At 36.4% G+C, this 72,089-nt stretch overlaps 4 protein-coding genes and 1 pseudogene across 5 annotated transcripts; all 5 read left to right on the top strand.

Annotated features, from left to right (window-relative positions):
• Positions 1 to 1,780, top strand: part of LOC141598955 (LEAF RUST 10 DISEASE-RESISTANCE LOCUS RECEPTOR-LIKE PROTEIN KINASE-like 2.5) — a 2,895-nt pseudogene extending 1,115 nt beyond the window's left edge.
• Positions 1,781 to 5,451: 3,671 nt separating this feature from the next.
• On the top strand, positions 5,452 to 8,092 carry LOC141598951 (LEAF RUST 10 DISEASE-RESISTANCE LOCUS RECEPTOR-LIKE PROTEIN KINASE-like 2.4). Its single transcript, XM_074418791.1, has 3 exons — positions 5,452 to 6,446; positions 6,615 to 6,671; positions 6,808 to 8,092. Exons 1-3 carry the CDS (start codon positions 5,630 to 5,632, stop codon positions 7,881 to 7,883), a joined length of 1,950 nt encoding a protein of 649 aa, XP_074274892.1. The 5' UTR covers positions 5,452 to 5,629; the 3' UTR covers positions 7,884 to 8,092.
• Positions 8,093 to 37,573: 29,481 nt separating this feature from the next.
• Positions 37,574 to 40,191, top strand: LOC141602381 (LEAF RUST 10 DISEASE-RESISTANCE LOCUS RECEPTOR-LIKE PROTEIN KINASE-like 2.4). The gene is made up of 3 exons (XM_074422677.1): positions 37,574 to 38,640; positions 38,806 to 38,844; positions 38,945 to 40,191. Exons 1-3 carry the CDS (start codon positions 37,821 to 37,823, stop codon positions 40,003 to 40,005), a joined length of 1,920 nt encoding a protein of 639 aa, XP_074278778.1. The 5' UTR covers positions 37,574 to 37,820; the 3' UTR covers positions 40,006 to 40,191.
• Positions 40,192 to 45,965: 5,774 nt separating this feature from the next.
• On the top strand, positions 45,966 to 59,313 carry LOC141598945 (LEAF RUST 10 DISEASE-RESISTANCE LOCUS RECEPTOR-LIKE PROTEIN KINASE-like 2.1). 2 transcript variants are annotated; one of them, XM_074418788.1, is made up of 4 exons: positions 45,966 to 46,064; positions 56,829 to 57,280; positions 57,820 to 57,858; positions 58,051 to 59,313. In XM_074418788.1, exons 2-4 carry the CDS (start codon positions 56,851 to 56,853, stop codon positions 59,121 to 59,123), a joined length of 1,542 nt encoding a protein of 513 aa, XP_074274889.1. In that variant the 5' UTR covers positions 45,966 to 46,064; positions 56,829 to 56,850; the 3' UTR covers positions 59,124 to 59,313. The 2 variants fall into 2 exon arrangements, with proteins under 2 accessions (XP_074274889.1, XP_074274888.1); XM_074418787.1 differs by lacking the exon at positions 45,966 to 46,064 and having other exon boundaries at positions 56,276 to 57,280.
• Positions 45,979 to 48,279, top strand: LOC141598946 (LEAF RUST 10 DISEASE-RESISTANCE LOCUS RECEPTOR-LIKE PROTEIN KINASE-like 2.1). Its single transcript, XM_074418789.1, has 3 exons — positions 45,979 to 47,039; positions 47,280 to 47,321; positions 47,447 to 48,279. The coding sequence occupies exons 1-3, from the start codon at positions 46,223 to 46,225 to the stop codon at positions 48,148 to 48,150; spliced, it is 1,563 nt and encodes a 520-aa protein (XP_074274890.1). The 5' UTR covers positions 45,979 to 46,222; the 3' UTR covers positions 48,151 to 48,279.
• Positions 59,314 to 72,089: the final 12,776 nt, after the last annotated feature.

Raw genomic sequence — 72,089 nt, 5'->3', positions numbered from 1 at the left:
AATTCTTCGGAATTGGTGATATGTGGAGCAGTGGCAGTGTATGAGGATGATGCAGGGGTGGGAGACTTGGAAAGGAGGTGTAATGGGGTCGTTTCGGTGCCTTCTGAAGGAGGTAATAATACTGTAAAAGAGATGTTATAGGAAGGGTTTTCGTTGAAGTGGGTTGCGAGTTATAATTGCAGTGCTTGTACAGAGTCAGGAGGGCAGTGTGGTTATGATCAGAGTACTGAAGAGTTTGTATGTTTCTGCGCTGATCAAATTCATGCTTATCATTGTTTTATTTATCAAGAACCCGGCATGAGTAAGTATCTATCTCTCGCTCTTTCATTCATATTCAGTTAAGCGTGCTTGGCTGGGAGTAGTCTACTTACTGCACTATTTCTTCTGTACATCATCTTATGCTGCATATATCATTTATGTTTCCGTTTCTTGATCGGTCATATTTTGCCATGCTGCAGCAAATGCAAGACGAAGTAAATTGACTATCATCGGAACAGGTACTTCTTAGTCTCATACTCTCATGCCATATTCGATAATTTTAAATCTGTTATGTGTGTCGAAAAAGTCTCATATAGAATGTTCTGTACTCGTGTTAGTGTAATTGTCGGTTGGAAATTTGGAATAACAAGTTAATAGCTTGGTGCCTTCAGTTTCAGGCACTGTAGGGGCGGTGATATTCGTTGTGGTTGCTTTGATCATCTGCACCAAGAAACGTCTTTTGTCGATTCCAAATTTAGATATTAGAAGGATAAAACAGAACAATAATGTAGAGACCTTTCTGAAAAGCTATGGATCTCTAGCACCGAAAAGATACAGATATACCGACATAAAGAACATAACCAGTTCGTTCAAGGAAAAACTCGGTGAAGGAGGTTTTGGTAGTGTTTACAAAGGTAAACTGCAAGATGGTCGGCCTGTTGCAGTGAAGTTACTGAACAAGATGAAGGGTAACGGAGAAGACTTCATTAACGAGGTACTAAGCATTAGTAGAACTAATCATGTCAATATCGTCACTCTTTTAGGGTTCTGCCTTGAAGGGAAAAAACGAGCGCTCATCTACGAATTCTTGGTCAATGGATCTCTTGATAAGTTCATCTACGGCAGTCAAACAAACCAATCGCTTCAGTGGGAAACCTTGTTTAAAATTGCTGTCGGGATTGCTAGGGGACTAGACTACCTACATAGAGGGTGTAATACTCGAATACTACACTTCGACATTAAACCTCATAATGTTTTACTTGATGAAGAGTTTTGTCCCAAGATTTCCGACTTTGGCCTAGCAAAATTGTGCTCCATAAAGGATAACACTATCTCGATGTTGGAAGCAAGAGGTACGATTGGGTATATAGCTCCAGAGGTTTTTCATAGATATTTTGGTGGCGTTTCTCACAAATCAGATGTATATAGTTACGGGATGATGGTCTTAGACATGGCATGTGGTAGGTCGAATTTATCTCCTGAAGTACAGCGTAGTAGTGAACTGTACTTTCCGGAATGGATATTCAATCAACTTGAACAAAGAGAACTAGCAACTGATCAAGCAATGTTGAATGAAGAAGAAAAAGCGGTGCAAAGAAAGATGATTTTGGTGAGCCTATGGTGCATACAAACGTATCCCTCAGATCGTCCATCGATGGACAGAGTACTTGAGATGATAGAAGGCCCTCTTGAATCACTTCCGATGCCCCCTCGAGCAGCAAGCGTCTATATTTGATTCCTTCGTATAATTGGAATATTAGCCTTACGGAACTACAGTGATACGCGTCTGTAATGGTGGACCTTAGACTTGATTCTAGGACTTTTGTATAGTATACTGGTATCTAAAACAAACAACTGTATGTATTTTGGATATTTGTAGGAAATTGTACAAAATTATCAATAGCAAAGGAAATTAAAAGAGATTACATGATTCTCGTCCTCTAAACAATAAAAAGGTAAATTTTTTAGTTAAAAATTTCAAAAAAAATTAAAAATTAGTAGCACGATTGGCTTCTTTGTAAGCGTGTTCAAGCTTGACCACACAAGTACACAACCCTCAACTCTAAGAGCAACTCCAATGGACATATATTTGGGTGTAGTTTGATTTGCCACATTAACTTTTCAAGCTACGCTGCTTTGCGGCTACATACCGCTTCAATGGTAAACTACAACCTCTTGTAGCTTGTATGGGTCCACATTCATAATTTTCATCAAATGAGATAATTTATTTTTTATTTTTTTTAAACCAAGCCATGTAGCTTGACAAAGCTACAATGCTTGAAAGCCACACTTAAATATCCAACTCCAATGGTAAGCTACATGCTTATAATTTTGCAAATATTGCAAGCAAGTCCATATGCATAAACCATTGGAGATGCTCTAATAAGGTCTTTGTAGTGTTTGACTAACGACCACAGATTATTACTAGCGAGTTGATCATCTTGAACCAAACTCATGTTTGATCAACCTAATACCCAACTTAAAACTAGAGTGGGTCCGACCACCAACGTAAGTAAATCCGACCCAACATAACCCTAGAATATTGCAATCCGAAACCAACCTAACCCGACCCGGCACGGCCCATAACCCGACACAACCCGATGATTAGTGACCTGAACCCGCTATTGATACGACTGGATATTGACCCGATTAAATTGATGACCCGACAATTATTAAGTTTAATATTGATCAAAATGAAAATGATTTTGTGTTTCGATTGAGATGTTTGACGTGAAGTAATTAAACCAAATTAGAGGTGCTCAGTGGGCCGAGCCTGTGTATGTTGGGCCGGGCCGGGCTGGTTTGGCCTAGCACTAACCCGGCCCACTTAGTAGCGGGCACATGCCAGGCCGGGCTTCATAATATTTTTTTGTTAGTGTTTTGACCGGGCCGGGCCAAGGAAGTTGCTGCACTAGCACGGCCCAAGGGGTTACATGGGTCGCGCCGGGTTGGGCATAGTGCTGGCCGCGCTACTAGATGGCGGCCCACGAAGCAGTGTTGTGCCGGGCCGAGGCCGGCTATGTTGTACACCTCTAAACCAATGGACAAGATAATGAGCCGACGCGACCCGAAAATGATGGCTGACCCGACCCGACCCGACCCAAACCCAACTGTCCCGATCACCACCTCTACTTAAAACCCAATATTGGGATTTGGGTCACATCTTACCACTCAGGTTAGAGACGGGCTATTATTGAAGATGGGCTTTCTGTAACCAAAAAGGAAACTGGCTTTCCAAAGGTCCAGTTTAGCCGCCTAGGTCCAATTATTTTAGACTAAAATTTTCATGGATAAAATTAGAGGTAACAATCATTACTCGACCTAAAAACACGACACGAATCCGTCACAAAGTTAGTAGATTAGAGTTAAGATATTACGACCCATATATGTAATTGGGCTGACATATACGCGACACGAAACTTATGTGATCTGGTTAAGGTTGAGTTCTTCAACACGGACTCATTAAAAATAACCCAATTATTTAAACTAGTCCTAATTTCGTTTAGTTTACTTGATAATCTAATCAACCAGCTGTAAACCATAAAAATTCGTACCTGCGATAAACAATAAAGAGGAACAAAATAATATGGAAAACAAAAGTTTTATTATTGAAAGATTGAAGGTTACAATTTTCGTAACTCTCTTGATTCCATCTCTAAGGGATTTAGGATTTTGATAGGGCTACGAGGGTCTTGACTTATTCCATCATACCTACAATTTGGTAGTAGGAAGACGGGGTCGTTTGAGACTTAATCCATCTGCTCCCCTATCTATTCCCCCTTCAAACCCTAGAGATTGTAGCTGTATTTATAGTTATAGCTGGCTTAGAGGGCAAGGTAAAGATTTCTAAAATATCTAAGATATTATCACAATATTTATTGATAATTATCTCTAAATACTAAAGATTTTGTTAAAATAAATAGATACCAAAATATAAAATTTTGGTGTCTACACCAGCTTAAAGGTAAGGACTATTATTCATCATTTTGGCTTAATAGGTTATACAAGCTTAGTTGGGTTAAGGAATTTAAACGAGTTAAGTTATACAGATTGGGTTGGGTAGTTGAAAAATCAAAAGGGGTCGAGTTAAGGTTGAAACAAATAACCCGTTTATGTAATTGGGTTGGGTTTAGGTTAAAGTAATGATTACCCATTTAAAGTTGACACAACATAAACACGACACTATCTGTTTGCAAAATTTACTGAATTTGATGGACCCTTTCGAATCCAATATTATTTATTTATTTTTATTTTTTTCATATTTTATCTCGTGTCTTGCAATTTTTTTCCAACAATACTTCATCAAAGATAATCCACTCTTAGCTTGGAGTATTGTTTATAAGTTATAACATGAGTGAGTACATGATCATCTATTACGGGAAGACTTAACGTTAGACTTCTTAGAGTAGACTTTCATTTTGTGCCACTCAATTACATGGACTTGTCAAATGAAGAGACTTGGTCGTTGGGTCGACCTGTCGAGGGGGTCTCTACTCTAAACTCTCAAGTAGGGGTCAGAAAAACCGGATATCCGGTACTGTTTTGGATATCCGGTTTTTTAAATCTCTTTTTTTAGTATCTTTATCTGATACGGTTTTTTTGTATATACGGAAACCTTATATTCGGTTTTTTAAATCTCCTTTTTTAGTATTCTTATCTCATACGGTTTTTCCGTATATACGGAAACCTTATATCTGGTTTTTAAATCTCCTTTTTTAGTATCCTTATCTCATACGTTTTTTTTTATTTACGGAAACCTTATATCCGGTTTTTCCGTATATCCGGTATTCGGTTTTCAGCCTCACTTATGTAATTTAGTATTCCGTATATTTTTTTTCTATGTGTGATTGTTGGTTTTAAAAAGTTATAAGAGTAAATAACTTACAAAATTTAATACTAATAAGGTTTAATCACCAACATACTCTCTGTTATTCTAGATAAACCTCCTTATTCATGAGGGGCACTAGAATTAAGGAGAGGGATTAAAATAAGGTAAAATATTGTAGTGGGGTTTGGTAATTGGAGAGAGAGAATGTATTGTGGATTTGTGGGTGGGCGATTAAAATAAGTATTCTTGTGGGGTAAGTTGATTAAAATAAGTATTGTTGTGGAGTGAGGTGGGGTATTGTTGTGGGGTAAGTGATTAAAATAAGTATAAAACTTTACTAAACAAGGAAATAGAGGGGAGTTTATGTAGATTAGGAGGGAGTATTAGATATCTTGTGATTTATGTATATATTTTACAGTAATATTTTATTCTAGAAAAAAAGAAACCGTATCGGATACCGTATATCCAATTTCATATTTTGCTGATCCTTATCCAATATGGTTTTTAAAGAATCATATCGGATATCCACGTATAATTAAATTCGTATAGCATATCAGATACATATAATAAAACCGTATCGTATAATAAAACAATAATTTCTGTTAATAAGTTCAGTAGCATTGCTGTAGGCGGTAGGGCTCGGTGAACACATTTTTCTCATCTTGTCCTTAGTGAACACTGAACAGCCTGAAAGTCTGAAACCATTGATACCGGTCGGTCTTATGTTCACTTTGGTTTTTCTTTTCCATCTTCTAAAATCCCTCAAAACGTTTCAGTTTTTTTTTTTTTTTACGAAGAACTGGGATTTCTTCCTTAATAAAAATGGCTTCTACTCTGTTTACCTTTCAATATAACTTCATAGTTTTGATCTTTTTAGTAACTATGATTCATTTGTCAACTGGAAATAATGCATACTATGCAATATGCAAAAACAATCCATTTTCTTGCGGGAATATTACAAATGTTGGGTACCCATTTTGGGGAGGCAACAGGCCGCAATTCTGCGGCCATCGGAATATCGGGCTCAACTGTCGTCAAACTGGGCCGACAGTTGGCCCATTTATCTATGATATGGGTAATACAAACGGGGCGGAATCTCTTAGCACGAGAGTTGTTAGTATTAATACTTTTTCGCATACTATGTCTTTGGTTCAAAAACCGTTTTCAAATGAGACGGATATTTCCTGTCAAAATCTAATCAGGAACGAAACAATATTCACTTTGTCACATCCCTTTAAGCTAACACCAACTGTTGTCAACATTAGCTTGTTCTTTGGTTGTGATTCTTCGGTCTCAAATTACAGTGGTAGTTTAAAGGTTCTCACATGTAACGGTGTAAATAATACTGCGGATTCAGCTTATTACGTTGATAAACCAGAAGATGTTGCTAACATAAGTAAGTTGTGTTCAACGAGGTTTTTTCCGGTGCTGAAGTCAGAGTTGGATGATCTTAACAAGGGAAATGTGAATCTTACTAGAGTGTTGAATAAGGGATTTGAGGTGGAATACACGGTGGACTTCGATGCTTGCTCAGCATGTCAGAATTCTGGAGGTCAATGTGGGTCATCGGATGATAACAAAATGAGATTTACTTGCTATTGCCCAGATGGGACATATACTGCAGTATGTCATAAACCAGGTGCACTGATTTATCTCTAATGTACAAATATTTGCTAGTTATCGCGTGGACTTACCAATTACTCCGTACCATTTTAGATCGATTCTTGTTGCTCAACTATAAATCATTTTGGAAATAAAGGCTTTGTTGTCGTTGTTGTGTCTGACCAATAAATCCTACCCTCTGCAGGAACTCCATCTCAACCACTAAATTCAAGACGAAGAAAATTGGTAATCATCGGATCAGGTAATTCAGAGGGCACTCCGCCATGTCTCTGTCATGTTATATTTTCCCTTTTCTGTTAATACGTTTTCAGAGTTATTACACTTTTAGTCATAAGGCTACCAAAGTTATTAGCTTATGATCTTCAAAAATTTTCCAGTTTCAGGCGCTTTAGCTTTGATGATATTGGTTTTGGTTTTGGTTTTACTGTGCATCTGCTCCAAAAAAGGACTTCTGCCTGAAAAAGTTACAAGTTTAAAGATTAGAAGAATAAAACAGAACCAGAATGTAGAGGCTTTTCTGAAAGCCTATGGATCTTTAGCTCCGAAAAGATACAGATATGCTGACATAAAGAAAATAGCCAGTTCGTTCAAAGAAAAACTCGGGGAAGGAGGTTTTGGTATTGTTTATAAAGGCAAATTGCAAGATGGTCGGCTTGTGGCAGTGAAGTTACTGAATAAGATGAAGGGTAACGGAGATGATTTCATTAACGAGGTACTAAGCATTAGTAGAACTAATCATGTCAATGTTGTCGGTCTTTTAGGCTTCTGCCTTGAAGGGAATAAACGTGCTCTCATATACGAGTACTTAGTCAATGGTTCTCTTGATAAATTCATTTGTGGCCGCACCAGTACACATCCATCTCTTCAATGGGAAACCATGTTCAAAATTGCAGTCGGGATTGCTAGAGGACTAAACTACCTACATCGAGGGTGTAATGCTCGTATACTACACTTCGATATTAAACCTCATAATGTTTTACTTGATGAAGAGTTTTGCCCAAAGATTTCCGACTTTGGACTTGCAAAATTGTGTCCAACGAAGGATAGTACAATCTCGATGTTGGAAGCTAGGGGTACGATTGGTTATATTGCTCCCGAGGTTGTTTATAGAACTATTGGTGGAGTATCTCATAAATCGGATGTGTATAGCTATGGGATGATGGTCTTAAATATGGCATGTGGTGGGTCGAATTTATCGCCTGAAGTACAGCGTAGTAGTGAACAGTACTTTCCGGAATGGATATTCAAACGACTTGAACAAACTGAACAAACAACTCATGCAATGTTGAATGAAGAAGAAAAAGTGGTACAGAGAAAGATGATTTTGGTGAGCTTATGGTGCATACAAACGTATCCATCAGACCGTCCATCAATGGACAGAGTACTCGAGATGATAGAAGGCCCTCTTGAATCACTGCCGATGCCCCCTCGAGCAGCAACCGTCTATATTTGATTCCTCAATTATAGTTGGAGTATCAACCTTACGGACTACAGTGATAGTCTATCCGCGTCTGTAATGGTGGACCTTAGACTCGATTCTAGGACTTTTGTATAGTATACACTGCTATCTAAAACAACTGTATGTATTTTTTATATTTGTAGGAAATTGAAGTACAAAACTATCAATAGCAAAGGAAATTAAAAGTGATTACATGATTGTTATCCTCTAAACAATAAAAAGGTGAAATATTTAGTTAATCTTTCAAAAAAAAAAATTTAGTAGCACGAGTGGCTTCTTTGTAAGCGTGTACAAGCTTGACCACACCCCCCTCAACTCTAATAAGATGTTTGTAGTGTTCGACCATGTTGACCAACCTAATACCCAATTTAAAACTAGAGCTGGCAAGTTTGACTGGACCCGAAGTCAAGTAAACTCGACACAACAGAACCTGGGAATATTGCAATCCAAAACCGACATGACCCGACACAACCTAATGATTATTAAGCCGAACCCGATATTGATACGACTCGATACTGACCCGATTAAATTGATGACTCGACAATTATCAGGCTTAATGTTGATCAAATGAAAGTGATTTTGTGTTTATATTTGATACTAGTATTGGTGCCCGGCCTCGCCCGAGTTATCTCTTTTAGCATTAAAATTTATATTCAATTAAACAAAGCTATTTAAATTTGTATAATTCAAAAATTTATCATTAATATATTTTTTTATGACATATCTTAAAATTACGATAAAATAAATGTTTAAGACAAATTCACTATCTTGTCTATTAATATTACAATGTCTCGATATGATCCGCCAATGGAAGCGTGGGTGTTTGGTTCATTGTTGGGTATTGTAAAAGAAAAAGGCTCACCATGACACACCCATTCATAATAGCTCCCCGAGTCGTGCACCAAAAATTCACTCAAGTATTTCATATTTTTGCACTTGACACATGGACATTTAATGAGTTGTGAATGACTAAATTCATCTTGGGTTTTTCTCTTCAAAAAAAAAATTCATCTTGGGTTTTAACTTTTAACATATTCTATAAAATTATTCACCCCAACTACATACTCATACTTAACCATCTTTCTATCATCTACCCTTTTATACATCCATTCTCGTTCCACCCTCTTCATTATTGTACTATATAAAAAGAGAAATACAACTTAGGATAAAAAAAAGACATGAATGAACTCATTAGCAATAAGAAAAATAACTTAGCTTATAATTATACTTAAGTAAGCTAACAACTTAAGTCAATCAAACATTAATAGGTAGAAATTCAAGCATAATTACTCCCATAAACATCCCAATATCAAATTTCTAACATCCCCAACTAAACAATATAAAATTAAAAACTCCAATTTCACGCAAACTTAGACATTTCTACATTTAAATTCAATAGGTAGAACAAACATATCATAAAGAAGTAATAATCGCTATGACACGACCTGCTTTGACCAGACCCGTAATCGACCCGAGTGACCCAATTATCACCTCTACCGTTGAGACAAATGATCCGTTTATATATAACCGAGTCCTATTTGAGTTGAGAATTGAGATAATGACGCCTATTTTGAATTGATACGGACACAAATACGTCACAAATCCAGGACTCCATATGTTAGAACACACTTGGTTGATGATGTCAAGTTTCATTGTTATTTAATTGTTTGCTTCTTAGTTATAATGTTTAGCATTTGAAGCACTCAATGAATTTCCAAAGATGGTTCAAGAATGATCAAGATGAAGTTATGACAAGAAATCATTTAGCCTTAGTCAAATGTTGTAAACGATTACAAATGCTTAGTGATTGAAACAATCAAATGGACTCTCAAAGACGGCTTAACATGATCAAAATGAAGTCAACAATAAGTCAAGACAATGATATGATCCTAGCATTAGTCGAAAAATGTAAGAGTAAGTGTACCATTCTCATTTACGTTAAGTGGCTGCAAAACCATGCAACAGTGCATTGCACTGGGGTTTCCGATACTACCGTATGGAGGAACTTTTATTCGAAAAATTTAAGTGTCAAAATTTTTACAAATTTCATATTCTCAAATATTTTACATTTGAATTATCCTAGTTTGAAAACAAATCTGAAAAATCAATTTGCAAATCTCACATGTTGACTCCTCTAAAGTTATGCATCTACTTATACATAAATGGAAAGTTGATTTAGTTAAGTTCTAAAGCACTCTTCCATTTGTGGTAAGTTGTCACATGTTGAGTGTTTGCGGTTTAATTTTCTGAAACTTTAAGTCACAAATTCACATTGATTAAACCTCTAGATTTGTGCAATTACCTTTTACAGAAATGATAAGTTGAACTTGTCAAACTTTTAAAGCTAGAAAAGTTTTTTGCCATTTTGGTAAAGTGTCACATGTTGAGTGTTTTGGGAAGAGTTTTCTGATTTTGATCAATGACTTGTGCTCTAAGCCTATAGCCTAACACTTACCATCACTCAAAGGCCATCTATTTAATTTTAGATTTAATTAACCTAAGTTATACTACTTAGATGATCAAATCCACTATAAATAGGGTGTCTTTGCTTCATTTATTTCTTAAGACTTTTGATACTGTCGTTTCGCACCAAAAATAAATACCTAAGTACAACTAACAGAAGTCAGCGGTAAGTAGGGTCGATCTCCACAGGGAGGCGGTATACTATCTATTTGTCTATTTATCTGTCTAATGTCACAATTGGGGGTTTTGATTGATTTAACTAAACTAGAGATTAAGGCAAGGGAAATGAATAAGAGAATTAACAGTAAGAGAAGGGAGTATGCTAAGAGTCGGTCCACCGTGGCAGCTATCAGATCTTATACTATCGGGAATACTAAGGCGATTAGACTATTGATAAGAAGAGCTATGGTCGTCACCTTTCGGTCCTTAAACCGCCCTAGAGCGTAAACAGCTTAACTTTCGCCCTTACTGCAATACCCTATTGTAATTAAGCAAGCCTTCCCTTCCAATCTTTCGATCTAGGTCGGGGTTAACTAAATTTATGGTCTCCTGCATGCATTCATTCGACCGGATAACAGTTAAATTGCCTAATACAATTCCTATCGCAAGACTAATCTATTCAAGTCAGTTAAAACATCGCTACCACGGCTTCCCTAATCCTAACATACTAGGGGGAATTAGCTATGCATAATTAAAGGGAGAACAAGAAATAAAGGAGAAACAATAAATAACATTAAGAAATTAAGGAGAAAAGGGAGAGAAATTACTGAATTAAATAGTCCGGAAATGGAAGAACAAAGTAACAGTGTAAAAGTAACAGTCTGAGAGAGAAGAGTGAAGGAAATGTAGATTCATATACATACTAACATACTCATATATGTTAAAATTAATTTGTCATAAAATTAAATACGGATTTTATGCATGCAAACGATAATTTAAATAGAGGAGAAATCATGTCCTTACAATGATGTTTCGGTTTTATAGGGCACAAAAGAAATCTCCTTTTCTTTTGTTCTTGAGCTTTCCTTATGGATGAACAAGATCTAAGTGTAAGATCTCTCCCTAAGCTTTATACCCAAGGCTTTCTCTTAATCTAATTAATATTATTGGATCTAGTATAATATTAATCTTATAAAAATTGAACCAAAATAGTTGGTATTTAATCTCCTAAAACCGGGTAGAGGAGATGAGTTTTTGGAGTAAATAATCTCTCTAACTTATCATAAAAATAGAGAGGAAATTATCTTTCTAACACTAGAAAATAATAAGTGAATGAATGAATAATGAATCCATAGAAAAAGAAACTCTTCTCTCTTTCTATTAGGGTGGCCGAAAAAGAGGAGCATTGGGTAGTATGCCCAATGCCTTTTGTTTGTGCTCTTCACAAGAGACTAGGCATGCAAGCCTACTAACAAGTGTTATGATTGTGTTTCTATTTAAAAATAAACAACACAATATAAACCATGTACACACACCCACATTTTCGGTTTTGGCATAAAATGGAGAATCCATTTTATTTTGTTATTTGTCAAATTTGTCACATGTAACATGTTACATGTCACATATATTTGTTATGTAATTTTTAACACATTAAAAATTCAACGTATTAATAAAAATACGTCACATACAAAAATCGACTTAGTAATATCATAATTACTTGTGCCAAAATATTTTACCAATTTATAAATCACAACAGATTGCATTTATAATAAATCATTCAATTCCGATTGTTTCTTTAAACAATAATTTCATCCGAGTAATGATACAATTCAATTACTCAGACCGTATCTCATTTAATCACATTTCAATTTGATACGTAAATTTTACTTCCAAAATCGTCCGTCAATTTTCAAGTAATTTAATTAACTCGCAACATTATACGATTAATTAAATAATCAATTAAGAGTATTGCCCTTTAGGTATGACCTAGGGGTCAACTGATCACCACCGTCACACGACGTAATGTCAAACTCTAGTCGACCAATCATTACCGATATATGTTGACCATTGTGATAACAATATTACTTCCCAATTGTATTCTTAAAATGAGATTTAATAATGATATTTAAATCATGTGATCGAACTATTGTTGAGGACACATTTCCCAACAATCTCCCACTTGTCCTCGACAAGTGTGCGTCACCAATTCTCTTGTCCTATTACTATCTCCCACTCAATGCAAGGTGTCTTTCGGTCGTCGTTGCTTGCAGTGATCATATCGAGTGGTTTCCTCGATCCGGAGAATAATCGATTGACCGGATTTATCCACTCTGGATACCTTCCGAGCGTGGCCACGCATTTACAGTTCATTACTCCTCGAGTGGCCCTGAGATATTGTTATAACCCTGACAAGGGGATGGACAATTCCTATCGCACTTATTCCCTTCGACTAGCCACAGCCATCATAACCCAAAATATGCCCATTTGACCCCATTTACGAAGGTCGTAGTAACACAAATCAAAGTTAATCAAAACGAGCCATCTTAGGTGAATAGTCTTTAGTCAAAAGAATCGACTCATTTGAACACTATAGCGACTCTCTCGCCACGACCAGGCTATATAAATTTGCCCGAACTCTATAAGCGGTCATTAGGCCCGACAAAAAGTTCCTAACAGTCTGCCTATGTGATCGACTAGTCATCTCACATGACTCTATGGCATTTGAACTTGCCATCAATCGCATCACACTCTAGTCACTTCGAGACGTCACCTCATACAAGTGACTATGGGCGAATACAATGTTAATCCGTGTTCACTTTAACGGGGTTCAATTGTCACTACAACCCGTTTGGATGTAACAAGGTATAAAAGGAGTTTTTAAAGAAAAACTCGAACGACAAATGCGATTATCACATATGAATAGTCAATGCCTGATTACTATTTCATATTCTATAATCTAATTTGATCTTGCATGTAGTCGTTCATTTCAATTCAATTGAAATGATATGACTCATCATGTTTAGCCTATGAGAAGGCTTTGGTTAGTAGGTTTTATCAACTTCTTGTACCTTACTCAACCTTAATACATATTCGTTTTCCTTTGTAATGTATACATTTGCATCACAACACTTTAAGTACGTGTCGAGATCCAATCAAGACATAGGCCCTCTTAGCCTAAGAATAGCTCCCACTTGTTTTCACAAATGTGCGGGACTCATCCTCTTGCACATCTCATGATTGCAAGTGTACTCAATTTCCGTTATATATATCTCTCATTGTTCTTTATTGCCTAGAACGATTCTAGAAAATCTACTTCTTAATTATCATAGCCACAATGGTATCTTAACCATCCTAATGTGTTTTGATTATGGTTTTGTCGGAAACCATGCGCAACCTCAATTGTCAATTGTCACTTGTGTAACACACTTACACAAAATTGCATCATAAACACTTTGCTTTACTTCCTTAATGCTTCTGCATGCACTTAAGGGTAATCTTTATGGCGTACTTGGCAAAGATTACTTAAATTCGATTTTGAAAACAATTCATCATACTCAAAGTATATGAAGTGTTGCACATCATTTCTTTTTAATTGATTCGGCAGCGGAAGTAAATGGAATCAATCAAATATGTTCAATTTAATTGAACTAGTCATGAATCTTATCAACATAAGACTTCTTACTGACGCTAATATCATGTGGATTTATCTTCATAAATCCGGATATTCAAGATGTATTATAATACTCCAAAAGTCTTAAATCATTCGCAATGATCAATATGTCATCCACATATCGGACTAATTAAAATTCCGTAACTCCCACTAAACTCCATGTATAAACACAACTTCTCGACTTATCGAGAAATGTTTTATCACATGATCCAAAATGTTGATTCCAACTCATTGATGTCCTACTTAAGACCCTCTCTCAAGTTTCACATTATCTTAGGATTGCAAGAATCTTCAAAACTCAAGATATGTATTGAATACATTCCTTCTAATTGAAGAAGTGGGTTTTAGATTCACTTGCTATGTATTTCATAATAATGAAACACAATCCCTAAGAAGATCCAAATAGACTTAAGCATTTCAATTGGTGCAAAACCCTTTGTAACCAATCAAACCTTGAAATCTCTCTTTATTAGTGTAAAAACCCTTTGCAACTAATCAAGCCTTTTATTTCGGATTCTTATGGCTCTAAGCCTTGTATTGAGTTGTGACTTAAACACTCTTATGTTAGTCATTTGTTGATTACTTTCCAGAAGTAATCAACTTGAATCAAACAATTTCTTTTGTAAGTTATAAGCTTTTTACTTTCTTAAAAGTAGCATGAATTCATCATTTTTAACAAGTGACGAATTTAACCTCCTAGGTTTTAAAGAAACAACGTCTTACACAAAACGTCTCATGTAGTCAAGAAAGTCCAGTTTCTTGCGACATAACATCTTTGCATAACATCTTTGTGGCTCTTGAATAATTTCTCCCACTCTGTCTTCTAGAAATAAACTTGTATTTTAGAAAGACAGCTTTACGAGCCGCAAACCCGTCGTACTCGTGATAATTGAAGAGGGAAAAAATGAACATTTGTTTCTTTGTGAAAACTTACAACCATGGTACCCTTACCATTTCATATCTCATATGATTCGATTTAGTGGAAAAATAATTTAGACAAAAATGATAAAATCCCCAAAAGGATCAAGTAACTCAAAGTAACTTGATTGAAATCCAAACCATATCGAATAACGTTTGATTTCTTATCCAATCACACATTATTCCATGATGCGTGCTAAGAGAGATTAACATGTGATACTATATCACATTTCCTTTGGCTTATATCAAAGTCTTCACTTTGATAATCCCATCACGACTAAATCGTGATTCCTTGAACTCTTTGAAATTCTTCAAAGATTTCTCCTTTTACCTTATTAAGTGAACATATTAGCGTCAACTTAAATCGTTGGTAAAAGAAAATGATCAACCTATTTTGGATAAATGATTTACAACCTCGATCTCCTTTTCAACCAAAAGGCACGAGACTTCTTGCTTTGAATACAAGATACGCATATACCATTAACAATCTAATGGTTTCAAGAGTACTCGATAACTCTTTGCGTTAATCATTTCATAATTTAAGGTTCAATCTTGGGTTACCAATTTGAGTCTTCCATCATCTTCATGATATATCATTCTAGTTTGGTTTAGAATATAATCACCTTGATAATGGGCTAGCCATACATCAAATCGTGGTGTATAGGGTCACAGAAGTGAAAACCTCTTTTGTCTCTTAACAAGTTTATATTCTTATTTAGAGTTGATGCACTTAATAGTCACAATTAAGTACCACTTTAAATCCAAAAACTAGATTGAGTACACAATTACTCTATCTCTCGACTTCATTGTTGCTAGTCGTCATATTCTTATCATCCTATGTCTCAAACATAATGATGAAAACCTCCATTGGTTTCTAATATTGACGAAGTGGTACTAGCAAAATTTATGTTTAATCAAATAAACATTTAAAGAAGAAGATCCTATTAGATGTCCCACAACTAATTTGTTGATTCTTCAATAATTTGGGGTAGTTTCCTTTCTTGTGTCCAACATTTAAGACAATGGAAACTTTATCGGTCGGGATTGATAGGTTTAGTATCGTTATTCTTCAACAACTTTACTTTTATCATAACCTTGTATCAATTCCATTATAATCCTTACTTCTTGAACCTCGTCCTCATCTTAACGGTTTAAGAGAATGCTCCCACTCATTTCAATGAGTCTTTGCTTTGAGAAGCAAAATTGAATTCATGAAGATTACTCTTCATTTGTTCGTTTTAGTCTTAAAAACTTTCATTGAAGTGGTTGCGTTATTTTGGTCAATTACGAATTCTTCACAAAACTAATTACCAAAACAATTTTATCGCTTCGATGTACTTAATGCATTTAAGTACATGGAAAAACAATCCATTTCAAGTAGATGTGTTAGTCAAGAATCAAAAACCTGTTTGATAATGAATAACTTTAATCTATACTCTTTACAAGAGATCCTTAGCAATGGTTCATTTGAGGTTTTAGAAGCAAACTCATATTTGTCTTTAGTTACGATATTTTAATGGAGATTTGAATCAAAAACGAAATGATATCGTATATGAATTGTGGTAAAGAAATAGAACAAAATGATAACGGAATAGTGGAAAACCTAACATTTATCGTTTTATAAATACTTGTAAATAACAAGTAAAGCATTTACATAGTGACCTCTACCCAACTATGATAAATGATTCCAAGATCCAAATTCATATCAACTTGGGCACGGGATAGCCGATACATCCCTTATCAATATAACTCGGTGGATTAACTCTTTAATCGATTCTACTTTTAGAACTCTTGGTCGATAATATTACTCTAATGTTTTATCTATAGCCCAAAACACATCAACAAGGGCACGAGATAGCCGATGAAACCCTTATCAATTACTTTTGTTGAGTTCAATATCCAAATTTCGAATAAATGTGTCCATGATCCAAACTCATATTAATTTGGGCACGGGATGGCCGATGAAACCCTCATCAACACGAATTCGGTGGATTAACATTTATCACCCACTTCCCCTACGTAACAAGGTTTGTACCCCGGGATGGCCGAGTGCACTCCCTCACGAAATAGGTTTTCATGGTTTCTACTATTTGGTAAGGCTATGTCTCAATTGATTGTTTTAGCGAGAGGTCATGTCAATTTATTATCTATCACGTTTTAAGTGAACTAAAGCAGTGAACTAAGATAATTCTAATTGACACGGTCGATGAACTCGATAAAATGACAATGCATGTTTAGTTATGGCGATTTAGCAATGCATGTGACATAAAATAAAATGCAAGCATAAAAGAATAAATCCTAGTATGGCCTTCCTAAAAAAAAATAAAAACTCTTTAACTATTACAAATTCGGAAACCAACTCCATTGGTCCCTTGAACTTCGGTTGTGGCACGCATCTCGAGGTAACACCGTCTTTATGTATCGCCATTCTTGAAGAAATCCGTCTTTAGGAACTCCGGAATGAATAAAATTACATAATAAATTACATAATTTCCTATTATACATATGTAACTAAAATAAAATAAATCTATTAAATTACAAAACGGTGATACGAGATCACAATAAAAATTACAACCGAATCGATATTCCCATACATTTCGGGAAATACCAATTTAAAATCTAAGGCCATACTAAGTAAAATTACATAATTCAAAATTACATAAATTAAAATTATGACAATCATAAAGAAAATGCAGCATTATAATATGTATGAACATGCCCAATTTTTATGCTAAATCGCCTTTAAATTGCCAATATCGTATATTACTCGGTTTTTACGGATTTACGTGATTTCAACATTTTTATAATCACAAAAATACATAAATTCATATTTATGTACTAGTTAATTACCCTAAAAACTTAGGACTCAAAATTTAGTCTTCACTAATAATTTGACCATAATGTGGACAGCGGGCCGCCCACGGGGGCGCTTGGTGAGGAGCGAAAACAAGCGTTTGCATTTTGTATGGAGTCGCCACCAATTTTTATGGGAAATTGGAACCGTTCGAATACCTCATGTCATGTCAAGACATAAAGTAGTGACATGAACACTAAGCAATCGTTACCCTTAGCATTCTATGTCTAGAATGACTCTCGTGGATGCCAATGAACACGGGTGCTCACGGAGATCTGGAGTAAGGGGTGAGGGTACGTATTAGGAAGCTCTTTTGATCGAACACCTAATCCCGCCCGCCTCGATAGCGGCCTCTACTAATGATTAGGGAAGTTATTCGTACTCGATATATCGTCGGCTATATGCATGCAATGCAACATCCATTGATTAATCCTAACATGTGAGAATTAGACTAAGTCGGTGAGCAATTAGTTTATCATACAATTGATGTCGAAGTAGGAATTAATATTCATTTACACATGAAAATATACAAACGATAAAAGCAATAAAATAACTATAAATTACAATAATGAAAATTACATTAATTACATTGAAATAGGCGATTTATGTCGGAAATACCTTTAAAACGGATAATTTGAGAAAAAGGAATAAGAATAAAACACGACAGATCAGAAGGTGATAATACGGATATTAGTTGGTTAATACGTAAACTAATTAAACTAGGTCAAGGCAGAAAAGGAGTTCAGGGACAAATCACCCGAACAAAGCAGCGAATCGCGCCCTTTGGAAGAGGCGCAGCAGACGCTGCGTCTGTTCCAAGGGTGAGTTCTGGCTGTGAAGCCGGAACTGCAGATTGTTAACGTTGATTGGTAAATTAATGGATTGATTTAAATTAATTGACTCGGATGAAAGTGATTAATGGATTATTTACATATGATTGAGGTCATAAAACAAAGAAAACATGGATGAGACTAAATTTACGGATTAATTATGTGAAGGGTCGACGTTAATAAATGATTAATTAAACTAACAAACCGAATTAATTAGATTAAACATGATAGATTGATGACGAATTAGTGATGAACAATAAATAAACAGATGCAAATTTATCAACAACGAATTCCAGAAACTTAATATTAACGAATTGAACCTCTAAAACCCGAAACTTGAATTTGATGACGAAAACCCGCAAATATGAATTATAAGGGATCTAAGTCGGATTTAATGACTAAAACATGTTAATGATGATGGATAACATACATATGATTTATAAATTACCGTGATGAAGAATTAAAGAACAAAACAAAAGGAACAGTTTTGATACGAATTCCAGAGGGACGGAGGAAGAAGAAAAAAGCGAGAATGCGCGGCCTCACGAAGAGGCGCAGGCGGTGCCGCTCGCCTTCAAGAGGCGCAGCGAGCTTGCTGCGTCCTTTCTCTTCGTCTGTCTCCTGGAAATCCGCAAAAAAGGTTTTAAAGTACGGTTTTAGAAATCGGTTTTAATGGTGTTTTCGACATAAATCTTACAATGGTGATACGAAAAGTAAATAACAATAAATAAAGGAATTATTACACCCTCAGACTTACATGTTGACGGAACGAGATGAACTAAGATATCGATTAGTGAATGCTCGACGCGAATGCAAGGAAAGAGTGCCCTCGTAAGAGGAAAACGATTAAAACAGATTGATTAATTAGATTGATTGAGTGTAGTGGTCAAATTGGTCGGTCATGCAACGGAGAGGCTGGTACCCGGAAAGATCCGAGCTTACGTGGTCGAATGTTCAAGCACGTAGGCGCCAATTAGTAAGAACAAAGTCTAGAATGCAAAGGGAGAAGAGAAGGGCGGACACTCGCGTGAGAAATATGAGGAACGAAGGCTCCTATTTATACTAATCACACGGAGGAATAGGGTTTCGGAGACTCTTTGGAAGTGAATCTCGGAAAGATATGAAAAAGATACGTAAATCATGCAAAGAAGGGCCTGGGAAGAGGCGCAGCGAGCCACCGCGTCTCTTGGAAGAGGCGCAAAGACTGGCCGCGTCTGTTCCCGAGGGTTTCCTCTGTTTAAGAAAGATTTCCGTGTTTAAGTTATGGTAGGACGGATTTAATTCGATTATCTTTTGAATATTACGGGATATTGTTTGCCAAAAGATAAAATTTGTGAAATATGGAATAGAAATATCCTAACGTTCCAAACATTCTCGACTCGGGATTTAACAAATATCGAGAAAATGGAGACGGTTTTTGACCCGGACTCGAATGTACTCTAATTATCGCCAAAACGACCGTATCGGTACGTAGATGACAACTAAGAGGTTGACATTAATATTTGAGCAATCACTTGACGATAATCTTACGAATCGTCAAAATCGTTCCGCGAATCAAACATGCGGCCCAATCATCACCGGGTGGTTTGCGGGGGTGTAGAAACGAGGTGTCTCTGAGCCCCACTTTGACGAGGCTTGGACAAGGCGAAAGTCAAAGTATAGCCATCAGGTCAATCGAAGATTACAACCTTGACGACTATGGCGACGCGAGGCGGCTCAAGGGGTCCGAGCCAAGGACCTGTCGTCGGGAACATTTTAGAGTCTGTCGACTATCGGGAGGGTCGTTTAAAGTCCATTAGACTACGTAAGGAGGCTCGCCACCATAAGAAGAGACCATACCGAGATACCCCCGGGTGAAGCGGAATCAAGACGCTTCGGCAAAAAAAAAAACTCTTTGGTCTGAAGATAACTTGGTGTCCAAGGCATTAGGGGTCACAGGGATTACAAGAAGCTTCTTAACACTTTCGAAGGCTAACTCAAAGGCTACCTCTCACTAAAGGGAAGGTCAAGGATAATTCTCTCTAAAGGGAAGGTCAAGGATACTTCTCTCTAAAGGACTGAAAGGGGACTTAACGAAAGGGGTTATCGAAGGATTACTTGAAAGGATTATTCTGAAGTGTCGAAGAAGTAAAGGATTATCTCGAAGGGATAAGAAAGGATTATCCTGAAAGGGATAAGGTCAAGGAAGGATTATCCTGAAGGTTATCTAAAGGGTTATCTCAAAAATTAAGGTAAGTTCTGAAAGATCTCGAAGGATAATGGATTATGTGAAGGTTATCTCAAGGGATTATTCGAAAGATATCTAAAGGATCTAAAAGATCTAAAGGTTTATCTTGAAAGGGTTACCTAAAGGGATGAAGGATCGCCTGGGGTATCTCGCTTTTCGTCCTCAAGCAAACTCTCACCGGGAATGAAACGATGACTTTGGGGAATCTGCTGTCTCTCCTCAAGCAAACTCTCAATGGGTGATGAAACGATGACTTTGGGGAATCTGCTGTCTCGTCCTCAAGCAAACTCTCGTTGGGTGAGCAATATCGCAAAATATCGGGCTTATTGGAGAGAAATGACGATTAGGAACATCTTGATCGTCGAAGAAGCCTTGGGTGAGCAATCACGCAAAATATCTTCTGCTTATGCCTGGACATAACAATTTGAGCAATATCGCAAAATCTCTGCTCATTGCTGGGGAGAATGGAGACTTGAGCGAAGCCCCCAGTTAGAGCGAGCACTGCTTCTGATACTTACCTGCATGGTTAGTAGCCACACAAGAATGCAATCTAATATGTGCACGTAAGCAATTATCACATGGACCTCGAATGAGGAAACACATAGGCTTTGCAAAAGTCGTTTCTTTTTAAAAGTTGTTTAAAACTTGTTCAAAAAAAGTTTGTCGTTTGTAATGCGTTATGCATATTCAAATGGGCTTTAGACATAGGACTGACGCGACGTAGACCTTATACGGACGTGAAAGGTAGACGTAGGTCGGACTGACGCAACACTAACTTAGGTTTGACGCGACACATGGATGACTTTGACAGACCTTGTTTAAGTACGCGCAACCCCTAGCCAAGTATGGGTGACAATGCGTATCAGTTCCAAAGGTAGGAGAATTGCAAGAAATATGGGGGCATATAAAAGCAAGGCATGAGCCATGGATCATCTGTCTACTAGGACTTCTTTCATTACCGTTTGCTGTAAAAGAGACCCCTCTTGAGGCATGATGACTTGGAAAATTGATCTAAGATCTTTGTCATTGTCCGGACCGAGTACTAGCTAGACTCGAATGAGAGAGGAATAAAGGAAGGGTGGCATCTCGGAAGAGAAGCCCCCAGGATGAGAATATGACTCTGGAATTTGGTAAAAAAGAGGATGGGCGACAATAAGGAGCCCCCAGTACAGAGGTGTTGGTTGCGGATGGGATGTTAATTGAGATTGAAAGCTTATAGTTGTGATGATTGTGTCCTTGAGGGAAAGTTTATAATTAGGATGGTTGACAATTGAGGTTGGAAGTTGATGGTTGAGATTGAAAGTTGGAAGTGGGGATGGTTGTGTCCTTGAGGACTGCCTACGTATTCACGTGAAGTGAAATCAAACCAGATCGTAGTTCTGAGGTTTGGTTAATTTTATTTGGGTGTTGTGGTTGTATCCTTCTTGTGTAAGAAAGGACTGCCTACGTATCCACCTGAGAAGGTGAAATCAAACCAGATCGTAGTTCAAGTGTGTGCCTAAGCTATGTTGTTAGGACCTTAAAGTGCATGGGGTCACAAGGGTAATATTCCTTTGGTGACTCAAAGAATCGATTTGAGATAACTCCCTCTGATCATAGACCAAAGAGGTATAATTTGTTTTGTAAAAATTTCCTTGTCGTGTGAGCACACTAGAAGTGGACCCTAAGGATGATATGGGTATGTCCCATTCTAGCTAGCAAAGTATTTGAAGACTCCGTGTATGGGTCAAAGTGAAACTGGATTGGATATTTGGAATGTGGAGCTTGGACATAAGAGGCTTTGATGAACAAATCTCTGGAGCTTGATTTTGTGGAGTTAAGGCTTTATGGGGTTAAGGCTTGTAATGCGGTGTGGAAATGGAGTCTCTTGACTTGATGTAGCCTGAGCACATAAAGGTATGTTAAAATGATGTGGGTTCAAGTTTCCATGTCTTGGCCCTAAAGGATGGGTATATTTGACGAGCTTGAGAGGATTCTCAAAATTCCTAACTATCTCCTTATAACGGTCTCGAGAAGGACTTAGGGTGTGATGTGTGAAAGGCTAAGTGAAGGTGCTAGCTGACCATCTTGATGGGTGTCTTGATTCTATAGACTTCAGCAATATTCCGTATAGCATTTGATTTCAGGGTTGTTCTTGATTCAAACTCAGATTCTTGGTCTAGAATATATCTCGGATTTTGCTCAGATTCTAGATTTAGGTTTTTTTTTTTTTTTTTGAGGATAACCTTGGATTTTGGATATTGACATTGACTTGATTGAGCCTCGTTCTTTTGACTCATTTGTCTTGGATATAGGCACAACTAAGGCTTTGGATATTGACCTCAGTTCTTCTTGATTGAGCCTTTATCTTTGATCATGGCTCGTATCGTCTTGAATGGATTCAGGTCAGACTAGCACCTTTAGTGTGAAAGGATTGGTCTTCAGTAACACGGGTTATTTATTGTGGGAAATGGGCTTGCCTTCCGTCATGGATCGTTAACAAGGGAGATGGTCTGGATTCGTCCTAGAATCTCTAGAGATATGCTCGTCTACACTGGGTTATATTGTGGTTTCTATTGCCAGACATGGAATAGGTAAAGAAAGAACACGGAGTTTCAGGTCCTCTACAACTTGGAATGGAACATCATATAAGTGTACTCACATTGACTTGGCACGTGTTGTTGTTGTCATTTTAAAATGTCTCAAACCAATTCTTGTTGTCACAGGAAATGGGTAAAGGAAGAGATATGACTGAATGTGGATTGAAAATTGTACTTTTATTGAAATGAATAATGAATGTATTTAGCATAGACATGAGAAGACAGGTGACTCGTGGGACAGCCCCCAGGTTGTCACTAGGAATGGAAATTGACACAAAGAAAGATACTAGAAAAATTATGGGAAAGAAAGCCTAAGACTCGGACTCGGACTCGGACTTTGACTCGATCCTAGAACTAGACTCGTAATCATCGGCCCACGCTTGAACATTTTCTCTTCCAGCAACGGGCTTCGACATCCGGCTTTGAGCATTCACCCATTTGAGCACCCCGTCCTCATCATTGGGAACGTTGGAAGGATAACAGTCAAGAAGAGTTTCTTGATAAGTGGTATATCCATGAGGATTGCCTAAGCTACCTTGTGGGTTAAAGGTTGAGAGGGACAACCTCCCGCTTTCGATCATATCCTGAATGACATGTTTCAATTTGTAACATTTCTCTGTATCATGCCCTTTGCCTCTATGGTATTTGCAGTAGGCGTTCTCATCCCAGAACTTGGATTTCTTTTCGGGGTCAGGTGTAGGACCGATTGGCTTCAACATTCGTCGTTCCATGAGTCTTTGAAAGGCATCGGCGTATGTAATACCAAGGTTGGTAAATTTCCTAGGAGGTGTGCCCTTATTTTCGGAAGCCTTTGTAAATGACCTTGGAGGGTTGTTAGGCTTCTTTGATGAAGGCTCCATGAGGTTGCCTTTGTAGATTCCGATTCTTGGATGAGAAGAACCAGGAACAGGTCGCTCACTTATTGCTTTCTCCTCGAGACCATGAGGTTGAGGGTTTGTCTGGACATTCTTTATCTTGAAAGGTTGGGCATCAAGCTTCTTACCCATTTCAGCAAACTGGTTCTCTATGTTGGAAAGCCGAGAGTTTAGGCTATCAATAGCTCCCTCTATTTTGGAAAATTTGTTGTTGAAGGCAATGGAAAGCATGAGCATTCCATTTTGGACATCTTCATCTTCGAGGACATTGATTTCTTTATCATCATGAGGATCGAGGAGATGAGAACAGTCTAGAGATGACTCTTCGTCATGTTTAATGATATTGGACCCAAGAGGGTCGATCTTCTTGGATTTCTTGGCGGAAGGTGGCACAGGAAGCTTGCGATCCTCGATCATATCCTGAATAATATGCTTTAGACAAAAGCATTCCTCCGTATCGTGTCCCCTACCTTGATGGTACGACAATATGAATCGCCCTTCCATCTAGGGAATATCTTTTCGAGTCCGGGTTGGACCGATTGGATGAAGTTTTCCCTGGGAAACCAGTCTTCGTAGAGCTACTTCATATGTGGTTCCGAGGTCAACGAATTCCCTATGGGCTCGTCCCGGCCTTCTGGGTGGAGTTTCCAAGAGGTTGACTCCCTTGCCTTCATTGGCCTTCTTAGATGGGTGAGTCGTGTTGAAGCTATAACTTGGCCTTGGGGTATGAGAAGATGGTAAAGGTTTCATCACATCTATCTTCTTTTCCATATTGATGACACGAGCGCTCAAGTCTTCGACGGTGGCCTGAAGCTTAATGACTGCAGCACTTAGTCCCTCGACGACGACAGATAAACGTTCTTGAATACTTTCATTGGAGATTGCGGAATTCCTACCGAGAAGAAAACGACGCGCGTTACAACTTGATTTGACATGGGATCACGCATACTAGAGCAACAAACAAAGGAAGGGATGAGATGACACATCTAGACTTGACTTGTGAACTCGTGAAATGTCGTGAGCGACTTCTCGTGTTCGAATTCACGGTGTTTGACCTTGACCTTTAGACTCGAGTGTTGACTTTGATGAAGTGACCCTTATATGATTGACCTTATTGGCGGGATTGATGACACATGTTGATTCTGGACTCGAGGTTTGCTTATAGGTGTTAAGAAGATTGTTGTAGTTTAGACTCAAATATGAGGCCCATTGAGACTCGTGTGTTAAGCCTCGGAACGTGTGACTCGAGTGTTTAGATCCTAACTGAATTGGGGTAGGGGGTCCAAAATGACGGTGTGACGCCTTAGGACTTGACTTGAATTTTGAAAAGACCCAAAATATAAAGGAAGACGGGTTTATGACTCGAGAGAGTTCCGACTAGGACATAGTCAGTTTGAACTCCGACTCTAACTTAGCCCAATTGAATTTACATATTTACATTTACATTGTTTGAAAAATATTTTGATTAAAACATTCTTTTTGGTTTTTTGTTCTTTCTTTTTTTCTTCGTTTTTTTTTTGGACTTTTTTTTTTTGCTTTCTTTTTTTTTGTTTTAGTTTTGAAATGGGTTTTTTAGGCCCGAAGTTTGACTCGACATATGGACAGAGTTTCGACTCATTTTGCGCTAATTGAAGGCCTTATTTCGAAATTCTTGTTTGAAAAAGGGATTTTGATTTTTTGAAAATTTGTCATGGTTTTGTTTAGAAATGGTGATCACGTAGGGTTTACATATTTATACAAGCATTATAACGGGATGCTGAGTGCATTTAAGAGGGTTTTGGTTTAAAGGGTAGGTTGCCATACCGAACCATCAAACCCGAAGTCTGTGGAGAGGCTCGTGCCAAACAAGAGTAAGGCCGATTCCTAGTCCATTTCCTCAAGTAGTGAAGGTCCTTGATACAAACAAGAGTAAGCATCATGGTATGGATGACGTCAATCGCTATCCATCCTTAGGCCCAAATAAGAATTAGGACCGTTTAGACGGGACGATTGGTCAAATGGGTTGGGTTGGACCTAGGAAGGCCGAATTAAACGGTCTAGGAAGACCGAGTTATGAAAACCGACAATTGTCTTGTACAAACTATTCCCTAACCTTGTTCAAGTTTCACCCTAGCTACACGTAAGTGTATTCCCCAGCGGAGTCGCCAAACTGTGGACAGCGGGCCGCCCACGGGGGCGCTTGGTGAGGAGCGAAAACAAGCGTTTGCATTTTGTATGGAGTCGCCACCAATTTTTATGGGAAATTGGAACCGTTCGAATACCTCATGTCATGTCAAGACATAAAGTAGTGACATGAACACTAAGCAATCGTTACCCTTAGCATTCTATGTCTAGAATGACTCTCGTGGATGCCAATGAACACGGGTGCTCACGGAGATCTGGAGTAAGGGGTGAGGGTACGTATTAGGAAGCTCTTTTGATCGAACACCTAATCCCGCCCGCCTCGATAGCGGCCTCTACTAATGATTAGGGAAGTTATTCGTACTCGATATATCGTCGGCTATATGCATGCAATGCAACATCCATTGATTAATCCTAACATGTGAGAATTAGACTAAGTCGGTGAGCAATTAGTTTATCATACAATTGATGTCGAAGTAGGAATTAATATTCATTTACACATGAAAATATACAAACGATAAAAGCAATAAAATAACTATAAATTACAATAATGAAAATTACATTAATTACATTGAAATAGGCGATTTATGTCGGAAATACCTTTAAAACGGATAATTTGAGAAAAAGGAATAAGAATAAAACACGACGATCGAAAGGTGATAATACGGATATTAGTTGGTTAATACGTAAACTAATTAAACTAGGTCAAGGCGAAAAGGAGTTCGGGACGAAATCACCACTGAACAGTAGCGCGACATCGCGCCCTTTGGAAGAGCGCGGCGACGACTGCGTCTGTTCCCAAGGGTGAGTTCTGGCTGTGAAGCCGGAACTGCAGATTGTTAACGTTGATTGGTAAATTAATGGATTGATTTAAATTAATTGACTCGGATGAAAGTGATTAATGGATTATTTACATATGATTGAGGTCATAAAACAGTAAAACATGGATGAGACGGAAATTTACGGATTAATTATGTGAAGGGTCGACGTTAATAAATGATTAATTAAACTAACAAACCGAATTAATTAGATTAAACATGATAGATTGATGACGAATTAGTGATGAACAATAAATAAACAGATGCAAATTTATCAACAACGAATTCCAGAAACTTAATATTAACGAATTGAACCTCTAAAACCCGAAACTTGAATTTGATGACGAAAACCCGCAAATATGAATTATAAGGGATCTAAGTCGGATTTAATGACTAAAACATGTTAATGATGATGGATAACATACATATGATTTATAAATTACCGTGATGAAGAATTAAAGAACAAAACAAAAGGAACAGTTTTGATACGAATTCCAGAGGACGGAGGAAGAAGAAAAGAAGCAGGAACTGCGGCAGCCTCACGAAGAGGCGCAGCAGGTGCCGCGCTCCTTCGAAGAGGCGCAGCAGTTGCTGCGTCCTTTCTCTTCGTCTGTCTACTGGAAATCCGCAAAAAAGGTTTTAAAGTACGGTTTTAGAAATCGGTTTTAATGGTGTTTTCGACATAAATCTTACAATGGTGATACGAAAAGTAAATAACAATAAATAAAGGAATTATTACACCCTCAGACTTACATGTTGACGGAACGAGATGAACTAAGATATCGATTAGTGAATGCTCGACGCGAATGCAAGGAAAGAGTGCCCTCGTAAGAGGAAAACGATTAAACAAGTTGATTAATTAGATTGATTGAGTGTAGTGGTCAAATTGGTCGGTCATGCAACGGAGAGGCTGGTACCCGGAAAGATCCGAGCTTACGTGGTCGAATGTTCAAGCACGTAGGCGCCAATTAGTAAGAACAAAGTCTAGAATGCAAAGGGAGAAGAGAAGGGCGGACACTCGCGTGAGAAATATGAGGAACGAAGGCTCCTATTTATACTAATCACACGGAGGAATAGGGTTTCGGAGACTCTTTGGAAGTGAATCTCGGAAAGATATGAAAAAGATACGTAAATCATGCAAAGAAGGGCACGGGAAGAGGCGCAAAGCCCACTGCGTCTCTTGGAAGAGGCGCAAGACTGGCCTGCTCGCGTCCTTCCCGGGGTTTCCTCTGTTTAAGAAAGATTTCCGTGTTTAAGTTATGGTAGGACGGATTTAATTCGATTATCTTTTGAATATTACGGGATATTGTTTGCCAAAAGATAAAATTTGTGAAATATGGAATAGAAATATCCTAACGTTCGAACATTCTCGACTCGGGATTTAACGACTATCGAGAAAATGGAGACGGTTTTTGACCCGGACTCCGAATGTACTCTAATTACTGCCAAAACGACCGTATCGGTACGTAGATGACAACTAAGAGGTTGACATTAATATTTGAGCAATCACTTGACGATAATCTTACGAACTGTCACAAATCGTTCCGCGAATCAAACATGCGGCCCAATCATCACCGGGTGGTTTGCGAGGGGTGTAGAAACGAGGTGTCTACACATAATTAACTTAAATTACTAAAATTGTTCATAAATTCGTCCAAAAATACAAAATAAGCTATTAAACTTCAAATAAATCACAAAACTTCAAATAAATTCAAAATTTGAAATTTAAATTTATGAAAATTCTGGAAAAATACCATGACACTCATAATGTTCAAAATCTTAGGTTAAAAAATTTCGAAAATTTCCGGAAAAACAATGTTGCGGTTTTATCGATTTTTACTAAAATAATCATAAAACATGAGGAAAAATTATATTCATTAACTTTTCAATTTTAGATCTGAAAATGATAATAAAATGCAACATTAGACGTTTTTCCTAAGTCATAGATTATGTTTTATTAATTTTCAACTAATAATGTCACTATTTATGCTATTTTTCTTCAAAAATCCATAAATCATGCATAAGGACTTCTTTATGGCCAATAATTTTACACACATCTTGTAAAATTGCATGTGACAACATATAAAATTTCTATGACCAGATTCGAAACTTAACTCATATTAACCTATTTTTCACTTTAAATCCGAATTAAAATTGAAAAATCCATTTTTCGAGCATAACAAGTCCTAAAATTATGAAAATTTACAGGTTATCTCAAAATAATATGTATCACAACATATCCAAAAACCAATGAAAAATTCGAAGTATAGCAAATTTTAGACCAAAAATGACATTTTTACTCATAAAATCACATTTAAATGCCATTATTGTAATTATGAACAATAAAAATCCGAAAAATTAACCAAAATTCCTAAAACACTTTAGGACCAGAAATATTAACATGCATGTAATGATTTCGTGATATATCATAATAACACAAATTTTACAAGTTTTATTTGTTATTCATATAACTCGGAAAAACTTTTAACCAATTTGCATGCAAACAACCGTGGCTCATGATACCGATTGAAGGAAATGTAGATTCATATACATACTAACATACTCATATATGTTAAAATTAATTTGTCATAAAATTAAATACGGATTTTATGCATGCAAACGATAATTTAAATAGAGGAGAAATCATGTCCTTACAATGATGTTTCGGTTTTATAGGGCACAAAAGAAATCTCCTTTTCTTTTGTTCTTGAGCTTTCCTTATGGATGAACAAGATCTAAGTGTAAGATCTCTCCCTAAGCTTTATACCCAAGGCTTTCTCTTAATCTAATTAATATTATTGGATCTAGTATAATATTAATCTTATAAAAATTGAACCAAAATAGTTGGTATTTAATCTCCTAAAACCGGGTAGAGGAGATGAGTTTTTGGAGTAAATAATCTCTCTAACTTATCATAAAAATAGAGAGGAAATTATCTTTCTAACACTAGAAAATAATAAGTGAATGAATGAATAATGAATCCATAGAAAAAGAAACTCTTCTCTCTTTCTATTAGGGTGGCCGAAAAAGAGGAGCATTGGGTAGTATGCCCAATGCCTTTTGTTTGTGCTCTTCACAAGAGACTAGGCATGCAAGCCTACTAACAAGTGTTATGATTGTGTTTCTATTTAAAAATAAACAACACAATATAAACCATGTACACACACCCACATTTTCGGTTTTGGCATAAAATGGAGAATCCATTTTATTTTGTTATTTGTCAAATTTGTCACATGTAACATGTTACATGTCACATATATTTGTTATGTAATTTTTAACACATTAAAAATTCAACGTATTAATAAAAATACGTCACATACAAAAATCGACTTAGTAATATCATAATTACTTGTGCCAAAATATTTTACCAATTTATAAATCACAACAGATTGCATTTATAATAAATCATTCAATTCCGATTGTTTCTTTAAACAATAATTTCATCCGAGTAATGATACAATTCAATTACTCAGACCGTATCTCATTTAATCACATTTCAATTTGATACGTAAATTTTACTTCCAAAATCGTCCGTCAATTTTCAAGTAATTTAATTAACTCGCAACATTATACGATTAATTAAATAATCAATTAAGAGTATTGCCCTTTAGGTATGACCTAGGGGTCAATAATCGATCACCACCGTCACACGACAGTAATGTCAAACTCTAGTCAGCCAATCATTACCGATATATGTTGACCAGTTGACAGTAACAATATTACTTCCCAATTGTATTCTTAAAATGAGATTTAATAATGATATTTAAATCATGTGATCGCACTATTGTTGAGGACACATTTCCCAACAAAGAGAAGAGAGGAAAAGAACGAAGTCCCCCTACAAGCCTCCTGTTAGATTTATTTATAGCATCAAAACATAAAACCTAATCTAAACTTCACGTGAATAGAGGCCCAATAGCTTGTAACTGCTCGATCGAACAGTTAAGTCACTCGATCGAACAGTTCCGCGTCTGTTTACTCGATCGACCAAGAGAAGTCGCTCGATCGAACAGTTGTTCACTCGATCGAACAGTTCTTCCGTCTGTTCACTCGATCGACCAAGAGAAAGCTGCTTTCGATCGAGTGGTTCCTGGTTCCGGCTTCGTGTTGGTCTTGTAGTTTGGTCTTTGACTTGTCCTCTTAGCTCCCGAAATAGCTTCACGCATCCCAAGACAGCAATATTTCCCGCTCCAAATTATCTCTTCCTCCAAATGCATGCAAAACGGACGGTAAATGACTTGATTTCACTACTTTATGGCTCATTCCTGCAAATAAGACAAGAACTTCCAAAGTATGCAATTCGGGGCATTTCGTAGCATAAAACCACGATAAAAGCATAGAAATACGTGCATAAAATAGGCTAAAAAGACTGTATAAAATGCACGTATCAAATCTCCCCAAACCAAACCTTTACTCGCCCTCGAGTAAACTAAAATGCAACTAAAGGAACGGGAAAGATAACTCAGAGCTAGCTACAAATGCCCACTTAAACCAATTTAATGCAAGCAAACTAGCACTTATAGCAAACAGTCAAATGCAAACGAGTTGTAAGATGTTTATAAAAGTAGCTGAACCGTCGACCTTGCAAGACCTTAAACAATGGACTCTCACGGGTCACTCTTCTCTTATAAAGCAAAGGGTGAACATATATATGTATAAGAGAGAAAGAAAAATAGTCGCTCACCTAAACTACGACCTACATAAACATGCATGCAACTAATATGATAGACAATTCTAGCTACCGTACACACATTCCAACCAAACAAGGTCCTGTCACAGCCGAGGGCTTACAAAGATATGGTAAAGTGAGGCAATGGGTAAGAAAAGGCAAAACATTTATGGGAATGTGGAGGTATAGGTGATCAAGCTAGTACCTAAACAAAACCATATGAAACATATCCATTTCCAACTCAATTATGAATTAACCACATGCCCTTCATTTGGCATAAAATCTCACCAAACCAAACTAGAACACTCCTCAAATGATATAAGATAGAACATAGGAGCATAAACCGTCTCAAACAACATCTATTTTTTTTTCTTCTTTTTCGAATTTTCTATTTCTTCACATTTTTCATTTTTTTTCGATTCTTTTTTTTTCTTCAACTTCTTTTTTTTTCATCTCACGTCTTATTTTTCTTTTTTCATTTCTTTTTTTTCTCATCCTCCTTCTCTTCATAAATTACCAACTCCGAATCAATAGATACAAGCCAAACTTGATACAATAGACAATATACCGCAGAAACAATCTAAACTAGCTTGACAAGGCAGGCTAAATTTGGATGTAGCTAAGGGTCAACTGGCAAATTTGGCTAATGTGGAGTTTATGGGTAAAAATGAAAGAAGGGAAAATGTAAGCACCTCCCTGCATGTGACACCAACCACTAACCCGAATGTATGACGGCAAAAAGCAATTGAATTTCATATACGTGCAAATTAATGAACATGCTATGCAAGGAGTAACTACTCACAATCCTACATGAAACTGGTCATAAATGACACCAGTTTATAAGGCTCTAAATCTTAGAAATTATAAGTAGGTTGCCAAAATTTCAGGTCAAGTCTATTCGTTCAGCTAAATTAAACATTAACTCGTAGATATGCAATAAGACAAAGCTAAAAGATAACAGTTCAATGCAAGGCTTAAGCAAAAAGACAATCGCAGTGCAATTTCATCATTGAAATCTACCGTTCCGACTCAACCTATATGCTAAAATAAACGTGATTTTTTTTGAATTTTTCTAATTTTTTAATTTTTATGAGATTTTGAATTTTAACAAAAATAAACAACAATGCAAACATAAATTAAACGTGATAACTGAAATGCAATGAAAACAAAATGCAGACACAGATATGGATGCATAACCTCCCCAAACCAAACCGTACAATGCCCCCATTGTACCAAAACATGGAAAGGAAATGCAAACTGAAGGAGAAAGAGAGTAAATGCGGAAAACTTACAAAATGCGCGAATAAAGAGACCTCCCCAAACCGACCATGAAATGGGAGGTTGCTAAGGGCCCGGAAAACCGTCTCAAGAAGCTAATCCAAGTCACTCGAATGAATGGGCATCCAAAAACTGCTCGATCGAGAAGAAAGGCAGTCGATCGAGTAGTTCTCTAATCTGCAGGTGGTCGATCGAGTGGAAAATCTGCTCGATCGAAGGGAATTCATCAGCTACAGTACTCGATCGAGTAGGCAAACTACTCGATTGAGTGCTCCTCAGTGTAATTCCTGCAAGACGTAATAAAAATAGCCCGCAACTAACCAAAACAAGCTTAACTGAGACCGTCTATGGTATAAGAACCATTTATTACAACTGAAATTGAATAAAAAGCAGAATAAAATCGCCGGGTTGCCTCTCGGGTAGCGCTAGCTTCAGTCAGGTCCCAGCTCGACCTTCTTTTTCTTCAAGCCTATCTAATCAAATACAATCAAAACAGCTCAAAGCGCGCAGGATTAAATCATACATCTGCGCATGTGCTACACAAAAGCATAAGTAGCACAAAAGTGGAATAACAGAATAGGAAATAAAAATATGTAAATATTTAAGTCTAACAAATTTCCTATGGGCGCTCCTAAATTTATCCACCAAATAAAGGAGCGCGGGAGCGATTGTCAATAAAGTAGGGCTCCATTTCAGATTAACGAAATTAAAATGATAAGGACGGTGAAAAATCGTCAAATTATACGACCCTCGGGAAGGGTAAAGCATTGGGATGCGCAGCAAAAGTCAACTGAGGCAATTTACTATTAAAACAAACAATAAATAAATTATCGTTTACTACCTCGGGTCGGTCACTCTCAATGACGGAATCATCGACAAAGGAAGGTATTACCTCTTCCGTGCTAGGAGCAATTACCGACGCAGCTGCCTCTTTGACACCCTTCTTAGTGGAATTCGTCCCGTAAATCGCAGCCTCAAGTGCATCCAACTCGGCCTTGAATAGGGAAGATTCACCGTATCCATTATCGTCATCGAAATCGTCATCAAAATCAAACCAAAATGACGAACCAAAGCTCCCAATGGCCAAACTACTCGATCGAGTAGAATCTTCATTCGATCGAGCAGTTTCCTCCTGATTTCCACTCGATCGGGTAGAATGTTCACTCGATCGAGCACTTTCTCCTGGAAAATCACTCGATCGACCAATAATTGTCACTCGATCGAGTGATTCCTCCTGTACAACGCTGAAATCCTCGTGTGGGGTAGTGAAATGTGATAGAAACTCGTCGTCTGAGTCATAGAAGTCATCCTCATCATTGGGCAACACGGTTTCCTCAGGAGAAAAACCGCTCTCAGCGAGATAAACCTCTTCTTCTTGCATCTCACCGCTAACCTGAGCTATTTGTGACTTCAGCGCAAGGATTCGAGTGTCCATATATCTATCACTCTCTTGCATTTGGGATACAAGGGTCCCCATTAAATATGTCAGCTCCGCGATTTCTTCTTTCTCCATCTCAGCTGCTAACTGAGCAACCACAGACTCGAGATTATCAACTCGCGAGACATACTCTTGCGCTCGGAATGCAAGTGTCTCCATCAAGGATTTTAGCTCCGCAATCTCTTCTTCTTGTATATCAGGAGGATCTTGTTGCGGTGGCCATTGATAGGGTGGATGTGGCGGCACAACTACAGCTGCATTGTGCTCAGCAGGACCACATCTCCCGCAGCAGATCACCGGCTGTTCCGTATAATGGGACATCGGTGACGGGTCAAAGGTACTCAAGCCTTCCCTTTGACGGTCTTTCACCTAGAACTGTCTAGGTAGTACCTGTAAGGCCTATCAAAACAGCACTCAAGGAAAAAGATCAGAACGGCCTCAAGGGAAAAATCCTCTGAGGCTAAAAACAGATAAAATTTAACAAATAAATAAATAGATTGCCTCCACGGCAACGGCGCCAAAATTTGATACTGTCGTTTCGCACCAAAAATAAATACCTAAGTACAACTAACAGAAGTCAGCGGTAAGTAGGGTCGATCTCCACAGGGAGGCGGTATACTATCTATTTGTCTATTTATCTGTCTAATGTCACAATTGGGGGTTTTGATTGATTTAACTAAACTAGAGATTAAGGCAAGGGAAATGAATAAGAGAATTAACAGTAAGAGAAGGGAGTATGCTAAGAGTCGGTCCACCGTGGCAGCTATCAGATCTTATACTATCGGGAATACTAAGGCGATTAGACTATTGATAAGAAGAGCTATGGTCGTCACCTTTCGGTCCTTAAACCGCCCTAGAGCGTAAACATCTTAACTTTCGCCCTTACTGCAATACCCTATTGTAATTAAGCAAGCCTTCCCTTCCAATCTTTCGATCTAGGTCGGGGTTAACTAAATTTATGGTCTCCTGCATGCATTCATTCGACCGGATAACAGTTAAATTGCCTAATACAATTCCTATCGCAAGACTAATCTATTCAAGTCAGTTAAAACATCGCTACCACGGCTTCCCTAATCCTAACATACTAGGGGGAATTAGCTATGCATAATTAAAGGGAGAACAAGAAATAAAGGAGAAACAATAAATAACATTAAGAAATTAAGGAGAAAAGGGAGAGAAATTACTGAATTAAATAGTCCGGAAATGGAAGAACAAAGTAACAGTGTAAAAGTAACAGTCTGAGAGAGAAGAGAAGAGAGGAAAAGAACGAAGTCCCCCTACAAGCCTCCTGTTAGATTTATTTATAGCATCAAAACATAAAACCTAATCTAAACTTCACGTGAATAGAGGCCCAATAGCTTGTAACTGCTCGATCGAACAGTTAAGTCACTCGATCGAACAGTTCCCGCGTCTGTTTACTCGATCGACCAAGAGAAGCTGCTCGATCGAACAGTTGTTCACTCGATCGAACAGTTCTTCCGTCTGTTCACTCGATCGACCAAGAGAAACTGCTCGATCGAGTGGTTCCTGGTTCCAGCTCGTGTTGGTCTTGTAGTTTGGTCTTTGACTTGTCCTCTTAGCTCCCGAAATAGCTTCACGCATCCCAAGACAGCAATATTTCCCGCTCCAAATTATCTCTTCCTCCAAATGCATGCAAAACGGACGGTAAATGACTTGATTTCACTACTTTATGGCTCATTCCTGCAAATAAGACAAGAACTTCCAAAGTATGCAATTCGGGGCATTTCGTAGCATAAAACCACGATAAAAGCATAGAAATACGTGCATAAAATAGGCTAAAAAGACTGTATAAAATGCACGTATCAACTTTTCTGAACATTAATTGTTAAAACACTTTGCAAAACATCAGCTCTTGTTCTTCAACTTATTTGCAAAACTGTTTTCTATTTTAAAAGTCTTCAATCGTTTTTTCAAAAGACCTGTAAATCTCCATGTATCAGTTCGCTGCACTGTGGCATCTGAGCTTGTTCCATGATTCTCGTGTTTAGATCTTAATTGTGATCTCCATGTTCATTAAGTGAACGATTGAGATTCAAAGATTCTGTAAACCTGCGAGATAGAACTTAAGTCTTGAAGCGGAGTAGCTTTGAGCAAGTGAAAGTCGTGAAGTGGAGTAACTTCAAGCAAGTGCAACCGGAGTAGGCTGGCGAGTTATTTTCATTGTAAGGAGTTTAGTTGTTTGAGTAAATTTCTAAATAAGCAATAAAATAACGGTTGGACGTAGGCCTCGGAGTAGAGGCTGAACCAATTTTTTAAACATCGTCTTGTTTGTTCATTTACTTTTACGTTTATTCTCCTTATTTATATATTGTTTATCTCGCAATCTGTCTGTGTCATAGTGTTCAATACTGTGTCTCAGACCTGCTGATTGATTTAATCTTGGGAACTTAAAACGATTAAGTATCTCAAGTTTTCAACTTAAAAGGGACTCACTTAAGATTTTCATTGCTAAGAGTATTCAACTTAAAAAGTATTCATTTTATATCTTCATTGCTAAGTTGAAGAAAAATACTCTTTCATTCATATTTTTCTGGTCTGTGCAACAGTCGACTTTACTGTGACATATACTGAGCTGAATTCGTGTTTATATACTTCTAACTCAAATAGTTCTACGTATAAACACCTTTAACATTTAAGGTATTGTCCATATCAGTTTATTTTATCGTCCTAGATTTCAAAGAAGCTTAATTCAAGTTTAAAATTTTTTAATTGGACACCTAATTCACCCCCTCACCCCTCTTAGGTGTTCTCGTGACTCTTCACCATATATTACGGCAAGACTTACCATGAGCCTTCTTAGAGTAGACTTTCGTTTTGTGCCTACTCAAACTAGTCAATTACATGGACTTGTCAAACGAAGAAATTTGTCCGTAGGATCGAGTCGTCCAGGACTCATGGATCTCTGACTATAATGTACTGTTAATATAGAAATTTCATTACAAGAATGTTCTTTTTTAATGCGTAAAATCAAACCGATTAATAAAATGTCATTTGGACAAAACTAATTAGTAATTACCAAAAATGGATCTAAGTAGAATCATGTAGAAAAGTTCGGTGAACACATTTTTCTCTTCTTGTCCTCACTGAAGAGCCTGAAAGTCTGAAAGCATTGATACCGGTCCTCTTACGTTCACTTTGGTTTTCCTTTTCCATCGTCTAAAATCCCTCAACTTTTCTATTTTTTTTTTTTTTTTTTTTTTACGAAGAACTAGAATTTCTTCTTAATAAAAATGGCTTATACTCTGTTTACCTTTCAACATAACTTCATAATTTTGATCTTTTTACTAACTACAGTTCACTTGTCAACTGGAAATAATGCATACTATACAATATGCACAAATACTCTATTCTCTTGTGGGAATGTTCATAATATTGGGTACCCATTTTGGGGAGGTAACAGGCCTCAATTCTGCGGCCAACAGAATTTCGGTCTCAGCTGTCAAAATGGGCCGACAGCCAGACCGTTTATCAATGATATAGGTACTACAAACGGGGAGGAATCTCTTAGCGGAAGTGTTGTTAGTGTTAATACATCTTTGCATACTATGTCTCTTGTTGAAAACCCGTTTTCACAGGACAATATTATTTCCTGTGAAAAACTAATCAGGAACGAAACAGTATTCAATCTGTTACAACCCTTTAAGTTCAGTCCACTTGTTGCAAACATTAGCTTGTTCTTAAGTTGTAGAAGTTCTGTCGCAAACTACAAAGGTAGTTTGAAGTTTCTCACATGTAACGGTGTGAATAGTACTGCGGATTCAGCATATTTCGTTGATAAACAAGAAGATGTTGCTAATATAAGTAAGTTGTGTTCGACAAAGAGGGTTTTTCCAGTGCTCAAGTCAGAGCTGGATGAGCTAAAAAAGGGAAAAGAAAGTCTTACAGGAGTGTTGAATAAGGGTTTTGAGGTGGAATACACGGTGGACTTCGATACCTGCTCAGCGTGTCTGAATTCGGGAGGTGTATGCGGCTCATCCGATGATAATGAAATGAGATTCGTATGCTATTGCCCAGATGGGATGCATACTAGTCTAACATGTCATAAAACAGGTGCACTGGTTTAGTTATCTCAATTGTGTAAATACGGTATCATTTTTTAATAACGATTCGTGTTGCTCAACTCTAAATCATTTTATTAGGAATGCCAAGAGTTAGTATGAAATCAATTATTATATGTTTCTGTCTGTTGATTAGTCATTCTTTGCCTTTTTGCAGCAAATGCAAGACGAATTAAACTGGCAATCATCGGATCAGGTAATTTAGATACCGCTCCATACTGTTAAATCTTTCATGTTTCCGATCATAAAGCTAATAAAGTTAATAGCTTATGATCTTCATTTTATTTCAATTTCAGGCTGTTTAGCTTTGATTATATCGGTTTTGGTTTCTCTGATCATCTGCTTCAAAAAGCAACTTATGCCGAATAAATTTACAAGTTTAGATATTAGAGGAATAAAACAGAACCAGAATGTAGAGGCTTTTCTGAAAGCATATGGATCTTTAGCCCCGAAAAGATACAGATATGCTGACATAAAGAAAATAGCCAATTCGTTCAAAGAAAAACTCGGGGAAGGAGGTTTCGGCTGTGTTTACAAAGGTAAATTGCCAGATGGTCGGCTTGTGGCAGTGAAGTTACTGAAAAAGATGAAGGGTAACGGAGAAGACTTCATTAACGAGGTACTAAGCATTAGTAGAACTAATCATGTCAATGTTGTCGGTCTCTTAGGCTTCTGCCTTGAAGGGAATAAACGCGCTCTCATTTACGAGTACTTAGTCAATGGATCTCTTGATAAATTCATCTATGGCCGCCACACAAATCCATCTCTTCAATGGGAAACCCTGTTCAAAATTGCAGTCGGGATTGCTAGAGGGCTAAATTACCTGCATAGAGGGTGTAATGCTCGAATACTACACTTTGACATTAAACCTCATAACGTTTTACTTGACGAAGAGTTCTGTCCAAAGATTTCCGACTTTGGACTTGCAAAATTGTGCCCTACAAAGGATAATACCATCTCGATGTTAGAAGCTAGGGGTACGATTGGGTATATTGCTCCCGAGGTTGTTTATAGAACCATTGGTGGAGTGTCTCATAAATCAGATGTGTATAGCTATGGGATGATGGTCTTAAATATGGCATGTGGTAGATCGAATTTATCGCCTGAAGTACAGCGTAGTAGTGAACAATATTTTCCGGAATGGATATTCAGACAACTTGAACAAACTGAACAAACAAGTCATGCAATATTGAATGAAGAAGAAAAAGTGGTACAGCGAAAGATGATTTTGGTGAGCTTATGGTGCATACAAACGTATCCATCAGACCGTCCATCGATGGACAGAGTACTCGAGATGATAGAAGGTCCTCTTGAATCACTGCCGATGCCCCCTCGAGCAGCAACCGTCTATATTTGATTCCACAATTATAGTTGGAGTATCAACCTTACGGACTACAGTGATAGTCTATCCGCGTCTGTAATGGTGGATCTTAGACTCGATTCTAGGAGTTTTGTATAGTATATACTATACACTGCTATCTAAAACAACTGTATGTATTTTCGATATTTGTAGGAAATTTAATTAAGTACAAAATTATCAATAGCAAAGGAAATTAAAAGAGAGTACCTTTTTTTTTTGACAGTAAAAAGAAGAGATTACATGATTCTCGTCCTCTAAACAATAAAAAGGTTAAAATTTTAGTTAAAATTTCAAATAAAAAAAATAGTAACACGACTTCTTTCTAAGCGTGTTTAAGCTTTTGACCACACACCCCTCAACTCTAATAAGATCTTTGTAGTGTTTGACTAACGGCCACAGATTATTACTGTTGGATTAATCTCCCAAAAACTCCAACAATTAAATGTTGAAATAAAGTGTTAAATGTTCCAGTACAACACTGAGATTAGGGAAATATTTCTGTTTCTAGGTTGTCTATATTTGATTCCTTCGTATAATTGGGATATCAGCCTTACGGAACTACAGTGATAATCTATCCGCGTCTGTAACGGTGGACGCCATTAGGTTCGATTATAGGCCTTTTGTATAGTACAAACTAGTTTTCTTGCCCGTGCGTTGCACGGATATTAAAATAATGTGTGATAAATTTCACAATAAATTGAAATATAGACATATAGTACATCGTTCATGTCTAAGATTTTATGTATGCTGCTTGACCAACAAATAATTACAACATAATATTGACATAAGAATAAAAGAGTGTGATTAATAAAATACCTTTTTTTTAGGAAAATAAAACCAATATGAAGTTTATATATATGATACTTGGACTGATAGTTTTTAGAATTTGTTCATTAATACCCGTTTGTTTTTCAATTGGTTAAGGAAAACAATAATGTCTACTCAATGATGCAACAAATCTCCTTCTTTCGAATAACAACCATAATTTAATCATTGCTGGATCAAATTGTAATTATGTAAAAACATTTAGAGGTAGTTAGAATGTTATATCTCCTGGTCAAACTATAGAAGTACGTTTGAATGTGAACCAAATTCCGATGGAATACTACATGGCTAGGGTTGCTTATGAACCCCCCCATCCCCCTCTCTATAACAATAGTCTTGGCCCCCATCTTCTCATTTGAAACAAAATCTTTCACGCAGACCCCAACCAATATGAAGTTTATATATATGATACTTGGGACTTAGAGTTTTTAGATTTTGTTCATTAATACCTGTTTGTTTTTCAATTGGTTAAGGAAAACAATAATATCTACTTTGCATAATCAACTCAATGATGCAACAAATCTCCTTCTTTAGAATAACAACCATAATTTAATCATTGTTGAGTCAAATGGTAGTTACGTAAAAATATTTACAGGTAGTTAAATGTTATATCTCCCGGTCAAACTATAGACGTACCTTTGAATGTGAACCAAATTCCAATGCAATACTACATGGTTGGGGCTGCTTATGACACCCCCCCCCCCCTCATAACAATAGTCTTGCCCCCTATCTTCTCATTTGAAACAAAATCCTTCACGTAGGCCCCTATTTTTCTTCCCTATTCACACACATGATCTAAAACAATCTCATCCCTTGAAAGATCGATCCTTGTCTTAGAAACCTCTCTCAAATTTATCCAACCAAGTGAAAAACTAAACCCCTACTTCTAGAAAAATCCACAATCCAATGGAAACTAACCCTTGCTCTCGACAATGTTGTTAGAATTAAGATTTTACTTTAATTTGGATTGATGGGGTCAAGATTAAGTTTATTAGTATGATCTTTTGAGGTTTTTTGTTATTATTCATGTTACCTATATGTTAGAATGCAAGCGATATTTTGCTGATAAATAACCTTATTTATTATCACTATCCTCGTTAAACTCATCACCCTCCACAAATGCACCCTCCCTCCACCCCATTAATTTACCCGCAAAAAAAAAAACACCAGCCACTGTGATTAGTTCTTACTACTTGAAACAACCTCCAATCCACTACTACTATCAGTACCTTTCTGCCACGTTTTACATCTACGAAGTCATAAATCACATTCACCTCCATGAAACACCAATCTTTACTCCAAATGATATGGATCCTCGTCTCCCTTATCTAAGACAATTTATTTCTCCTTCAACAAAGAAAAGTTTAAGAAGCAATCTTCCCTCTTATCTCTCTCCCTTTCCCTTCCTAATATTTTTCTCGTCCCCTCCTCTACCTCTATTACTAATACTCAAACAAAGTGTTTGGGTACTGTGTTTGTAAACTGAATAAGTTTGAATATTATATATATACACGAACTTTGATATTTATTTCATTTTGCATAAATAAATCTTACTACCTCCATCTCAATTTTATTGTACGTCCTTTTTTCTTCAAATTTTATTATCTCATAATTATTATCTCCTTTCTAGATCTAGTAAGGAAAAATTTTAGTCAACCAACTCGTCGCAATCAACCTCATTCCCACTCGAAACAACTTTTAGCCTACTACTTAATCCCTTCGGTTCACACAAAAAACGGTCTAAAATGCAAAGCTTTCATCTCTCTCTTGAAAAGTCCATCTAACTAACATAAAACTAACCGCTACTTTCTGAACTTCATCATTTTTACATCCCGTAAAGATTAAGTTGAACATGACAAAAAAAATGCAGAAACTTAGGTTTTGTTTGATAACGATAGAGTGAACATTTACTATTTAAATAACAAATGTGCTATTTTGAGTGTTGATCATCGACATATTGAAATAGTAGATTGTGGTGTAATTTACTGTTTTACATTATGACCTTCAATTAGTATATTATAAGAAAATAAAAATTGAGTTTTTTTTAATCTCGGAGGAAATTAAAGATGAAACCTTATCTTTATCATATTTATAATTAATATTCTTCACTTAAAATATATAAATTTAAGAAGTTCAAATAAGTTAGCTAAAAGTTATAAATCACAAATTGTACGAAGCAGTATAATCATTTTTTTTATTAATATGAAATAAATTTCATAAATTTCATGAGAATATCAATGCGGTAGAGAACTATAGAAGAGTTGGCAAGTACGTGACCCCCTTTTAGGTTTAAATTTTTTCATTTATTTTTATATTTTTGCCTAAAGGTGGTTAAAGCATCATATTATGCATGACGAATATGTCTCACCCTTCCCCAATTCGTATCTCTCCCTAAATTATAATGATGATGTGGTCAATTTACACAAAAAAAAAAATAATTTATAGCATCAACAATAATTAGTTTGCTCTATATAATTGAATAGTACCGTTTTTTATGCATCTAAATTTGTCAGAAGAAAAGCTTGAGAGAGACGGTCTTCACTATGTTAGAGAAACACTACTCTTACCCTTTTATGTGTTTATCATGACTTTTTTTAATGTTGGTCGTTGCTTGAATTGAATCTTAACCTTATACATATTTCTATAATAAGTGTATCTAATTTACCTTCAAGCCTCATTCAAATCTATTTTATTACTCGTGGTACCATTTTTACTTTAAATTGTAAAACAATCGCACAATAAAGTTTTTCAAAACATTTACTCATTTGTCATAATATGATATTTCGATTCGCATATTAGTAGCAACTTTCTTTATCTTTGAATACTCCTTGAAAAATAGATATCAAACTTTGTACTTATCAATAATTTGTGAATATCTTATTTAAATTTTGATTAATATACTTTTATATAACGACAAATGAATGTAAATAATATAATAATAAATTATCAATAGAAGTTGAAGTGTATTGTGAGGGAAATAACTTTAAAATTATTAGGAAAAATACATATGACATTTGAAAAATAAACTTCGTATTATGTATAATTAAATATGACATTAGCAATAACAAAAGACATATGGGCATATTTCAGCGTTCATATTACTCTTTACATGAGTAAATTCCATGTAGTACGTATTATGAATGCACATTTGTCACAACTCGGTTCGGCCTAGGGCCTTTTAGCCTCATAGTACCTCATTTTTTTAATCGAAAGTTGTCATAAAATTGGATATTATAAATATAGTGAAGGTTTTATTCCTTCTAATTTAATAAAAAGTGAACAAATACTAATGAATAATTTTTTAGTATTAATAAATTGTAGATAATTAATTTATTTCCTGTTTTTAATAATAAAATTGTAAAATAATTAATTAATTCTCATTTTTAATAGGAAAATCATATTCCTAATTATAATAGAAAAATTTTAAATAATTATTATCTCCTAATTCTAATAGTATAATTAGGGACAAAAAAGCCTTAATAAATTTTTAATTTATTTCCTATTTCTAATAGGAAAATTATAAAATAATTAATTAATTCTCATTTCTAATAGGAAAATTATATTCCTAATTATAATAGAAAAATTGTAAATAATTAATTATCTCCTAATTATTCTAATGCTAATAGTAATATTAGAAAAAAAAAGCCTTCTTTAGTGATATATATTGATTTCTGAACTGTATTATGTAGAGCTGTTTTCGGGCCTGGCTCTTTTAGTCAGGCCCTGTAAGTGAGTCAACCGGGCCGGGTCGGGCTGTGGGAGATATAATCGAGACTCGTGTTTTGTTTTAGGCGGACCAAGCTGGTAGGGCTTACCAATTTTTACTTTTTTTTTTGCTAAAATGGCTGGCTAACGGCGGGCCAGGCAAGGCCGAATCAGCCCGTGCTGAAGGCCAGCTCTGTATGTATTTTCAACAAAGAAACACCGAATGCCGATTGGTGTCTCTTCTTTTATATTGAATCAAACTTGACAAATCAGTCGCTAACATGATTGGCTACTTTGTAGGCGTGTTCTAGCTTGACCACTCACCCCTCAACTCTGATAAGATCTTTGTAGTCTTTGACGAACGGTCGAAGATTACGACTGACGAGTTGATCACCTTGAACTAAACTTGAAACTCGATGTAACATCGACCCAGCTGACTTAAAACCCAATGCTGGGCCACATCTTACAAGTCAGGTTAGAGACAGGCTATTATTGAAGATGGGCTTTCTGTGGAAAAAAAAAAAAAAACTGGCTTTCCAAAAGTCCAGTGGGTTAGGGTTGAGACATTACGGCCCAATTAGAAATATTCAAGACTAAAATTAGAGGTGACAATCATTCACCCAACCCAAAAACACGACACAAACCCGACATAAAGTTAGTGGGTTAGAGTTAAGACATTACAACCAATATATGTAATTGGGTTCACGCATATACATTACGAAACTTATGTGGGTCGGGTTAGAGGTGAGGTCTTTCGTTACGAACTCATCACGAATAACTCATTTATTTAAATTAGTCATAATTTCATTTACTTAACTTGATAATCTAATCAAACTGCTTAAAAGTGAGAATTATTATCTCATTAATCATCATTTCGCTTAATAGGATATTCAAGCTTAGTTTGGTTAAGAAATTAAACGGGTTAACTGGGTGGAAAATGAACCGCTTAAATGATAAATAGGTAATACAGAACAGGTTGGGTTGTTTAGGGTTGAGATAAATAACCCGTTTATGTAATTGGGTCGGATTTCGTTGAGATAATGAGGACCCATTAAAAATTAACATGAACACGACCTGACCTATTTGCAAGGTCGAACTAAAATGAACTGAATTTGACGGACCCTTTTGAACGTATTAGCTAGTTTTTTTTTCTTTTCTTCGAATCTTATCTCGTGTCTCGCCATCTTTTTCCGATACATCATCAAAGATTAATCAGGCTCTTGGCTTGGTGTATTGTTTATGACATGACTACATGAGCAGGTCTTACGGCAAGACTTAACGGGAGACTTCTTAGAGGAGACTTTCGTCTGGTGCCACTCAAGTCTCAAACTAGTCAATTACATGGACTTGTCAAATAAGGAGACTTGGTCGTTGGAGGTCTCCAAGGATTTCTAACTATAATCAAAGCCATTAATAAAATGACATTTAGGCGAAACTATTTACCAAAAATGGGTCTACATAAAACCATGTAGAGAAGTTCGGTAGCATTGGTGTAGGCCTTAGTGAACAGGGCCGTTTTCATTAAGGTAGCCACATTTTTCTTATCTTGTCCTCAGTGAAGAGCCTTTCACCATTGATACCGGTCCTCTTATGTTCACTTTGGTTTTTCTTTTCCATCCTCTAAAATCCCTCAACTTTTCTATTTTTTTTTTTACGAAGAACTCGAATTTCTTCCTTAATAAAAATGGCTTCTACTCTGTTTACCTTTCAATATAACTTGATAATTTTGATCTTTTTACTAACTTCAATTCATTTGTCAACGGGAAATAATCTATACTATACAATATGCACAAATAATCTATTCTCTTGTGGGAATGTTCATAATCTTGGGTACCCATTTTGGGGAGGTAACAGGCCTCAATTCTGCGGCCATCCGAATTTCGGCCTCAGCTGTCAAAACGTTCCAGTCGGCCCGTTTATCTATGGTATGGGTAAGACAAACGGGGCGGAATCTCTTAACGTGAGAGTTGTTAGTATTAACACATCTTTGCATACCATGTCTCTGGTTGAAAAACCGTTTTCACAAGACAATAATATTTCCTGTGAAAAACTAATCAAGAACGAAACAGTATTCAATTTGTTAAAACCCTTCAAGTTCAGTCCAATCGTTGCCAACATTAGCTTGTTCTTAAGTTGTAGGGGTTCTGTCGCAAATTACAGCGCTAGTTTGAAGTCTCTCACATGTAACGGTGCAAATCGTACTGCAGATTCAGCTTATTATGTTGATAAACCAGAAGATGTGGGTAACATAAGTAAGTTGTGTTCGACAAGGAGGGTTTTTCCGGTGCTCAAGTCCGAGTTGGATGAGCTCAATAGGGGAAATGAGAGTCTGACTGGGGTTCTGAATAACGGGTTTGAGGTGGAGTACACGGTGGACTTCGATACCTGCTCAGCGTGTCTGAATTCCGGAGGTGTATGCGGCTCATCTGATGATAATGAAATGAGATTTTCTTGCTATTGCCCAGATGTGACACATACTGGTCGGGTATGTCATAAACCAGGTACACTGATTTCTGTCAAATCTACAAAACATCATTTTTTCTTGTTATCTACAATTTTATATAACGATTCTTGTTGCTCAGCATTTTGGAGTAAGGATTTGTTGTCGTTGTCGTTGTTGTTGTTGTTGTTGTTGTGTATGACCACGAAATCCTACGGTCTAAAGGAACTCCATCTCAACCACTAAAACATCATTGTATATGTTTCTGTCTGTTGATTAGTCGTACTTTGCCTTTTTGCAGCAAATGTAAGACGAAGTAAATTTGTAATCATTGGATCATCAGGTAATTCGGAGAGCACTCCATATCTCCGTCATGTTATATTTTTCATGTTTATAACCAGCGTCTTGGAAACGCTTCAGAGTTATTACCTTTTTAGCTTATGATCTCCAATTTCTTTTCAATTTCAGGCTGTTTAGCTTTGATAATATTGGTTTTGGTTTCTTTGATCCTCTGCTACAAAAAACAGCTTCTGCCGAAGAAATTTTCAGTTTTAGAGATCAGAGGAACAAAAGAGAATCAGAATGTAGAGGCTTTTCTGAAAGCCTATGGATCTTTAGCTCCGAAAAGATACAGATATACCGAAATAAAGAAAATAGCCAGTTCGTTCAAAGAAAAACTCGGGGAAGGAGGTTTTGGTTGTGTTTACAAAGGCAAATTGCAAGATGGACGGCTTGTAGCAGTGAAGTTACTGAAAAAGATGAAGGGTAACGGAGAAGACTTCATTAACGAGGTACTAAGCATTAGTAGGACTAATCATGTTAATGTTGTCGGTCTTTTAGGCTTCTGCCTTGAAGGGAATAAACGCGCTCTCATTTACGAGTACTTAGTCAATGGATCTCTTGATAAATTCATGTATGGCCGCGACACACATCCATCTCTTCAATGGGAAACCCTGTTCAAAATTGCAGTCGGGATTGCCAGGGGACTAAACTACCTACATCGAGGGTGTAATGCTCGTATACTACACTTCGATATTAAACCTCATAACGTTTTACTTGATGAAGAGTTTTGCCCCAAGATTTCCGACTTTGGACTTGCAAAATTGTGCCCTACAAAGGATAATACCATCTCGATGTTGGAAGCTAGGGGTACGATTGGGTATATTGTATAAGAGATATAAGTTTGTGAATGAAATTGTATATTAACATGGAGAAGGATACATTGTATTTATAGTGTACATAACCTAGCAACTATGGTAAGTAAATAATTTACATAATAAAGAATAATAATACTTTCAATATTTACATGATCAATTAGGAATATTTGCTAATGGTGAGAGATATGGTTAATACGCCCCCGCAAGATGGACGTCCGATGAGTAAGACCAATCTTGGAGCGAAGTTCAAGGTGCTGGGGTTTGTGTAAAGGTTTGGTGAGAATATCAGCCAACTGATCTTTGCTTGCGACATGCTGGATGCGAACTTGACCATGAAGCAGCTGTTGTTTGACGAAGTGAAATGAGAGAGCCATGTGCTTCATGCGAGAGTGAAAGACCGGGTTTTTGGCATAGAGAGTAGCGGAGATATTGTCACAGAAGATGGCAGGAGGTGCAGGAACTGAGATATGGAGCTCGGTGAGAAGGTTGCGGAGCCAAAGAAGCTCGGTTGTGACGGATGCAATTGCCCGAAATTCAGCTTCAGTAGTGGAGAGAGCAAGACCGCGTTGTTTCTTGGATGACCAGGAGACGGGATTGCGACCAAGATAGAGAATATAACCAGTGGTGGAAACATAAGTGTCTTTGTCACCTGCATGATCAGCATCACAAAATGCATGAAGACGGGAAGGGGAGTCTCGATACAATTGGAGGCCAACGGTTTGAGTCCCTTGTAAGTAACGAAGAAGACGTTTCAAGGCAGTCCAATGGGTGGTGGTTGGGTGATGTAGAAATTGGGCAAGACGGTTAATTGCAAATGCAATGTCAGGCCTGGTAAGGGATAGGTACTGGAGGCTACCAACAATAGCACGATAGTCCGAATGGTTATGAACAGCTAAGTGATCTTCACGAATGAGGGGAGGAGAGGTAGCCATGGGTGTCGTAGTAGGCTTGGCTTCGAGCATGTTATATTTGGTTAAAAGATCATGAACATATTTGGATTGATTTAGGTGAATGCCATGAGAATTATGAGCAACTTCAATGCCGAGAAAGTAAGATAATGGTCCTAGGTCTTTAAGCGAGAAACGTTGAGACAATTGGTTAATAAAGTAGTGCAGCTGAGTAGGATTTGGTCCAGTGACGATAATGTCGTCGACGTAGATAAGCATGTAAATGAAGGTGGTTTGAGTCTGTAAAATAAATAGAGATGAATCAGAGACTGATTGTTTAAAACCATAGGTGAGAAGATAAGAGGTTAATTCGGTGTACCAGGCTCGAGGTGCCTGTTTAAGGCCATAAATAGCTTTATTTAATTTACATACATGATCGATTTTGGTTTGATTAACGAAACCAGGTGGTTGGATCATGAACACATTATCACTTAATGTGCCTTGAAGAAACGCATTATTGACATCTAATTGCCTTAGTGACCACGAGTTTGTGACAGCTAAGGATAGAATTAAACGTACAGTCGTGGGTTTAATGACGGGACTGAAGGTCTCATTGAAATCAATGCCAGGTCTCTGATGGAATCCCTTAGCTACAAGACGTGCCTTGTGTTGTTTAAGGGTGCCATCGGGGTTAAATTTATTTCTGAAGACCCACTTACATCCTATAACATTTTGAGAGGAAGTGCGGGGGACGAGAGTCCAGGTGTTGTTTCGTTCAAGGGCATCGAATTCTTCTTGCATGGCGGTTCGCCATTGAGGAAGAATAAGAGCTTGCTTGACTGTGTTTGGTAAAGTGTCACTGGTTGTCGAGGCTTGAGCGAGGTTGTTAGCGTAGTTGGGGTTGGGTTTCCGAATGCCATTACATGGTATCAGGAGACCTTCATCGATCCGTACTCGACCTACAACCCACCTGCTCTCCATTCAACCGCACCACACCCTTGCTTCCGCAACCCTTCTTCACCAATACCAACATCAACAATAACACCATGATCACAAACCTACGTGCAACCTACAAACCATCGATATCCTTGAACAATCAGCCTGCCTCTAACCAAACCGAGGCAGCCACCAACACCCAAAACCACCCTACATCCAACCCAAACCCGAGACCCTTCAACGGACGATGTCAATGGTGTCGTCAAACCGGTCATGTGACAGCAAACTGTCCACTATTCAGGAAACTCTTTCCGAATATAGTGTTTCCCGAACCACCACCCAACCGTCAACACCAATATGCACCACTAGCTCACCTCGCCACCCGTGGTAGTCCCCAGCCGAACCCGAATTTTCTCCTCGACAGTGGGGCTTCCCATCATGTAACCCATGACTTAGACACCTTGGCTTCTCATTCTCCCTATGACGGCCTTGATAATTTAATCATTGGCGACGGCTCCACCATCACCATTGCAAATACCGGTTCTTTTCATATGCAAAACCTCAAATTTAATAACGTTCTACATGTTCCCAAAATTTCACGTAATATTTTATCAATTTCACAATTATGTCGAGATAATAATGCTTATGTGCTTTTCTCACATGACTCGTTTTTTGTAAAAGCAATACAATCCGGGAAAACCCTCCTTCAGGGCCGTGCTAACCAAGGGGTATATGAATGGTGTCCCCCGAAACCGGTCGCTCTAGCTGCTGTGAAAGGGACACCACCACTATCATGGCATCATAAGTTAGGTCATCCGTCTTATGATGTAATCAAAATTATCAATAAACACCTATCATCTCCAATTATGGATTATGAACACTGTCATTCATGTAGTATTTCGAAGAGTAAAAAGCTCCCTTTTACTGTTTCATCACTGCATTCCAACGCACCACTCGACCTTCTCTTTTCGGACCTATGGACAAGCCCAGTCCTATCCCGAGACCACTACAAATATTACGTCATTTTTGTCGATCACTTTACAAAGTATACTTGGCTATACCCATTAAAACGTAAATCCGAAACCACTACTGTATTTATGCAATTTCAAGCTCTCGTCGAAAAATATAAGAGATATAAGTTTGTGAATGAAATTGTATATTAACATGGAGAAGGATACATTGTATTTATAGTGTACATAACCTAGCAACTATGGTAAGTAAATAATTTACATAATAAAGAATAATAATACTTTCAATATTTACATGATCAATTAGGAATATTTGCTAATGGTGAGAGATATGGTTAATATATTGCTCCCGAGGTTGTTTATAGAACCATTGGTGGAGTGTCTCATAAATCAGATGTGTATAGCTATGGGATGATGGTCTTAAATATGGCATGTGGTAGATCGAATTTATCGCCTGAAGTACAGCGTAGTAGTGAACAATATTTTCCGGAATGGATATTCAGACAACTTGAACAAACTGAACAAACAAGTCATGCAATATTGCATGAAGAAGAAAAAGTGGTACAGCGAAAGATGATTTTGGTGAGCTTATGGTGCATACAAACGTATCCATCAGACCGTCCATCGATGGACAGAGTACTGGAGATGATAGAAGGCCCTCTTGAATCACTGCCAATGCCTCCTCGAGCCGCCACTGTCTATATTTGATTCCTTCGTATAATTGGGATATCAGCCTTACAGAACTACAGTGATAATCTATCCGCGTTTGTAATGGTGGACGCCATTAGATTATTATAATATCTCTTTCAAAAAAAATAGTGTAAAAGATTAATATATACGTGGGTTAACTCTTATTTATAATCATATAATCACCCCACCTTATACTAATCTTTCGACGTGGGACAATTCTACTATTTATAAGTAATATATTCACCAAACTTGGATTTTTTTTCTGATGTAGGACAATTCTACTATTTATACGTAATATATATTCATTAAACCTGCATTGTTTTTCAATGTGGGACAAATAACATACTCAGAATTAAACCATCTTTTTTGCACTTAGTTCGACATCCAACCAGATCTCGAATACCGAATACAGACAATTGTTACTCATTATATCTAATAGTTATATTTAAATTTAATAATATGATAAAGTACTCTCCATTAATATTTGTACGTTGTTTTTCTTCAAAAAAAATGTAACATAATTTAGATACGGAAATTTCCCGTGGTACCCTTTAATTTTGTCAGATTTTCTATGTTACCCCTACTTTTAAGAATCTGCCTATGGTACCCTTGAGGTTCCATTTTTTTGCCCATAGTACCACTAATGTAAAGGTTGTTAAATGGACATTATAAAATAACAATTAAAAAATAATACCCCCTTCATTGTTTTATTGGTACGATTATCTCTCTCTTTTAAATGAAAATTTAATTAACCTATATCATTATAATATTGAAAATTTCTCATGGTAACCTCTTTGATAGATTACAAATGCTACCATGGACGTTTGTTTTCTATTTTTTTTTATCATAATTAAAATATGTGCAAATGATAGGAACCTATACTCTAATGATAGAATATTTTTTAACACAATTATAATTATATTATTTAAACGTAGTATATTTACCACACCTAAATTAGTTTTCAATATGGGACATATAAAATCTATAGGTAGAAAATATAATGATATGAACTTTTAAGAGTTCTCCAAGACAATACTTAAGACTCACAAGATTTTGGGTTGATGCCTAAGTTCCAAGGATGCATGGCTCCTATTTATAATCTTAGAATCACCCACCTTATGCTATATTTCGATGTGGGAAAATTCTATTTTTTATATGTAGTATATTTATCACACCTATATTATTTTTCAATGTGGGGCATATAACATACTATGAAATACACCATCTTTAATATGTGCAAATTATATGAAATCTATATATATACTCTAATGATAGAATTTCTTACCATGAATCTAATAATATTATTTTCATAATATTTTTACCGACATTATTTTGCCAAATGAAATGTAAAAGTTTTTATATAAAAATTAGAAACATCACTTGAATATAAAATAAGAAATACAGAGTATATATTATAATAATTAAAAGATTTTCCAAAGATTAACTTCAATTAGAAATCATTATTGTAGAGACAGTAATACAAACTCATACTTAAGAGAATCAAAAGATTATGGGTTATGACTTCTATTTATAATCATAAGATCACTTTGCCTTATATAATCTTCCGATGTGGGACAATTCTAATATTTATACATAGTATATTCACCAGACTTACATTACTTTTCAATGTAGGGCAAATAACATACTAAGTACACCATTTTATTTTGCACCTACTTTGACATCAACCCGATTTAATAATGAGAAAATACAATACAATACAATCTACACTCTAATGATAGCATTTTTTTGTCACAATCTAATTATATAATTTTCATACGATACTTTTTTGTCAAATGAAATATAAAGTTTTTATATCAAAATTATAAACATCACTTTAATATAATATAGAAAATGTATATATATGGGACAGTTCTATTATTTATACATAATATATTCATCACACCTACATTATTTTTCAATGTGAGATATATAACATACTAAAAAGTATATATCTTTTATATCAAAAATTTTTGGGTTAATACCTAAGTTTCAAGGATGCCTTCTATTTATATTTATAGAATCAGCCTACCGTATACTATTATTTCAATGTGAGATACATAATTTAATTATTTTGACGTAGTATGTTCATCATGCCTACATTATTTTTCAATGTGAAAGATATAACATACCAACAAATACATGTCTCTTCTTAAAAAAGCTACTATTGTATACATATTATTTTTCTTTGAAGGTAAAACCACTTAGTCTCGATCATTAGATAAGGATCTCTACATCGTACATATAACGACTCATTAACGCTTTATTACTGCATTCAGAAGACAACCATTAGTAAAATCTTTAGTTTTCTACAGTGTCAGCCCTGTCTGGAGACTACCATTAGTAAAACCTTTATTTTTTGATTTTCTTGTTCATGTTCTTAACTCTTTCCCGGGTAGTTCCCTGCAATGATTTTCACTTTATTTTTTATATCATATCGTAGATAATGATAGAAAATCTTAAGAGCTCTGTAAAACAATATTTATGAGACTCAAAATTTTTTGGTTGGGTACATAAGTTCTAAATATGTCTCCTATTTATAATCATAGGATCACATCACCTTATACTAATCTTTCAATGTGGGACAATTCTAACTATTTATATGTAGTATATTCACCACTCCTACTTATTTTCCAATGTGGGACAAAACGTACTAAAAGTACACAATTTTACGTATTAAGAAGTACACAATCTTTAATATGTGCAAATAATATGAAATCTATACTCTAATGATAGCATTTTTTACCACAAAGCTAATTATATTATTTTCATAATTTTTTTAACGATGTTTTTTTGCCAAATGAAATGTAAAAGTTTGATATAAAAATTGGAAATATCACTTGAATATAATTTAGGAAATATACATATTATGATAATTAAAAGATTTTTCACTTTATTTTTTACATCAAAAATTATACTTTCCTAAATTGATTTTTGATGATGTGGACGCTCTAAGATCGCTCGAAAAAACTCTCTTTTATATATATATATATATATAGATTTCTGAACTGTATTATGTAGAGCTGTTTTCGGGCCGGGCTCTTCTAGTCAGGCCCTGTGAATGAGTCGACCGGACCGGGTCGGGCTGTGTGAGATATAACCTGGGCTAGACTCGTGTTCTGTTTTAGGCGGACCAGGCTGGTAGGGCTTACCAATTTTTACTTTTTTTTGCTAAAATGGCTGGCTAAGGGCGGGCTAGGCAGGGCCGGATCAGCCCATGCTAGAGGCTAGCTCTATGCGTATATTTTCAACAAAGAAGCATCGAATGCCGAATGGTGTCTCTTCTTTTATATCGAATCAAACTTGACAAATCAGTCGCTAACACGATTGGCTTCTTTGTAGGCGTGTTCTAGCTTGACCACACACCCCTCAACTCTGATAAGATCAAAGTGTTTGACGAACGGTTGAAGATTACGACTGACGAGTTGATCACATTGAACTAAACTTGAAACCCGATGTTGATCGGCCCAGCTCATACCCAACTTAAAACCCAATGCTGGGTCACATCTTACAAGTCAGGTTAGAGACAGGCTATTATTGAAGATGGGCTTTCTGTAACAAAAAAAAAAAAAAAAAAAAAAAAAAAAAACTGACTTTCCAAAAGTCCAGTGAGTTTAGGGTTGAGACATTACGCCCAAGTAGAAATTTTCAAGACTAAAATTAGAGGTGACAATCATTCACCCGACCTGAAAACACGACACAAACTCGACATAAAGTTAGTGGGCTAAAGTTACAACCAATATATGTAATTGGGTTGGCGCATATACATTACGAAACTTTCATTTAGTTAACTTGATAATCTAATCAAACTGCTTAAAAGTGATAATTATTATAGGATATCATTAATCATCATTTCGCTTAATAGGATATTCAAGCTTAGTTTGGTTAAGAAATTAAACGGGTTAACTGCGTGGAAAATGAACCGCTTAAATGATAAATAGGTAATACAGAACAGGTTGGGTTGTTTAGGGTTGAGATAAATAACCCATTTATGTAATTGGGTCGGATTTCGTTGAGATAATGAGGACCCATTAAAAATTAACACGAACACGACCTGACCTATTTACAAGGTCTAACTAAAATGAACTGAATTTGACGGACCCTTTTGAACATATTAACTAGTTTTTTTTTTTCTTTTATTTGTATCTTATCTCGTGTCTCGCCATCTTTTTCCGATACATCATCAAAGATTAATCCGGCTCTTGGCTTGGTGTATTGTTTATGACATGACTACATAAGCATGTCTTTCAGCAAGGCTTAACGGGACCCTTCTTAGAGGAGACTTTCGTCTGGTGCCACTCAAACTAGTCAATTACATGGACTTGTCAAATGAGGAGACTTGGTCGTTGGAGGTCTCCAAGGATTTCTAACTATAATCAAAGCCATTAATAAAATGATATTTGGGTGAAACTATTTACCAAAAATGGGTCTACGTAAAACCATGTAGAGAAGTTCGGTAGCATTGGACATTGGTGTAGGCCTCAGTGAACAGGGCCGTTTTCATTAAGGGAGCCACATTTATCAATGGTGACAGGCTCTTTACTAAGGACAAGATGAGTGACAGGCTCTTCACTGAGGACAAGATGAGAAAAATGTGGCTCCCTTAATGAAAACGGCCCTGTTCACTGAAATCCGTCAACTTTTCTACGGAGTATTTTTTTCCATCGTCACCATTGATAAATCCGTCAACTTTTCTACGTAAAACCAAAGTGAGCCTGTCACCATTGATAAATGTGGCTGTCTTATGTTCACTTTGGTTTTCTTTTCCATCGTCTAAAATCCGTCAACTTTTCTATTTTTCTATTTTTTTTTGTTACGAAGAACTCGATTTTCATCCTTTAAAAAAAATGGCTTTTACTCTGTTTACCTTTCAATATAACTTCATAATTTTGATCTTTTTACCAACTATGATTCATTTGTCAACTGGAAACAATGCATACTATACAATATGCACAAATACTCTATTCTCTTGTGGGAATGTTCATAATCTTGGGTACCCATTTTGGGGAGCTAACAGGCCTCAATTCTGCGGTCATCAGAATTTCGGTCTCAGCTGTCTAAACGGGCCGATAGTCGGCCCGTTTATCGATAATATGGGTACTACAAACAGGGGGGTATTTTTTATTCCAAGAGTTATTAGCGTTAATACATCTTCGCATACTATGTCCTTGGTTCGAAAAGCGTTTTCTAATAATGGATATATTTCCTGTCAAAGTCTAATCAGGAACGAAACAATCATGGCTTTGCCACAGCCCTTCAAGTTAAGTCCAACTGTTGCCAACATTAGTTTGTTCTTAAGTTGTAGTGCTTCAGTCGAAAATTACCGCGGTAGTTTGAAGGTTCTCACATGTAACAGTGTAGATAGTACAGCGGATTCAGCTTATTACGTTGAGAAACCAGAAGTTGTGGGTAACATAAGTAAGTTGTGTGCGATAAAGAGGGTTTTTCCGGTGCTCAAGTCAGAGCTTGTGGAGCTAAACAAGGGAAATGCGAGTCTTACTAAGGTGTTGAAGAAGGGGTTTGAGGTCGAGTACACGGTGGACTTTGGTGGCTGCTCAGCGTGTCAGAATTCGGGAGGTGTATGTGGCTCATCCGACGATGATGAAAAGAGATTTGTATGCTATTGCCTAGATGGGATGCATACTAGTCTAATATGTCATAAAACAGGTTCACTGAATTATCTCAATTGTACAAATATCATACTGTATCATTTTGGAGTTGAACGCTTTGTTGTCGCCGTTGTACGTGATCACTAAATCCTACCGTCTAATTGAACTCCGTCTCAACCATTAAATCCTGAGAAAAAGGATTGTACATTGGATGTACTACATCACACTTAATGAATTTTTGAGTTTTTGTGTATTTTTTTTTAGTTCTATAGAGTTTATAAATTACATTTTAGTTTTATGACTTCAGAAATCAAAATTTTCTGAGCTTATATGTAATTCTTTTGAGTTATAATGTAATTTTTTGAGATTAATGTTTAAGTAAATGAACTCAAAAACTTTATGATAAAACTCAAAATCTTAAAATTAAAACTCAAAAACTTTATGTTAATGCTCAAAAACTATACCATCTGATATACTACATCAGATGTATAATCCACTTACTGTACGTTAAATCCTTTGCTTTCAAGTCATCTTACTGTCAAAACATCGTAGTATAAGTTTCTGTCTGTTGATTAGTCGTACTTTGCCTTTTTGCAGCAAATGCAAGACGAAGTAAATTCGTAATCATCGGATCAGGTAAATCGGAGAGCGCCATGTCTCCATCATCTTAAATCATTCATGTTTCTAACCAGCGTCTTGGAAACGCCTCAAATACAGCGTATTTTTCCCTTTTCTGTTTAATGCATTTTCAGGGTTATTACACATTTACTCGTAAACCTGCTAAACTTATTATTAGCTTATGATCTTCAATTCTTTCTTCAATTTCAGGCTGCTTAGCATTGACGATATTGGTTTTGGTTTCTTTGATAATCTGCTCCAAAAAAAAACTTTTGCCGAAGAAATTTTCAAGTTTAGAGATCAGAGGAACAGAAGCGAATCAGAATGTAGAGGCTTTCCTGAAAACCTATGGGTCTTTATCCCCAAAAAGATACAAATATACCGACATAAAGAAAATAGCTAGTTCGTTCAAAGAAAAACTCGGGGAAGGAGGTTTCGGTTGTGTTTACAAAGGAAAATTGCAAGATGGTCGGTTTGTGGCAGTGAAGTTATTGAATAAGATGGAGGGTAACGGAGAAGACTTCATTAACGAGGTACTAAGCATTAGTAGGACTAATCATGTCAATGTTGTCACTCTTCTAGGCTTCTGTCTTGAAGGGAATAAACGTGCTCTCATATACGAGTACTTAGTCAATGGTTCTCTTGATAAATTCATTTGTGGCCGCAACAGTACTCATCCATCTCTTCAATGGGACACCTTGTTCAGAATTGCAGTCGGGATTGGTAGAGGACTAAATTACCTACATCGAGGGTGTAATGCTCGAATACTACACTTTGACATTAAACCTCATAACGTTTTACTTGATGAAGAGTTCTGTCCAAAGATTTCCGACTTTGGACTTGCCAAGTTGTGCCCTACAAAGGATAGTACAGTCTCGATGTTGGAAGCTAGGGGCACGATAGGGTATATTGCTCCCGAGGTTGTTTATAGAAACATTGGCGGAGTGTCTCATAAATCAGATGTGTATAGCTACGGGATGATGGTCTTAAATATGGCGTGTGGGAAGTCGAATTTGCCTGATCAAGTACAACGTAGTAGTGAACAATACTTTCCGGAATGGATATTCAATCAACTCGAACAAAGTGAACAAGACTCACAAGCGATTCAGGCAATGTTGAATGAAGAAGAAAAAGAGATGCAAAGAAAAATGATTTTGGTGAGCCTATGGTGCATACAAACGTATCCCTCGGACCGTCCATCGATGGACAGAGTACTCGAGATGATAGAAGGCCCTCTTGAATCACTCCCGATGCCTCCTCGAGCCGCAACTGTCTATATTTGATTCCTCCATATAATCGGAACCTCAATCTCACAGACTATGGTGATAATCTATCCGCGTCTGTAATGGTGTGGACACTGGTGGAGCTAGGAGGGGCTAACATGGACGCTCGGCCCCCGACGGTTGAGATTTTCGAACTTTGGTTGAATATTTTGAATTCTTTTCGAGTGTACCTATTATTATTACTTATCCCCCCCCCCCCCCCCTCAAATTTTCCGCCCACCTAAGCTCAAATCCTGACCCCATCACTTATGGTGGGCGTTAGATTCCATTCTAATCCGTCTTAATTCTCCCTCTAAAATTTTCAATATATCGTTCTCTCACAAACTTTTAATCTTAATTCCGCCTGTCATGGATAGTATTTTTTTACCATTGCTCACAGGGCGTCAGTCCCTTCTATGACAGTTGTGGGCATCGATGACTAGAGTGCCCGTCCACTAGGTCATCGTGTAAGACTCACCGTCCAAGACGTGGTGATTTTTCAAAAAAGAAAAAGTTTTTTTGAACGATACTAATTTTCACCATGCATCACGCCTCGGACAAAGGATCTTACTCGATGGCCTTGTGCACACTAGCAACTCCAACCATCGATGACTGATTCCGTCTATGACGGTTCCCTCGCGACGACCTGATTTTTCAAAAATAAATTTTGATCGAAAAAGGAATCACGGTCTACCACGCCTCGTGGTTGATCGGACTTACACGATGGCCACTATAGCCAATGATGCCGAAACCCGCGTAACAGTCACGGGTCCCCGAGACGGGTTTGCATGTCGATTTGTTTTCCCGATGAAAGGGTCTTGCCATGCACCATGCATCGGAGTGGGGGCATATTTGTTGTCTAGCTTATAAAAATTTAGACCTGGCAAACGGGTCAACTAGGTCGTGTATCGACTCGGTCAGTTTCGGTGATTTCAGGTTTACAAGAATTCTAGATCAATCGGGTCTGGTTGGGTCATTTCGGGTTTGGACATTATCGAGTATGCTATTTTCAACTTATTTAGGAATAACGAACTGTGTGCAATAATAAACGTTCGGGTCACGTAATATTTAATCGAGTCACCTTGGGCTATGGGTGAAACTCGTGTCCTCAGTTCGAGTGCCGGGTAAGGTGCAAATAAACAGATGCTAACACAACCTTATTAGTGGATAAAAATGATTACTAATAAAATGTCTCATTTTTTGTATAAAAATATGAAACCGTTTTATACAAGTATTTGTCATACAATTGTTATGACTATACGGCAGAAGAAGAGGGACAAATAGGAGACTTATCTTCTGATCTACGGACAGTGACCGTTTAGAATAGTAGGCCTAAGTTGTTTTAGACCAATTTTTTCTTTTTTAACTTTCTTCTCTAAAATACGATTAGCATTTAGCAATATACTCTCTCCGTTCCATTTATTTGTTTGGCTCGAGGGGGCATGGGCAGTGATTCAAGAGGGCCTTCTATCATCTCCAGTACCCTGTCCATGGATGGACGGTCTGAGGGATACGTTTGTATGCACCATAGGCTCATCTTATTCTAGAATTTAGATGAGTTAGTAATTTGTAAATTCTAACTCCTACATCTTTAACTCATACATATCCTAACTTATTTAGATCAAATTCGTAGCTTTGCCTAAATGAGTTACGTTTATGTTTCATTTTATCGACCGATACAAAAGAAAACATTAATAACGGCGGCAAACCATGAATCAAATGGACTCAATAGTGGGAGTTAGGGGAGGGCTAGAATGGGAGCTCGTCCTTGTTAGAGGATAAAAATTTCAAAGTTATTATTATGTAAATTTCTTCAAGTTTCCGTTATACAGTTATACCATTATTTGTACATTCCGTTGAAAGTTTCACCCCCTAGTTTTATATCTGGGCTCCGCCATTAAATAGACTTATTGACAACTGAGATATCAAATAATCCCTCCGTCCCAGTCATTTGTTATCCTTTGGTTTTGGCACAAAGACCAAGAAAAGGGGAGGAGCAAATTACTAAATGACAAGTGGAATAAATTGAGTATGAATGATCAAATTACTCATCAAATTCATTCTTAAAATAGAAAGGACAACAAATGACTGAGACACCCCAAAATGGAAAAGGACGACAAATAACCGGGACAGAGGGAGTATTAATTAAGGTTGTCGTGTCGAACTGAGGAGTAGGGATGGCAATGGGTCGGGTTGGATCGGGTTTTGCAAGATCCAAACCCGATCCACTTACTTATTGGATCACAGATCCATATCCATACCCGATCCATATCCAAAATTTTAAAATCCATACCCGATCCATTATACTTTTATCAAACCCATACCCGATCCACTACATAATTAAAAACCCAATACGAAACTTGATTTGACTACCTAAAAATTTAATCTTATATAAGAAAATTTAAGTTTCAAGGTTTAATAAAGCCTAAATTTTCAATAATATCCAATTGGATCGGGTTCGGATATGAATGGATCGGGTTTGGATTTGGTTCGGGTTTTCTAATAGTGGATATTGATATGATTTTTAAATAGTGGGTCGGGAATGAGTTTTTAAACAGTAGGTTTGGATCGAATTTTTTCCTTCGGTTCGATTCGGGCTCGGTTTGGTTTGGGTCATAATCGTCATCCCTACTAAGGAGATATCACCCGAGAATAAATTTTCTGTTTTTTTTCTTTTCGTATCTTATCTCGCCGTCTTTTCTCGGATAATGATACGGTGACGTCCAATTTCAGCGTCACCCTCTCACATGCACCCCTTATTATTGGGATCCCCACTTATTCTATGGGTCCCTGTTTATTGCATATGAGAAGGTGGCGTCGATATTAGACGCCATCGGGTGACGCTAACTCATTTTCCTATTTTCCCCCGCATCATCATAAGATACAAACTCCGAGTCTCCAACTTCTTAGAGACTTCCTTAACAGTTCATACACTATACATCTGAGGTAGTACCTCTTATTGTTTATTTTCTGAGTTTTATTTTAAAGTTTTTGAGTTTTGCTTTAGTATAAAGTTTTTGAGCACATTTACTAAAACATTACACTAAAAAAATATAATATTGCTCAAAAACTATATTTATAAATGGTAATATCTTTCGAAAATAATATGTATGTCTTTCAAAAACTACAGTGCGAGTGCTACTACCGGATCGTAATCCTTTTTCTCCTTCCTTAACGGGCCACCCAAACTAGTCAATTACATGGACTTGTCAAATGAAAGAAACTTGTCTGTTGGGTCGAGGTCTTGAAGATCTCTGACTATTATTTAGAACATGTCACCGCCGCCTTGTCAAGTGAGTGCCCCCACATGCTCCTGAACTTACATGTCCATGTACCCTTCTTGAGAATTTGCTACACATGCATATCGAAGATCCTCTGCATCCATCATATCCTGGACCGGGTTCGCCACTTTAGATCATTAGATGTCCTATAACACAAACGACCTCTGGCATCCAACCTGGAAAACATCCACCAGACTTGTGGCACCCAACCTGATAAGGGTCTTTTGGACTTAATTTTGTTGAATTGAATTGAACTGAAATGAAAATATAATAGCTGTACTGGGCATGTTCTCTTTGGTACATAAAATGAATTTAATAGAGCTAAACTGAACTGAATTTAATAGAGCTGAACTGAACTAAAGTAAGAGTCGGGTTCGAGTCATATTCGAGTTTTCAATTCGGGGGCAGGTTGGATTATTCGAATCGGGTCAAACGGTCAGGTCAGTTTGCCAGATCTAGGCCTAAGTAACGAGGGCCCTCTTCATTAAGAGAGGCAAATTTTTTCTCATCTTGTCCTCGGTGGGGAGATTGAGGCCATCTATACGGGTTTCTATTTTTCTTTTACGAACAACTCGAATTTCTCCTTCAACAACGTGCCTAATCCCCCTATTAAATGGCTTTTACTCTGTTTACCTTTCAATATAAGTTCATAACTTTGATGATCTTACTAACTACAATTCCTTTGTCAACTGGAAATATTGCATATCATACAATATGCACAAATACTCTGTTCTCTTGTGGTAGTATCCAAAATGTTGGGTACCCGTTTTGGGGAGGAAACAGGCCCCAATTCTGTGGTCATAAGAATTTCGGCTTAACCTGTCCATACGGGCCGACAGTCGGCCCATTCATCTATCGTATGGGTGAGTCAAATGAGGCGGAACCTTTTAACGGGAGGATTGTTAGTATTAATACATCTTCGCATATTATGTCCTTGGTTCAAAACCCGTTTCATTTAATAATGATACTATTTCCTGTCAAAATATATTTAGGAACGAAACAATACTCAATTTGTTACGACCCTTCAAGTTCACTCCACTTGTTGCCAATCTTACAGTAGTGGTTCTAAGTTTTTAACATGCCAAGGCAAAAACAGTTCAATGGTTTCAGCTTATTACTTTGATAAACCGTCAGAGGCTGGTAAGTTTTGTTCGACAAGGAGGGTTTTCCCGGTGCTGAAGTCAGAGCTGGTGGAGCTAAATATGGGAAATTCGAGTCTTACTAGGGTGTTGAAAAAGGGGTTTGAGGTGGAATACACGGTGGATTTCGATGCCTGCTCAGCGTGTCAGAATTCCGGAGGTGTATGTGTTAGATTTAATCTGAATTGAGACCATAAACTTCATACTAAATTACTCGGTATAAACTGTAGAGCGGAAGCGTACCCGATTACATGACGAATGGTTGGGATGAACCGCCTGGAGGGACGGTTTTCAGGATTAGGTCTTCTGGTAGACACACATACCAATAGGGATCTCTCTACTGATGGGATGCGGGGAGATTAGGTTATTGTGTCTACTGGGACCATAACCCAGGTGACTTATATATAGTCTCCTTAATCTAATGCGCCCATCATGCATTAGTAACCTAATGGGTATCTACACAATTAAGATATCCGGCCCATACTTTATAAGACGTAATTAATATGCCCGTATTATATTATCCAGATGGATCACTATATTGGGCTAAACTTAAACGATAGCAAACAAATACAATCTGTATAATAGTGTGTCCACATAAATAGTATTGGACCCAATATTCTTACAATCTCCCACTTGGGTCAAATACAGATAGTGTGTGACACCTGAAAAATTGTATTCATTTTATAACCTTACGCGCTCAACAGTGCTATCAACATTCCAACCGTCTTATGCAATTCGGTCCATCAATCATACTAACATAGGATCAAAGCGACTTTTGCTACAGTTTGTCGTAACAGGACCCTCAATGGTCACATATGTCAATATAACCAACGACATGAATCGAATATGGGAGTGCAGCATGAAAATAGCATCCGGATGTGATCCAAATATGCATATTTCCAACTGGTCCACCTTAGTGAGATCAACCAAAATAACACAGAGTGAAACCGAAAACCGAAATCCTTATTTCTGCAGAACTTAATAACCGTAAACTTTAATGTGCACTTAAATTGAAATTCCTTAAAACTGAAACACCCATTTGAGCAATTAGTTCAAGAAAGACCGTGGGTGGTAATTCCTTAGTAAGCGGATCCGCAAAATGGAGTTTGTATCAACATGTATAATTGACACCTTTTCACTCTGAATTGTTTCTTAAACAATACATCACTTATATTGTTATTAGAAACTTTACAATTGTACATTTGTCGCAAAATAACTTAAATGGTCTTTCAATACCGTACTGAATTTGCAGCCTCATGACAAATGTTCATAACCAACTAGGAGTCGAAATACCAAATGATCTCAACCTGAATCGATCTCCTATAAATAATGTTTTGTTCCAAATGTAAATAACCAACAATATATTTGGCTGCCCTTAGTGGATCCAAGATCCTAATCCGTATTGCCTTAATATCTGTCCAACATACTTTAGAATGTACGCAATATCCAAACGCATACAAGCTAAATATATACCATAATACTTAAACACATTAATATTTCCTGAGACAGATGAATTTAAGCATTAATGAATTTTTCTGAATATTTTCCTTAGGGCATTTGAGACTAATTTGTCTCCTTAACTGAAAGGGTATTAACTAGAAATAATTTTCATACTCCCACTAAATATTTATTATCTGCAATCATCTAGCACATTCATCTAATATTAATTAAGATGATAGCATGGCAGATTTATAAACTTTATGACGGAAAACCTTACTTGAGCTTTATTGGATGAATTACCTTAATTTGCATAACAACTACTTCGATTCTATTGCATCAAAGTCGTAGTTGTTGCACTGAATAAATTCATCAATGTCACCATTAAGAGACAAATCTTTAACATTCATCCAACGTAACCGAAAAACCGAATATGCCAAAATATCCTTATAGTCATTATCAACAAAATGATACTAACTGTCACATTACCTTTTAAGCCCTTCTTGGTAACAAATAAATATTTGAAGCCAATATATCTGAAAACTTTAGGTAATGAAACAAGGTCCAAATATCATCCTCCATCAAATGACTTAATTTCTTTATGGCATCAACCCACTTATATGAGTTAGGACCTTCAATGGTTTGGCAAAAGAAGATTAAATCATCTTTACCATTCCATTATCTAACTCTTATTACAACTAGTTAGTCCGTCACTACATTGTTGTCCATTTTTATCCATATAGGAAAACAATGTAATTAATGTAGTTGTATTTACCTTATTATGTGGATCTTCTAATAAATTGGTTATTGAGATATTTGAGTTTGTTTAACCAAATTGATCTTATAATCATGTATAAGGAGACTTAAAACAATGTCAATTACCTTTTCTCCCACTCAAACTCAATATTCTCAATGAACTCCTTAATTTCCGTCTTAAATAGCTTTATTGTGGGATCATTACCTTATTACCCTTAAATCTTAAGTACTATCCAACAAAATAGTCATTGACTCTCCTTAAGTCCAACTATTAACCTTATGACTTTTAAACCTCAACCTTAATTAGTTGGATACACTACTACAGATACAGGCTATAACAACGGTCAAAAACCGTTGTTATATAAAAAAGCGGACGTTGTTAAAGCGTCCGTTGTAGAAGGTTTTAACAACGGTTAGTTTTCTTACGGAAACCGTTGTTAAAACTATTAACAACGGTTTTAAATATAAAAATCCGTTGTGGAAAGTGTGACTCAATTTTGGGGGGAAAGTTATAACAACGGGTTTTAATATACAAAACCGTTGTTATACCTAAAGACAACGGGTTGTTTGTAAATAACCGTTATTGTTTGTTCTTAAAAAATAAAAAAAAAATTAAATTAAATATTACTAGCTATAAATATTAAAGCATCATTTACCAACATATTAAAGCATCCTTTACTAACATTCATTAATTGAAACAACATGGCAATGAACCCTAATTTTATCAACAACGAAGAATGGCTTACACAAACGATTGAAGATGATGGGAAGGTTCTCGCTGGGCTTCCCGATCAACACCCATTAATCAAAGCATCCCTTGAACATCAACGGAATTATTGGATTAAGAGGCGTGAAGCGATCCGCTTGTCAACAAAGCCTCATCATCATCATCATCTTCATACCCTAGTCGGCATTTACTCGCAACTTGGCTGCACCAGAGATATGTTGAGTTGTACTCTTCCAACCTTATCTCCACATGCAAGTCGTGTCCTTGCATATATTCAATCTGTTATTGCAAAATATGAAGCCAATGACCCGTAAGTTAGCGGTATACCAGAGTGGCGTGATTGGTGGCAGGTTGAGAAGCGTTTTTTTACGCTTAACCGGGGTTGTTCCTTACTTATTATACATCTTTTGATTTCGATAATTCTTTAATGTATTTGGTTTAAAATTAAATGAAATGATCATTTTGAAAGTGTTGAGTTATGCTTGTTTGATTTGCTTCCATTTTTTCAACTCCATAGATCTATCAGTCATCATCAAGATCTGATTATGGCACAACTTCCTAACATATATGGCACAACTTCCTAACATATATATTAATTAAAAAACAACTCAACCCACACATTAGTATAAATACATTGCATTATCTCAACTAACATGCATTTCCATTATCTCAATATATTCTCCAAACCCTAATCGCTAAAACATGCTCGATCCGTCAAGGACGCCAAAGAAGATGGAAATGAAATAATTAGAAACACATACATGGAAATGAAATAATTAGCAGATCTTTGAACGGAACCTAATGGTCGATAAAAACACATACATTGAAATGAAATAATTAGAACAATAAAATAATGACGATGAAACAAACTCGATAATTACGAAACGTACGTAAAGAGACGATGAAATCAACAGTGACGGCGAGAAGATAAAGCGGCGATGAGAAAGAGAGAAAGAGACGATGAGAAAGTGTGTGTTTTGTGTTTGTTTGGTCATTTTCTTTGGGTTTGTGTTTGTGTATTAAGGTTTGTGTTTTGTGGCTGCAGCAGACTTGTGTTTGTGTGGTTTATAGTATGGAAGGTATTGACAACGGTTATTAAACAACAACCGTTGTGAAATATATTTTGACAACGGTTATAAAAAACACCCGTTGTTAAATAAGTTTTAACAACGGGTTTCAAAAATAACCGTTGTGATTACTTTTCACTAACTTTGCGCCAATTTTGCGCCAAATTATTAACAACGGTTGTGCATGGGTGACCCTTTGTTAAAACTAATAACAACGGTTTTTATAACCATACCCGTTGTAATTTAGTTTAGTAAAATTCGCGCCATACATTCTACAACGTCTATTGTGATTTTCGTGAATAATCGTTGTTAAAGGGGCGTTGTAGTTGCCTGGATTTGTAGTAGTGATATACCGGATGTGTACATTATTTACACTATGATTAAATAGTCAATGGTATTGTTAGAAATTTATCCAGAGATAGCTGCAATCTTAAAACTAAACTAGAGTAATATGGAAAAGAGTATGAATAATCACACTCCTTACCAGGCCTTAGGATCTTGTTTGCATACATACTACACTATCCATATTAATCCTCATATGGTGTAATAATATCAAATACAAGATCAAACTCCTCTAGAAATTCTTTAAAATAACTTTGACGTTGTTATCCTTAATATCATTTGCCAAAGTATTAACACTTATGAGCAAAATGACATAATTATTCCTTTACTGAGTAAATAACTCAGTTAAATATGTACTAAAAACATCAAGAACTTAAAACTTCTCACAAATGAGATTTAGATATCCATGCCTAAAATCCGTCTACAAATTAACATAATAATTTAAACCATTAATACTTAGATGTAGAATGGTTCACTTTTCCGTATATATGTTAATAATGAGACATTAAAAAAAAAACAATTTTGGTATCTAATCTTCTCCCTTTAACCCTTAAATATGAATATCCGAAGTAAAGGGATCAACAATTTCATTTTGACACAAAACTTTAATTTCCCTTTTAATGTGTCATACCGAAGAGAAATTGTAATTTCATAATTCTTCTTTATATCCATTGAATTTTAGTGCAAGTTTACTTAAAAGAGATTCCAATCTAAACTATCTAAAGTTATCAAAAATGATAGGTTCACCCTTATTTGAATTAGGAAAATACAAAATTAATTATTTCTCAATAGACAAGAAATCAAATTTGTCCATACGAAAAATAACCCTTTTCACCTAAAGGCGGTACCGAAAGTATTTTCTACATACAAATAAAAGAATAAGTCATTAATGATAACTAAATTAGTTGACTGTCTCAAACTCAGATGATGACTTGCCCCAAATAGATGAATCTTTCATCATCACTTGGCTTGTCATATTTAGTTATACTTGCATCAATATACTTATGTGGGTGGAAAAACCAAATTCACCCACCAAACATGATTGGATATAAAAATTAACCTTAGACAAACCGAATGAGAAGTTTAACTTTACCGACACGCCAAGCGTTAAAAGTGGTACTAGATTTTCCTTATGTGTCCAAACTCTTAACAAACTAACGACTAAAAAAAAAGTCTAACCTTATGTTTGTTGTTATTTCTTTGAGTTTGACTTTTGCAGCTTCTTAATTAACTGAATTAACTTAACTGAAACTGAAACAATGCCCTTAAATATTTCCCTAAATTTGAATAATCATTAAACTCATGCATTTTGAATGTAATACTTCTCAAAGTTACATACCTTAGTCCTTACGATAACTTTTACCTTATGAGAAGCAGAATTATACATTCTTAAAGCAAGGTAAGATCACAGCAACCAGAGATAAAATTCACACTCTCTTACCATTTATTTAGGGTAGTGATAAATACGCGGGTGATATCTACTAATCCACGGACATTTGCTCTTACATGCAAATGTGGGGGCCACTCTCTCTAGGCAAAATTCCCGTTTCTTGGTTGTTTTAACTAGTGGATTTAGGGCCACCCTTTATTTAATAAATAGTTTCATCCGAATTGAGAATGTAACCGAATATAACAGATATAATGAGCATCAATGTCAATTGAATGAACAAAACAATATCCTTATATTTTGAATAAATTCAAATAATTAAAGTGTCTTTCCGAAATTAATATTTAGTTACTAGATGTAAATATTAACTAGTTAAAGACGTTACTCTTTAGTAATTGTAATCAAATATTGACAATAAACTCACATCGAATACTAAGCCTTCCTTTGGGCCGACTCAATATTCACATGAAAATCCGAATAATCGTCACATATTTATTACCCAACGTATATATGTAATTCGGCCAAATAATGGCCTTCCTTTGGGCCGACCATTATCCGCATGAAACTCAATCACACACTGTAGTCATAATATTCTAAATCATTCAACTTACACAATAGAGGTTACTTTGGCAACTTATTGCGTCGATCAAACAACCTAAAATATTAAACCCGTTATGATAAATCCGATTGGCCAATTATTAAATCTGAAAACACAAGTCATTAATTGACAAGTGACTTAAATATTTAATGATAAATAAAATTACCACCATAATTGTTCCTTCGCCGTACGAGTCAGTAGTCAGTTTTTCTACATAACTTTATTTTTCACTTGTCATACCTTAAGTTTGCTTGTAAGACAACAAATACATAATACCATAGATAACTTCATAATAACCATGTTATCGAACCAAATAATATATTAAGGTCAAATAACCTTATATATCCAACATACAGTAATTATATAATGTTTTAGAAAGCAACTGACAGAAGTCAGTGCACAAGCAAACCATACAAAATTTAATCAAACTTACATACTTTTATGCTTAGCCCATAAAAGAATTAATCCATAAGAACCACCAAAAACCAATTACGCATGTCAAACAATCATACGGCCATATTATAATACCGAATCCATAACCGTAAAACTCAATCTTGAATTATTACCACATACTTGGCAGCATGTACCAAACTTAACCATCCGTAATAGTGGAATATTATAATAAACACCCAAATTATAACATAATTATCCACAAAACCTAACAATTGCTGCACAATTCATAATGTAACTATAGATAAATCAAGACTTGACATGGGTAGCATGTGTTTCAATGAAACTAAGTAGCCAAAACCTAATATACGTGCACCATTAATCATATATTATATTAAAGCAGAAACCGCCTGCCTCATTAGTCGCCACGTGGCACACCCTCATCAAATGCCACGTGTCACTCGCAATTAAAAAAAAAAAAAAAAAAAAAAAAAAAAAAAAAAAAAAAGGAAACTTGCAATCACATTTATTCCAAAAATCTGGCAGAATCTTTGAATATAGTTATAAGATTAATTTATTCCAAAAATCACGCTAATGATTTTTAGAAAGATTGCTAATCCCATTTGAAAAAAAAAAGTCAATATTTCATTTCATTCAAATCAACCATATATTATTTCTTTTTTTTGAGAGAATTAGCAATGATTATTCCCCATTAATTAAATAAGTCAACTTTTTAAAAAGACCTTAAAATAAAATATTCCTTCTAAAATGGAAACAAATGAATGAAAAAGTAGGGATGAATAAATTATTTCCGTTTCAACGTTGCCTTAATGATAGGCATCTAACATTAGCTAAAAATCAAACTAAATTTCCTCAATTAAGAGGATATGTATAATGTATCTACTAAAATCTCGGCCAAAATAATTCGTGTTTAAAATTTATCCGTTTTATACGCTTATATTTTATACTAACTCTATAATCTATAATATAATATAGTATAATATCCATACCCATATCGTAAACATCTTGGAACTCAATTGGACTATACCTTCACATCAGTATAAATCTAATGTTTTTCCAATCCTGTCATTCATATTCATCGCACCCACTTTCAAAGTCAATTGTCCATTTACACTACTTCATATAGACATGACTCAAAGCTAACAACATATGTTTATTTGTTGTTTGTGTGGCAAAGTTGCACGTAAATGGGATCGTTTCGATCTGCATTATAAAGAAAAGCTATCAAGTCAATCAAGATGATATTAATTAATGAAGAGGTATTCTTCTATTGTTACATAGTTTCATGAAAACTAAAATAATTTGCACTATGTTACGGAGTACTACTTAATATTCATCTATTGATTTTTGTTACACGGCTCTGTACGATTCAAGCCACTATACTTTAATACACAAAAGCCTAATCAAAAAAATTTGAAGACCGCGTTGAAGAGGGTGATGAATACATTTTCTCCATCATGGAAGGTTATGAAACATATCTATAATCATTTGCCTTAATTCACCTATAACAGCTTTTTTGCCATTGTTAAATGATGTATAAATTAATATAATCACTTGACTAAACGCTAATTTTCTTACAGGAAAAACATAAAATCATGCTTGACATGGGAGATTATACTTTTATACAAATGACTTTGCTTTTGTCGACATTTGGGAGTCAAGTCGGGAACAATTAATAGAGGTTCTTCAAATTGTCATGCGTACCGCTTGAAATGGTAATAAAAATTCCACAATTCTCGGTAAGATGGACATGTCCGTCTTAACCTTTAAGACGGGACAAGTTTCATACATAAAACAAAAATAAAATGTATTGATATTTTAGATACTTTTTTACCGTAAGTC

The sequence above is a fragment of the Silene latifolia genome, chromosome 9, assembly GCF_048544455.1.
Source record: "Silene latifolia isolate original U9 population chromosome 9, ASM4854445v1, whole genome shotgun sequence".
Lineage (NCBI taxonomy): Eukaryota > Viridiplantae > Streptophyta > Magnoliopsida > Caryophyllales > Caryophyllaceae > Silene > Silene latifolia.
Note: the sequence above shows the minus strand (reverse complement) of the source record. Positions and strands in the feature narration are given on the sequence as shown.

Excerpts from the sequence above, each read along its gene's own strand:
- LOC141598951 (XM_074418791.1), top strand. The coding sequence starts at position 5,630 with ATGGCTTCTACTCTGTTTACCTTTCAATATAACTTCATAGTTTTGATC. Across the intron at positions 6,447-6,614 it reads TGCAGTATGTCATAAACCAG|GAACTCCATCTCAACCACTA; the intron begins GTGCACTGATTT and ends TACCCTCTGCAG. Across the intron at positions 6,672-6,807 it reads ATTGGTAATCATCGGATCAG|TTTCAGGCGCTTTAGCTTTG; the intron begins GTAATTCAGAGG and ends AAAATTTTCCAG.
- LOC141602381 (XM_074422677.1), top strand. The coding sequence starts at position 37,821 with ATGGCTTATACTCTGTTTACCTTTCAACATAACTTCATAATTTTGATC. Across the intron at positions 38,641-38,805 it reads TCTAACATGTCATAAAACAG|CAAATGCAAGACGAATTAAA; the intron begins GTGCACTGGTTT and ends GCCTTTTTGCAG. Across the intron at positions 38,845-38,944 it reads ACTGGCAATCATCGGATCAG|GCTGTTTAGCTTTGATTATA; the intron begins GTAATTTAGATA and ends TTTCAATTTCAG.
- LOC141598946 (XM_074418789.1), top strand. The coding sequence starts at position 46,223 with ATGGCTTCTACTCTGTTTACCTTTCAATATAACTTGATAATTTTGATC. Across the intron at positions 47,040-47,279 it reads TCGGGTATGTCATAAACCAG|CAAATGTAAGACGAAGTAAA; the intron begins GTACACTGATTT and ends GCCTTTTTGCAG. Across the intron at positions 47,322-47,446 it reads TGTAATCATTGGATCATCAG|GCTGTTTAGCTTTGATAATA; the intron begins GTAATTCGGAGA and ends TTTCAATTTCAG.
- LOC141598945 (XM_074418787.1), top strand. The coding sequence starts at position 56,461 with ATGGCTTTTACTCTGTTTACCTTTCAATATAACTTCATAATTTTGATC. Across the intron at positions 57,281-57,819 it reads TCTAATATGTCATAAAACAG|CAAATGCAAGACGAAGTAAA; the intron begins GTTCACTGAATT and ends GCCTTTTTGCAG. Across the intron at positions 57,859-58,050 it reads ATTCGTAATCATCGGATCAG|GCTGCTTAGCATTGACGATA; the intron begins GTAAATCGGAGA and ends CTTCAATTTCAG.